The sequence below is a fragment of the Balaenoptera musculus genome, chromosome 6 (genome assembly GCF_009873245.2).
Source record: "Balaenoptera musculus isolate JJ_BM4_2016_0621 chromosome 6, mBalMus1.pri.v3, whole genome shotgun sequence".
NCBI classification, from domain to species: Eukaryota; Metazoa; Chordata; class Mammalia; order Artiodactyla; family Balaenopteridae; genus Balaenoptera; species Balaenoptera musculus.
Window position 1 is genome coordinate 69,792,662 of NC_045790.1, and position 72,089 is coordinate 69,864,750.

At 36.7% G+C, this 72,089-nt stretch overlaps 1 protein-coding gene across 1 annotated transcript; it reads left to right on the top strand.

Annotated features, from left to right (window-relative positions):
- The first annotated feature begins 11,839 nt into the window (after positions 1-11,839).
- ANXA1 (annexin A1) lies at positions 11,840-22,845 on the top strand. The gene is given in 16 exon segments (XM_036855212.1): positions 11,840-11,857; positions 11,859-11,906; positions 12,000-12,108; positions 12,625-12,719; positions 13,573-13,599; positions 13,601-13,639; positions 13,642-13,689; positions 14,125-14,205; positions 14,208-14,217; positions 15,812-15,891; positions 16,084-16,140; positions 17,701-17,794; positions 18,664-18,759; positions 19,891-19,949; positions 21,357-21,479; positions 22,497-22,845. Coding segments are annotated over 16 exon segments (1,041 nt in total). The 3' UTR covers positions 22,554-22,845.
- Positions 22,846-72,089: the final 49,244 nt, after the last annotated feature.

Here is a 72,089-nt window from a genome sequence, read left to right on the forward strand (position 1 = left end):
ACAACATTCAGTTGGAATACATTTATATCTTTACACCATTCACTCTACACACATGCACACACATAACACCCTAAGCCAAGGTTTCACAAAATAATAGTTACCTTATAATATGTGAAACATGCTGATAGTTTCCTCATTGTTCATTTCATTCTATTCTACTCCTTTCTATTTTATTTTGTTTTATTTTATTTTTTTACTGTTGGTCAATACATAGTAAATAAACTTCCTAATTCACTAATGATTTTGATTTAACAGTTGAAACATATTGCTCCAGATGTGTCTGGACCTTCAAAACAAACAAAAAAAATTGTCTTACTTTGGCCTGACCCTTACGAGAAACTAAGGGAATTATTTTCCTTCGAAAGTCCATGGGGAGGAGGAACCAAGATGGCGGAGTAGAAGGACGTGCTCTCACTCCCTCTTGCGAGAACTCCAGAATCACAACTAGCTTCTGGACAGTCATCGACAGGAAGACACTGGAACTCACCAAAAAAGATACCCCACATCCAAAGACAAAGGAGAGCCACAATGAGATGGTAGAAGGGGCGCAATCACAGTAAAATCAAATCCCATAATTGCCGGGTGGGTGACTCACAGAATGGAGAACACTTATACCATAGAAGTCCACCCACTGGAGTGAAGGTTCTGAACCCCACGTCAGGCATCCCAACCTGGGGGTCTGGCAACTGGAAGAGGAATTCCTAGAGAATCAGACTCTGAAGCCTAGTGGGAATTGATTGCAGGACTTCGACAGGACTGGGGGAAACAGAGACTCCACTCTTGGAGGGCACACACAAAGTAGTGTGTGCATTGGGACCCAAGGGAAGGAGCAGTGACCCCAGGGGAGACTGAACCAGACCTAGCTGCTAGTGTTGGAGGGTCTCCTGCAGAGGAGGGGTGTGCCTGTGGCTCACCTTGGGGACAAGGACACTGGCAGCAGAAGTTTTGGGAAGTAATCCTTGGCGTGAGTCCTCCCAGAGTCTGTCATTAGCCCCACCAAAGAGCCCAGGTAGGCTCCAGTGTTGTGTTGCCTCAGGCCAAACAACCAACAGGAAGGGAACCCAGCCCCACCCATCAACAGTCAAGCGGATTAAAGTTTTACTGAGCTCTGCCCACCAGAGCGACACCCAGCTCTACCCACCACCAGTCCCTCCCATCAGGAAGCTTGCACAAGCCTCTTAGATAGCCTCATCCAACAGAGGTCAGACAGCAGAAGCAAGAAGAACTACAGTCCTGCAGCCTGTGGAATGAAAACCACATTCACAGAAAGATAGACAAGATGAAAAGGCAGAGGTCTATGTACCAGATGAAGGAACAAGATAAAATGACAGAAAAACAATTAAATGAAGTGGAGATAGGCAGCCTTCCAGAAAAAGAATTCAGAATAATGATAGTGAAGATGATCCAGGACCTTGGAAAAAGAATGGAGGCAAAGACTGAGAAGATGCAAGAAATGTTTAACAAAGACCTAGAAGAATTAAAGAACAAACAAACAAAGATGAACAATACAATAACTGAAATGAAAACTACACTAGAAGGAATCAATAGCAGAATAACTGAGGCAGAAGAACGGATAAGTGACCTGGAAGACAGAATGATGGAATTCACTGCTGCGGAACAGAATAAAGAAAAAAGAATGAAAAGAAATGAAGAAAGCCTAAGAGACCTCTGGGACAACATTAAATGCAACAACATTCGCATTATAGGGGTCCCAGAAGGAGAAGAGAGAGAGAAAGGACCCAAGAAAATATTTGAAGAGACTGTAGTCAAAAACTTCCCTAACATGGGAAAGGAAATAGCCACCCAAGTCCAGGAAGCACAGAGAGTCCCATACAGGATAAACCCAAGGAGAAACACGCCGAGACACAGAGTAATAAAATTGGCAAAAATTAAAGACAAAGAAAAATTATTAAAAGCAGCAAGGGAAAAACGAAAAATAACATACAAGGGAACTCCCATAAGGTTAACAGCTGATTTCTCAGCAGAAACTCTACAAGCCAGAAGGGAGTGGCATGATATACTTAAAGTGATGAAAGGGAAGAAACTACAAGCAAGATTACTCTACCCAACAAGGATCCCATTCAGATTCGATGGAGAAATCAAAAGCCTTACAGACAAGCAAAAGCTAAGAGAATTCAGCACCACCAAACCAGCTCTACAACAAATGCTAAAGGAACTTCTCTAAGTGGGAAACACAGAGAAGAAAAGGACCTACAAAAACAAACCCAAAACAATTAAGAAAATGGTTACAGGAACATACATATCGATAATTACCTTAAATGTGAATGGATTAAATGTGCCAACCAAAAGACACAGGCTGGCTGAATGGATACAAAAACAAGACCCATATATATGCTGTCTACAAGAGACCCACTTCAGACCTAGGGACACATTCAGACTGAAACTGAGGGGATGGAAAAAGATATTCCACGCAAATGGAAATCAAAAGAAAGCTGGAGTAGCTATACTCATATCAGATAAAATAGACTTTAAAATAAAGAATGTTACAAGAGACAAGGAAGGACACTACATAATGATCAAGGGATCAATCCAAGAAGTAGATATAACAATTATAAATATATATGCACCCAACATAGGAGCACCTCAGTACATAAGGCAAGGGCTAACAGCTATAAAAGAGGAAATTGACAGTAACACAATAATAGTGGGGGACTTTAACACCTCACTTACACCAATTGACAGATCACCCAAAATGAGAATAAATAAGGAAACAGAAGCTTTAAATGGCACAATAGACCAGATAGATTTAATTGATATTTATAGGACATTCCATCCAAAAACAACAGATTACACTTTCTTCTCAGGTGCACATGGAACATTCTCCATGATAGATCACATCTTGGGTCACAAATCAAGCCTCAGTAAATTTAAGAAAATTGAAATCATATCAAGCATCTTTTCTGACCACAATGCTATGAGATTAGAAATGAATTACAGGGAAAAAAACGTGAAAAACACAAACACATGGAGGCTAAACAATACGTTACTAAATAACCAAGAGATCACTGAAGAAATCAAAGAGGAAATAAAAAAACACCTACAGACAAATGACAATGAAAACACGACGATCCAAAATCTATGGGATGCAGCAAAAGCAGTGCTAAGAGGGAAGTTTATAGCTATACAAGCCTACCTCAAGAAACAAGAAAAATCTCAAGTAAACAATCTAACCTTACACCTAAAGCAATTAGAGAAAGAAGAACAAACAAAACCCAAAGTTAGCAGAAGGAAAGAAACCATAAAGATCAGAGCAGAAATAAATAAAATAGAAACAAAGAAAACAATAGCAAAGATCAGTAAAACTAAACGCAGGTTCTTTGAGAAGATAAACAAAATTGATATACCATTAGCCAGACTCATCAAGAAAAAGAGGGAGAGGACTCAAATCAATAAAACTAGAAATGAAAAAGGAGAAGTTACAACAGACACCGCAGAAATACAAAGCATCCTAAGAGACTACTACAAGCAACTCTATGCCAATAAAATGGACAACCTGGAAGAAATGGACAAATTCTTAGAAAGGTATAACCTTCCAAGACTGAACCAGGAAGAAACAGAAATTATGAACAGACCAATCACAGGTAATGAAATTGAAACTGTGATTAAAAGTCTTCCAACAAACAAAAGTCCAGGACCAGATGGCTTCACAGGTGAATTCTATCAAACAATTAGAGAAGAGCTAACACCCATCCTTCTCAAACTCTTCCAAAAAATTGCAGAGGAAGGAAAACTCTCAAACTCATTCTATGAGGCCACCATCACCCTGATACCAAAACCAGGCAAAGATACTACAAAAAAGAAAATTGCAGACCAATATCACTGATGAATATAGATGCAAAAATCCTCAACAAAATAGTAGCGTGCAGGCTTTCTCTAGTTGCAGCGAGTGGGGCTACTCTTTGTTGCGGTGCGCGGGCTTCTCATTGTGGTGGCTTCTCTTGTTGCGGAGCATGGGCTCTAGGGCGTGTGGGCTTCAGTAGTTGTGGCTCGCGGGCTCTAGAGTGCAGGCTCAGTAGTTGTGGCACAGGAGCTTAGTTGCTCCGTGGCATGTGGGATCTTCCCAGACCAGGGCTCAAACCCGTGTCCCTGCATTGGCAGGATGATTCTTAACCACTGTACCACTAGGGAAGTCCCTATTATTTCTTAATTTCTTAATTATTATTTCTTATTGTCATAAGAATTCTAGTAAGTAGGCAGCCTAGAAAATATTATCCCTATTTCACAAAAGTTGAAACAAAATCAGGGAAGTTAAATATGTCCCCAAGATCACATAGTAATTAGTGATGAAGCTGGGACTTAACCAAAGGGGGTTTTATTTTGTTTTAAAGTTTATGATTTTTCATTTCACAATTCATTTGACTAAAGAAGTATGCCAATTATTGGTATCAGGATTGAGGCGGATAGTACTGCATACTTGAAAATCTCTTGCATTCTACTCCCCTGTAAAAAAAACAGTGCAAACTAAAAAGGGAAAAATATCTGTACTTCCGTTTCTTTTCCTTTGTGCCGTCAGCTCTGAGTTGGTTTAAGTGAGTAATTTTGCAAGGCTTGCTTCACTTTGTTTTGAGCAAGACTGAACCCAGTATTTCAAACAAAAGGCAGCCCGTTACTAACTTCTGGTTGCTAGGTGTGGCCTCCTTTCAAATTCTATAAAATCAGAAGCCCAAGTTTCCACCTCCAGCGTGAGCCATTCAGAGAAGAATCTCTCTTTAGGTCTTTGGACAGAGGCGAAAAAAAAAGGTAAGTCTTGGTTGTACTTTTAGGTAGTTTTGGCTGTTCTGAAAACTTTTCCCATTACAGTGTTTAATGTTACTTCTGTGTAATTTATGGCTAGCTGCACTTACACCTTTGATAAATCTTTCTGTAAAATTACACTGGCTATTTATATTTTAGGAATCACAAATTGCAATGTTTTATTTTTACTTAGTTAAGAAATACAATTTTAAAAACAAGGAAACTTTGCTTAATACTGGCTTATTGTACTGTTGGTGAGTTACCATGGAAAAGAAGGAAAGAATGTGTTTTTTCCTACAAGTTATGAGTCTCCAAGAGCTGTGTATGCTTTACATGGAAATCATGATGGATGGTGGGTGTTTGTGGGGAGCCAGGCCAGAAGACCCCAGACATAGGTTTCAGGGATCTATCTCAAAATAGCAGGACTTACATAATTTATTTTTTCTTTTGTAAAACAAAACAAAACAAAACAAAAATAGATTCAGACCTCATAGTGACAATTATGCCTTTTGTAATCAACATTTTGAAATTAACGTTATGTTCACTCATGCAGTGTAGATAAATAAGAGGATCCACTTATTATTAATCCTTTCATTTAGAGAGGGTGTGGCCACATTCTTTTTCCTGTGGTCTCTGTGTCATAGACAGGCTTTTCAAGTGCTGATTTGAAAACCTAAGGGGAAAGGAAGTATTTCCCGGGTGGTGTCAGATAAGTTATCTCTTAGGAATGCCTGTACGGCCCTCTAAAAATATTCCACTTAGTAGCATCTTGATTGCTGTGAGCTAATGGCCATAAAACTCCTTAGGAAAGCAAAAAGCAAAACTCTCTAAAGTAGAGTTTTTACTGGTGTTGGATATATGTGCAAAAGTGAGAGATTTTGAATCCTAACCATATATTTGGCTATTGTTTATTACAAATGTTCCTTCAAGAATTTTTTCTTAGCTCATTCCGAATGTTAGGTTAAATGACGTAACATATGATTTTTAGTGCTAGTTAATGAAAAAAGGTGTGCTTTTTCTTGCCTTGTTTGTGTCTAAAATTATGTATAGACCTTGAAAAAGTAATATTCTCCCCTGCTTGCAGGAATGTATTTTGGTAGGCACATTGCAAAACGATTCAAATGTGGTAAAATGCTGGTTTCATAATTTCCAAATGGCCTCTTCTCCAGAAGTTATGTTAACCACCCTATAGCCCCAGGCTCAACCTCATCTGGCAGATATCTGACATTTGATGGACGTTGACAAAACTGTTAATAATAATATTATTAAGAAACCAGCTAGAGTTTCATGGTTAATAAATACTTTTTCAGTCAAAAGATCTGCAAAGATTGGTTTCTATTGATGTTAGCTTGCTGAGCTGGTTCTTAATCCTCTCTAGACCCATTAATTGATGACATATTTAAAACCATGGACCTATTATTCTTCAGTGATAAACCAAAAGCTGTTTTTTCAGTAAATGATTTCCTCTTTCCTTAAAATGGGAGAGATTTTTATCAGAAAGATCAGAACAGATACAATTTATATAATACCTTCATTCATTATGCTAATTTTCTCCACCTCCATCTGCTTGAGGTGAAATTTAAGACTGGCACTTCAGAGCTATAACGAATCTTAGCTACTGTGTATTTCAACACTCTTATTTTTATAAATGGAGACCCTCTCCCCCACTGCCGAGAAGTTAAATGTTTTCTTGAGGGCAAACAGCCAGCTAAAGAGAGTCAAAGTAGGGCTCGGAACTCCTCACTTCTTACTTTTACATCCTATAGTTGTGGATAGAAAATATTTGTTAAATTAGTCTAGATATTTTTCCTGAATAATTAGCACTGATACAATATTTGTTCATTCAATAATGCTTATTAGCATACTAAGGACAAAGCATTCTGCCAGGGATTAGAGGTTCATAATGAATGGTAGGTTATCACTGCCCCCATGGAATGCTGCTATAAATATAGATAAGTAAATAGAAAGTGATAATGCAGAACAATAGGGACAAGTGTAGGAGTAAAGGCAGGATGCTTTGGGAGCACACAGAAGGTCGGTCACTCACCTCAGTGCTGGACCAAGGAAGGCCTCTTGGAGGATGTCATGATGTGTAGGCCGAGTCCTCACCAAGAAGCATCATTTAGGCAAAGGGAATTGGACATGGAGTTTGAAACAGAATTCCAGGCAAAGGGAACACCCTACTCAAAAGTCTAGAAGCAAAACATTCATGAGACTACCTTTCATTAAGTGGCTCTTCGTAAGTCATGCCGTTGTACAGACTAATTGCATTTTCTCAGACGAGTAGGTGTGGGAAAGACTTGTGAAATATATATTCGAGGGAAAAAACTATGCACAAGCCAAAGCATTGAAAAATAAACTCCCTCGGGCCGGGGTGAAACCTGCCACAGTCTCCATGGGTTAACTGTGAATGAATTTGATTCTTAAGTGTAAGCTATTAAAAATAACATTGATCTTGTCATCGTCTTTTTGGTCACTAGTTTAAAAGCGTATACAATATTTTGGAATCAGAAGGCATGGATTTATGTATGCCTTGATGCTTGCCGCTAGTATCTAGAAAACTGCCAGAAGAAATTACACTTTGTTTACCCAGGTAGAAAATGGGAATAATGATGTTGTCCTCTGCGAGGATCAAATTTCTGCTGCTGTCTTTGCAGAACTCTGATCTTTCTCACTTGTCTCGAGGAAGGCATGATAGACCACAAAACTCAGTTTCCTCTGTCAGAAATTCTGGAAGTAGCCTTTCATGAAGCTGACAGAGATAGAAATTGTGATTTTTAAAGTTATTAAAAACTGTTCTTCTGTAATAATTTCAAACCTTCAGAAGAGTTGCAAGAATACTGCGCAGAATCACCATATACTTATTACCCAGGTTCCCCAAGTGTTAACCTTTCACCACATTTGCTTTATCATTAATTCTTCCCTTTCCCCCTTCCACCCTCTCTATATAGTTATTTTTTTCTGTGTCATTTGAAAGAACACTGCAGCTATGATGTCCCCATGTCTCTAGATACTTCAACCATAGTGCAGTTTAAAAAAATCAGGAAATTAACTTTCATACAATAAGCCTTCGTTTTCTCAAACTGTCCAGTTGGTACAATTGCTAATGTACCATTTCTGGAATCCCTTTCTCTTACATTTAGTAAGCATGGCTCCCTCTCTGCCTAACATCTTCTTATGCATATTTACCTTCTTTAATTTCTTGCTGAATGAGAGGAAGGGAGCTCTCTTACGACACATAAAAAAAATGTTAATCCCTAAAAAGTTATCCATTTTTTCATAGATGAATGAGATTGGTAGGCAGTGCATGTTCACAGATGATTAATTAGAAGAACTCTGGAATATTATTAATTTCCATATAGGTCAGCCTATGTATAAATGGTCAATTTCATCTTCAAATTAGATGATGTTAAGGACTGAGATAAACTTGGTTTCAGAGCTCACTGGTAGCCAGATTAAATATATATTGAGCCAAGGAAAATTAATAAAATAAGCTCTTAAGTACCTAGTACATGTTCTAAACATTGCAACTAAAAAGAAAGATGGAAAAAATAAAACCTGTTGTGAACTCAGAGGGTTATTAAATTTTTTTTTTTACTGTGCAATTCTACTTCATAGACTAGATCATTCTCTGAATAGTAAAAATATATGACAAATATTTGTATAGCATGTGGCAATCGATAAATCATGTTTGCATGTTTGTGATTTATTTATAGGTAAGAAATCTTACCTTCAAATTACTGAATGGGTTTAATCAAGTACAAAATGCTGGTTTTCATGCAGAGGTTAGGTATTGAACACACAGAATGGTTTAGCAATACAATCTGAGCAAAATATTTTTGCTGTGGTATTTGTAAGGTGTGTTGCAACTATTCAAGGTTCTGTTAAAACATGCAGCTGCGTTTGAGCACTTAACTAGCAGTACATGATCGAAACTATTTCCTTGAGGATTTGTACATCCTGCCACAATCCTTGTGTCTTTAAGCTTTGCTGAGAGCTAGTGGATCTTATTTGGCTGAATTGAGATTCCATTTTCCTCTAATTGCTTTCCTGAGTAGGTTCTATTCAGGTTGCTTGACCATATTCCAGATCATACCTTCAGGCCATCCAAATGGCTTCAGACTAAAATCGAGGAACACAGAGGATATGTCACAAAGCTGTCTCCTCTATGGATACTCTTGTGTCAAACAAATTATTCAACCCCTTTGTTTTTGTTATTTTGTATTAAGTAATTAATAGAGCAATATCATTTTCTAGGCTTTCTCAAGTTTTTTTTTTTAAGAAATTGATGCATTATGTAAGCATTTTTAAGTGAAAAAATTGTGAAGTAAAGTTTCCATAAAATTTATTTTGAAGTTGTGAGGCTCATTTTTTAAATTACCTTTGACAAGATCCTTAATCTCTTCTTTGATCTCTTTTGAAGTTTTTCTTTTCTAATTGAAAAGAGTGGAAATATTGGAACACATATTTCTATAATTGAGGGAAAAGTACTTTGCTAAGTGACTGATCATATCACTCATTTTGAGGATTCTACTTCATAAAGGGCATGGATGTGATGATAGAAATGGACATTTTAAATACCTGAAACCTTGCCAGAGATTGCAAGAAGTTTTGGATATGCCAGTTAAGCAAGAGGAAAATGGCACTCCATGTGCCAACAGCAATTGCACCAGATTATAGTATAATAGGAACTAAAACCTTGTGCAAAATTGTACACCATGACTTTACCTCAGGAAATAACTTTAAATTTATCAGTGGCTTGTGGGGAAGAGATTAAGTGAGTGCACAATATATTGGTTCTTCTCACAGATGACACAACAGTAATTTGAGCAATCCCCGTGATAATTAAGTGGAGATAGTTTCTGCTTTGGATATTATTTCTCTCATGTATTTAATCTCATTACTTGCAACTACAGCCATTTTTCAGCAGGTGTGGACTGAAATACTTTGTCTGAACATGCCATTAAGGAATCAGGTTATGGCTTTTAGTCCTCATGAGTCATTTAGCTTCATAGCAAGAATTTAAAACTGCCAAGATGGGCTTCCCTGGTGGCGCAGTGGTTGAGAATCTGCCTGCTAATGCAGGGGACACGGGTTCGAGCCCTGGTCCGGGAAGATCCCACATGCCACGGAGCAGCGGGGCCCGTGAGCCATGACTACTGAGCCTGCGCGTCTGGAGCCTGTGCTCCGCAACGGGAGAGGCCGCGATAGTGAGAGACCCGCGCATGGCGATGAAGAGTGGCCCCCACTTGCCGCAACTAGAGAAAGCCCTCGCACGAACTGAAGACCCAACACAGCCAAAAATAAATAAATAAATAAATAAAGTAGCTATAAAATTTTAAAAAAAAACAAAAAAAACCTGCCAAGATTATCCTTCCAATCTCCTTCAGATGTACTCATGATAGCTGTCTCCAGAGAAATAAACAAAAGGGTATGGAGAGATAGATCAGTGTAGACCTGGAGCTTGAGCTCCTAAAAAAAAAAATCCCTAGACAAAAAGGATCATTGATGGCTTCTTTTGTAGATAACTCAGAGAATGCATTAATTTTTTTTTAAATTAATTAATTAATTTATTTATGGCTGTGTTAGGTCTTCATTTCTGTGCGAGGGCTTTTCTCTAGTTGTGGCAAGCGGGGGCCACTCTTCATCGCGGTGCGCGGGCCTCTCACCATCGCGGCCTCTCTTGTTGCGGAGCACAGGCTGCAGACGCGCAGGCTCAGCAATTGCGGCTCACGGGCCTAGTTGCTCCGCGGCATGTGGGATCTTCCCAGACCAGGGCTCGAACCCGTGTCCCCTGCATCGGCAGGCAGACTCTCAACCACTGCGCCACCAGGGAAGCCCGAATGCATTAATTTTTAACACACTTCAGGTTTTAAAAATATACAGTTTTATTAAATAAAAATATTGCTGAACCACGACAGCAAGTCAGGCAATTTTCTTTAAGATAGAGTTTTCCAAAAGAGGGCATGCATGGTGCAATTTCACTCTAATGAATCCTGTTAGAGCAAGGCACCTGCTATAAAATAATCCTTTTCTGGGTTTTTTATGTTGGGTAAAAAAACACATGTAGGACTAGTATTTAGACAGCTCAAATAGGAAGAAATGTGAATGTAGTGATTACTCCGGGTACTGAAATAATTTTATACCACGGAATGGAAAAGAAAACTGAATTATTTCGGGGAGAAATATCACCTGAATATCTTTCTATAGAGTTTTGAGTCTGAATCCACTCCCGCAGATTAGTCATAGATTATTTTACCTTATAAATGTCAGTATTATGCTCTTTCTCTACCCATTACTTTTGTTCAAGTCCTCATTAATCCTACATAGATTCTCCCACAACTTACTAAATGGTCTCTAATCTTCCCTCTTGCTCACCTCCTAGCCATTCTCTATGATACAGGATGACCTTTCTGAAATATAACTTTCTTTTTAAAAAATCCATTAATGTTATCCAAACCTTTGGAAATATATTTAAACTTTTAAATTGGGGCTTCTGTTAACATTTCTTGCTCTAGTAAACTTCTTTCAACTTCCCAAATATGACAAGTTTCTCTCTGTTTTGTTCTCTTTAACTTTTCTGCTAATCTCAACTATTCGCAAGAGAGGCTCAGGTCACCAAGAACTTCCTCTAAGAATTGTTCTTAGCTTTTGAATTTTCTTAGGGAGAGCACACACTGGCTTCAAGTTCTTTGAGCCAAGGGATGTTTCAATGTTTTTGCGCCCTCAGTGCTTGGCATACAGTGGGTGGTCTGTAAATTTAGAGCAGTGAAGTGAAACTCCAGCTCCTCTCTTCAGCCTATATGCTTACTTATAGAAGTCATCTGATCCCTAAGGTGAGGACTGAATATGCTGAGAAAGAGCTACGTTTCTGAGGCTATGGGTTTCTGTTCAAGGGCAGTAGACTCTCTTTTTAAAAAAACCCAAATCTAGCATTTAGGATGATCCTAAGAGTAATCCTGGAAAGTAAAAGGCAAGGCTGCTCTATGTCTTGTGTATGTAAGGGAGTGGAGTGGTGTGTATGTGTGGTGGGTTTGTGGTTTGTAAACGCATCGACCTGTTTTCTTTTCAGATCCTTCAAAAAATGGCAATGGTAACTGAATTTCCTCAAGCAGGCCTGGTTTATTGACAATGAAGAGCAGGAATACATTGTAAGTCAAGTGACAATAAAATAACTTAGTTAAATATTAAAATAGAAACTAATGTAGTGAATGGACAGTAATTTATTTCTCTCTCATCCACAGAAAGCTGTGAAAGGATCCAAAGGTGGTCCTGGGTCATCAGTGAGCCCCTGTCCTAGCTTTGATCCATGCTCAGATGTCGAGGCCTTGCATAAAGCAATCACAGCTAAAGGTAATTCTGTCTCCCCAAAACAGTCCCCTCCTAGACATTTCAGAATGGCTACTAAAAAACAGACATGTGCAATTTAAAGAGTCTTTTGTTTTGAAGATAAAAAGATTTCCTTGTCAACGAAGATATATTTCCTTTCTCAGCACTTGGGAAATTTTGGTCAAATCGGTAGAATATCTGCTTCTACAACAGATATGCTCACAAAGCCCATTTCTAACAGGCTCAATGCTGAAGTCAACACCTCTGCTCACACTTAGGGTTTGAACTAGGAAACAAACACTGCACCACTGAGGGCCAGGAACAATTTCTTCCTCCTTTCTCATTCAAGTGAATGGAATGTCATCCCAAATGCTTCCATTTGATATGCAGTATCGCATCCATATCCCAGTCTGGTAAAATTTGTACTTCTTAGTTTTGTTAAGAACTTCCTTTGAAGGATCTTGATAATGAACCATTTTATGTCGGTTATTGATGATGAAGAAAATTGATTTTAGAAGTCTAGGGGCCCTTTATTTCCAGGTGTGGATGAAGCAACCATCATTGAAATTCTAACTAAGAGAAACAATGCCCAGCGTCAGCAGATCAAAGCAGCCTATCTCCAGGAAAAAGGAAAGGTAGGTTGGAGTGGTTAATTGAGATAATTAATTTCAGTCATATTTATGTTTAAATATAGATTTTGAAGCACAGTTGCCTAGTTCTGTCAGTCTCTAACCACTGTTCTTCCATTACAACTAAGATTACTGTATTTATCCTCTTGGTTGCAATGTAATCAATTCTAGCAAATTTTCCTGGTTTTTATAATCGTTTTGTCATCTTGATTCTTTGCACATGTCATGTGGTGTTCTGTACAGGACACAAGCCTTTAACTTGAACATAACAGACATCAAGATTACTATTGGCAATAAGAAATATGTTCTGATTGAAATGTGTCTTCTGCTAAAACTTAAACTGAACTGTTTAATGTCTGAATGTAAAGTTTATACATATAATTCTATTTTAAAAGTAAGCTTTATATTTTTATACAAAAAAATGGGTAATTTGTTTAAGGAGGTACAGTTAGAAAACTATTTGATGTCTGATTATAGTGCTTATTTGAACAGTGCACATCCCAATGGTTGGAAAAGTTATTAATACATTATTTTTAAAGTATTCTTACTACTGTTCTGTTAATACAACAACCCCTATCTTTTGAGCTTGTGATGTTCTTCCTGTAATAAAGGATTGGAGAGTACCCTGTCCTTTAAGAAATTATCAATGAATTCGTAAATTTCATTCTAATCACTCTAGATCTAAAAGATTAAGGTATTAAATATCAGGTACCCTTTTCTATGTAAAGGGAAGGAGCTCTAAAAAATGGTTGGGTTTAGGACTCAGTAATAAGACTCTCTAAAGCGATCAGGGAACACCACATTACTGTATCACCCTGCATGTTATTTACTAGAAGGTTATAACATCTCCTTGTTATAGCCCCTGGATGAAGCTCTGAAGAAAGCCCCTCACAGGTCACCTTGAGGAAGTTGCTTTGGCTCTGTTTGAAAACTCCAGCCCGGTTTTGATGCTGATGAGCTCCGTGATGCCATGAAGGTAAATCATTCTAATTTAAGCAAAACTCCTTTCCTCAAGAGAATTCTGATCCACTTACGCCTCTTACTGTAATTCTCAACAACTAGTACAGGGCCGTCAATCAGTGGTTATAAAATGAATAAGTGAATGATAAATAAATGAATAACTAAATGTTGGTGTTAACAACTATGTATTTCCACTATCTTCATGATGTTATTATATATCATAGAATCTCTCTTTTACGTATTTGCCCAAATATTGGCTTTAAACCCATTTTGTTTTTAGAGCACTATAATAGATAGACCTTATTGTAATTATTAAATATTGTGGATATTTACTAAATACTGTGAGAAATTTACTAAATGTCGATTCGAACAAATTTGGGACACAAAAACTAGTTGATATTCTTGAATGAAGATTTTTCTACATTTCTTTATTCTTCTTTTTCAATTCAGTGCCCTTGGAACTGACGAAGACACTCTGAATGAAATTTTGGCATCAAAGACTAACACAGAAATCAGAGAAATTAACAGAGTCGCTATAGAGAAGGTAAGTTTTAATGTCCAACAACCCAAGTGCCTTAGTCGGAAAGGAAATCTGATATACTTCAAAAAAAAATTGAGTGTGGATGTTAATTATGGGGACTTTGGAAACTACATATTAACATATTTCTTCATTGTTTATCACGTGTCTACCGCACGCACATACTGTTACCAGACACATTAGAGCTGCTGGGGTGCAGATAAGGGACACAATTGTCTCAGCCCTCATCAAGTTTGCACTTTAATAAAAAGTGTCCCTTTGGGACAAGTGGCCACATATTATTGCAGTGGAAAACTCAATTCAAAGCACTGAATTTAAAGAATTTCCTAAAAACATTTCATATCTTTCTGAGGTTTATTTCAAAAAAAGGTCCCGTTGTCTTCCATTTTGAAAAGGTAACAGCAACAACAACAAAACACTCCAACAGTTGTCCTTGAAAAGTACAGAGCTTGGTGCTTATAATTCTCTGATGGAAACTAACTTTAACCATTATGAGCATAAATGATTCACTTACTCTCAACGTCCAATGATCCATGGGGAATGAAAGACCAGCAGTGGCTCATGTTATCTATTCAGTGAACCATCTCATTTCAGTGGTATGCTCAACACTATAAAGAGTATCTGCAAGTGGGTCCTGGGTAGTGCTGGGTCTTTACTATTTTCCTTTTCTAGTTTCCTAAGCCCCCAGCTTTTTTGTTTTCCCAGCTTAACATGTAGCACCACAGAGGATATTTCTGCTTGATTTTAATACCAAACATAGAGAATACAATAGCCCTTGTGTATTATTTTCACAGCAGTCTAATAAAGGAACCAGAATAAGGAAGCTTTTAACCTCATTTTCTGCAATTCATACCTTATTATCAATATTTATCGTAAATCCATTTATCAGTGATAACCATCAAGAGGGGCATTATTATTAGTTTTTTTCTTTGATAAAACATAGTTTACAAAGGTAAATATCCATAAATTATTCCCAACGTATAGTCCAATGACAGCTTATTAAATTGTTCTGTCTTCTAGTGAATTATAAATTCAGTTAATTTTTTGCTAATACGGCATTATTTTGCAAGTTAAGTGTGGGTGTTTAACAAAGAAAAGTTTTACATCTATATCTAAGGTAGACGGGTATACATACACATATACATGCATAACTAAAATATATTACATGTAAGATATTTATCATTTTTAAAGTAAATAAATACTCTGTGTTCAAGCAAGTTCCTCTGGTTTATTCTTTTAAATAACTGTTCTATTCATCTCATTGCTTAAATTCTGGTATGTTTTATTTCAGAATTAGTTATTTAATAATGTACACCTATGCAATTTATTCTCGTTAGCAACAGCTTTAGGGCTATAGCTTTTCACAGTATTATCTAAATTGTTTTAATTGCCTTATAGGAAATAAATTTGATGATCAAAAATTCTGCTTGCTCTGATTCCTCTATTTTTATTAAAAAATGATAATATTTGAAATGTGTCCCATAAGTCATTGAACACTTGGCATTGCAAATTGTGAGCCAATATAGAGATGTCAGGTATTATTATTATCACCATTACTTATCACTAGTTTAATACAAAATATACTTTTCTTATTTCTCAGAACTGAAGAGAGATCTGGCTAAAGACATCATCTCAGACACATCTGGAGATTATAAGACGGCTTTGCTTTCTCTTGCTAAGGTATAACTCAAATAGTTCAGGAAATGCCTCTTCTTTTATGAAAAGTAAAATCTTAGATTTCATCTCTCTAGAAATGAGCAATTCATTCCTTTTCCCGCAAAGAATATTATTCATCTGATTTTAAGGGAATTAAGTTAATCATGTGATTACATGCTAGAAAACCACTTAACGAAAGAATGGGATATTTTTCAGGGTGACCGATGTGAGGAGCTTGCCGTAAAGGACGACTTGGTTGATACGGATGCCAGGGTAAGCAAGTACTCACAAATACTCCTAGAATCCACTTTCCTACTTCAAATAGGTCCTACCTGAGGTGAGGTACCACTTGAGGGCCTCTACGTGAAAGCAGATCTGAGATCCTCCAAAAGGACAACGGTACCTAATGTCCATTCCCTGAAAGATGCCTACCTTCCTGCATTCAAGTGGTCAAAGAGAGGAAATGTGGTCTTTATGTTTTCAGTAGATTGCACTATTCATGAAGCTGGAGAGGAATGAGAGAGAACAATGAGAATTTGATTTGTTATTCCCAAGAATTGTTTTGTTGAGAAAACAGAATTTTTATTTTACCAGGTATAAGAAAGTAAAGTGGAAAGAATAAGCACATCTAATATTCTTTTAACAGTGAACATTGGTTTAGAGGTGTAAGTTTATATTGTAAAAGTATTATTGTAATGACATTAAAATCATAACATTTATATACTTTCAAGCATATTGTTATATATAGTGTCAGCGAGGTTGCTTGTTATTTATACATCAATCCATTGGCAACATTAGAAAAACTGTGTCATTTTAGGGCCTGGAATTTTTGTTAAAAAAAAAAAAAAGATCAGCTATTATTTACATATGCCTTCCGCATGGGATAGTATTCTCTACAAATTCATCACAGTGAGTTAGTAAGAATGGAAACTTATTTGATCACCTCCACTCACTGTACCAGTACATTATCCTGCACATAATAAGCATTTATTAACTTTTGTTGAATGAATGCATATATGTCAGATGTTTGCTTGGAAAGTCCAGAATAACTTCTTATGACCATTGGAAATTTGACCATTTTAATAGAAATTGTGCAATCATACTAAAGAACCAAAGTTAGCATTTGAATAGTTGCCCATAGTAAGAAATTACTCTTATTTGCTTCTGATATTTCTGAATTTGCTTTCCATTTTAAGGCTATCAGGGCTCTTAGATGTATATTTATGGCAGCTACATGGATTAGTGTGACCCAGGAAGAGGACGGTAATTAACATTTCAAAGTTAATAGAGCATGTTTGTGACAATAAGGCAGGGATTATCTTTTTCATTTGCAAAAGAGGAAAATCTGTAGTTTAATAAGGTCAAACTATTTATCTAAGATTACAGAGCTATTAAGTGGCACAGTCAGAATTTGAATCCAGAAATTCTAACATCAAAATTCAAGATCTAGGTAATGGTTGAATTATTGACTTACCAGTACCATTTGCTGAAAACTACTTTGAACAACTAAAAATAAAATTAAAAATTAGACAGTCCCTTGGAGTTGCCTTGATACAGAGTGCAATCTTAAAGCAATTTAATTTAACAAACATTTATTCTGCAAACATATATTCAGTCTCTAGGGTTCGCAAGGCGCCTTGAGAGATACTGTGGAAAATACTTGACAAAATAGGATTCCCGTCTTTAAGGAACTTATAATCTTAGCATTGCCTACTCTGATTGTATTGGACACAAAGCAGCTGCTGCCTCCAAAATCTTTGAAGAGATCTAACATTCTTGTGCAGATAGCAAGTCAGCAGATAGTCAAGTGTCTGTTTTTGTGTTTCTTGACAGGCCTTATATGAAGCAGGAGAAAGAAGAAAAGGGACAGATGTTAATGTGTTTATCAACATTCTTACCACCAGAAGCTATCCCCATCTTTGCAGAGGTAAGAAGAAAACAAATGTTTCCTGGGATTGTTTATAGAAGATGCAGGGGTTTTTTTTAGGACAAGTAAGAGAAAAGAAAGAGAGAAATCTTAATCATTGTCACTCTGATACCAAATGGATGCAGTGTTCCTGACCCCTTCCTGCTATTTGTGCATTTGTCCAGCTTTGTACCACCACCATTTTATAGTATTTGAAACACATTTTATGACTTTGGCATGTAGAACATTAGTTTGTTATTTTTACTATTTCCTTTCCCTAAAATATTTGGAATAGGTCTGACAACATATACACATACAACAGAACAAATGAAATTGCAATGAAGAAAAACAAAAAAAAACTCATGGCTAATTGAAGAAAAGAGTATCTAGATGCGGCAGAAACAAAAACCAAAAAAAGAGTTCTTGCCTTTGATCACAAGATTTAGCTCTTGACTTCTGGAAGTCAAGGCAAAGGGAAGGTCATGATGATTACCTAAAGTTTATTATTTGTATAACAGCACTCCGATTTCTAATGTTAAAATTAAGAGAAATCTACTACACAGATCTTTATATAAGGAAAGATCCATTTGTTATGACACTTATCTCTGATGTAGTGTTATGGCTGTCAATCACATGCCACTTCTAATAAATGTCAACATTTGCAAAAATTTCCCCAAAATATACAGAAGCACCGAAATAGCCATGTAAGTTACATTCCTCAGAGAAAATGATGTATCCAAAATATGCTCAGTTGAATAATTAGCTTTAAAATGTGTTTTTTGAAGTTCAGTCCTCCTAAGGAATACTTTGACTCAGTTGCCCTGATTTTGCTCAAGTTTGCTAAAGAATAGGATATTTTGTACATCTCTTAGTTTAAATTTAATATTCAGTGTTTCAGAAGTACTGCAAGTACAGCAAGCATGACATGAGCAAAGTTCTGGACCTGGAGTTGAAAGGTGACATCGAGAAATGCCTCACAGTTATTGGTATGTAGTCCTGGAGGGGGAAGAGTTTTCTAACTTGAAATTGCATTGTCAATGCTGTCCCATAATTTACAAAACAAAATATAACAAAACAAAACAAAAACGCAGATGTAATTTATATTTCAAATAGAGGCAACATGTAAGATAACGGCAATAAATATTTAGCTAAAGTTATACAATGGCCTTGTTAGTAATAACAGATATTATTTCCTTTTTTAAAAAGATGGGCAAGTGGACAATACTTACTGAGCACCTACTTATACTACCATGCAATACACCAGGCTGGGCATGGCACAAAGGAAAGTCAAAATGGTCATTAAGAGCATAGGATTTGGAATTAAATAAATGCAGATCCACATTCTGGTCTGTCACTTGCTAATTGAGTAATCTTGGGCAAGTCCAAAGGATTTGATTCAGTAGGTCTCTGGTGGCTTCTGAAAAGGTCTTCAGAAGAAAAGGATTTTAAAGGTTTCCCGTTTTGTTCAGATGACCAGTCAAGGTTTGGAAACCTGCATTTTAAAGCAGTGCTTCTCAAACATTAATGTGCGCATGAATCCCTTGGGAATCTTGTTAAAATGCAGATTCTAATTCAGTAGGTCTGGGGTGGGGCCTGGATTCTGCATTTCTAACAAGCTCTTAGTTGATGCCAATTCTTTTGGTCCATAGACCACACTTTGAGTATCAAGGTAGAGAATCATACTAATTGACACATCTGTTAGTATTTTATAATATTTGGCAGCTGCCTTATATTTTAAGACTGTCCTGTTCCACTTAAAATTTTTTTCTTATTACAACATGAAAAACTATTTCTTCCATGCCAGCATGACCTTTAACACCTACTAGCTTCCCTGTTTCCATGAAGAGTATACTCAAGATAGCATGAAATACTGAAGTTGCTATTGGGTAGATTTAAGATAATAGGGAAAAAGTGATGCTGTCAGAGGACAGAATATTCAAAGTCACCATCTAGAGAATAGCTTCTTATAAGCCAAATATCCCATATTGGTAGGAGGTGTAAGGAACAGGGATGGAGAATAGAATCTTACTTGCAAAACCCTGTATTCTTGTTTCTGTCACATGCCTCTTTCTTTTTTTGGTGGTAAATATGTCAACTAAAATATACCTCTCTTGCAGTGAAGTGTGTCACAAGCAAATCAATTTTCTTTGCTGAGAAGCTTCATCAGGCCATGAAGGTAACTTTCAACATAGGTGATTTGCTTAGGAAAAAAAAATATTATGGTGTATGGAAAGAAGAACAGAAAACCTCATATTGTTTGAAAATTACACTTTATTTATCTTTCCATTAAAAAGAATTACTTTTCCATCCAATGCAAGAGGTAATATACTTCCTTATTAGAATAAAATTCTCTGTTAGATTTGTTGTGTTCTTTTATAGGTAAGATAGTAAGGTGAGCTTGAATGTAATTTGTAGATTACTCATGATTTAAATAAAACTTCAGTCAGCAGAGGAAGGGTGATATACTTCCTCTTTTAATGTATGATTTTAGTAACCTACTTCTGCTAAGGTTGTAAGTTGCACAATCTCCCCCTTTCTAAGCTTCATTTATCTTTTTTTATTATTCTTCCATGCCATTGCTTTATATGTCATTCTAAGGTTTTTAAATTTTGTTCTAAGATCACTGAAGTGGAAGGTGTTATTAAGATGTATTTGAGATACCTTAACCACTTCACTTTAACTATCGTTTAGCATGCATCTTATTATATAGATGTCACCTCCATGCTTGTATTGTGACAAGTTATGAAATTGTCTTTTTTTTCCTTTGTCACTCCAAAATAAGGAAGTCTTCAGAGAGCGATCTAACTATTCAATTAATAGGAAAGAGTCCCTATGAAGTGATAGGCATTGTGCTACTAGGTATCAATAGTAGGCAGTACAGTCCCTGACCCCATGCCTGCTGTTATCTAGTGAGGTAATTAGATGGGGAACAATGAATACCTAGTATTGTAAAAGAGCAGAAGAGGGGCCTGTGCCCCAGACTTTGGAAATCAATGCAGCCTTGCTCTCAGCTAAACTAAGACCTGATATTTGAAAAGGAATTAGCCAGAGGAGAGCAGAAGTGGGTGAGATGAAGGGATAAAGCAAGACTGGTCCAGGAGGAGGAGATATCATGTCTCTTTCAGGATAGTAAACATAATTAGAGTGATGGTGCATGGTGGAAGAAGTTGTAGAATTAGGCAGGGTGTTGTAAGCCCAGATAAAATGATTGGTTTTCACCCTAAAAGCAGCAGAAGGCCATTGAAGGGTTTTAAATAGATGAATGGGAAGATCAGATTTATAATTCAGAAAGTTTACTTCATTTGTAATTATTGAATAGTTTAGACAGAGGAAAGACTGGGTGGTAGAAGACCAATTAGGAGGTTATGAAAACTCTTATATATGCTGCTGATATCACAGTTTGGTTTGTGTCATTTTATTACCACTTGTGTAAAGTGTGTGTGTGTATTTTAATGTGGTGATGGTTTCTCCATAGAAACTATATAGGTGAGCAAAAGAGCCTCCCATTCAAACCCATATCCTGCCTTATTAAGAGTATATGCTCTGAACATGAGGGACTCTTAGCATCATTTGTTTTGGACAGGGTATTGGAACTTGTCACAAGACACTGATCAGGATTATGGTTTCCCGTTCTGAAATCGACATGAATGACATCAAAGCATGCTATCAGAAGTTGTATGGCATCTCTCTCTGCCAAGCCATCCTGGTATGTTGTGATTTTCATAATGCTAACCCCACAAATGACAATACGTTTGCAACTTCTTCAAAGAGAAAGGCTGACTTAAATTTCATATGTAAGATTAATTTCTTATATTAAGATACAGGGACTTCCCTGGCGGCCCAGTGGTTAAGACTCTGCACTTCTACTGCAGGGGGTGTGGGTTCGATCCCTGGTCAGGGAACTAAGATCCTGCATGCCATGTGGTACAGCCAAAATATAAAAAATTTTTAAAAAGATACATAATTTAAAGTAAACTGAACTTTCACTGGTAAAATCTACTAGTGAGTTCTATAATGAAAGACTCTGCAAATTTTTCAGTGGTCATGGAAACAGTTTCCCATACATACATTTAGCAATCAAAATATTTTAGTAGAGAGATAGAATGATTTATATAATGATTTATGATCAATGAATATTGATCAGAGGATTTGAAACTTTTTTTTCTAACTTTTTCCTTAATTTTGTCATATGTGAAATATATAAAATACATGCTCAAGTTAAGAAGTAAAAAAAGACAAGTCAAGGGGTTTTGAACTTAATGAAAGATAAGTGACTGTTTAAACTCAATTTGGCATTTATATTGGATAACTAAAATCTACCAAGAAAAAGTGAGAATATCATGGGCTTATAACTTTCACTCTGGTTGAGCAAGTCAGAGGTGATACGAAATTATATTGGGTTATACTTAATTCTCTGTGGTATTTCATTCTTGGAAAATAATGGCTCTAATATATAACATGATCAATTCAGAGAAGTTTGCAATCTGAATTTTGAAAGCTATTGCTTTTCATATAATAATTAAAATATCAGTTATCTGCTATATGCATTATATTATTTAATTAAATAAGTGATATTCTTATCCAAGATCCTAGAAAATAGATGTACTGTGATGTATGTTCTACAACTGTTAAGTCTAATACAGTAATTATTCTACAATTTAAAAATACCTCTCTTGATTATGGTTTCAGGTAGCATTAAGTATACTTTATTTTTTATCAACAGGATAAAACCAAGGGAGATTATGAAAAAATCCTGGTGTCTCTCTGTGGAGGAGACTAAACATTCCTATGATGGTCTCAAGCTTTTTGATCAGAAGACTTATTAACTATATCTTTCCATTCCATATCATAGATTTAAATAGGAAAGTTTCTTCAACAGGAATATAGTCTAGTAACTCCTTCCTGAAAAGTATAGCCTATAAATCATTTTTTATTCAACTCTATATAATAGAGATAAGTTTTTTAAAAATATATTTACTCCAAATTATAAAGCCCCATAAAGAGGTTGTTCTAGTTACATTGCTTGAGAAAGATGTTTATGTCACAGAAAATAAAATGATTTTACAGGGCAATTGGTGTGTCATTGGTTCTTCTATTCTGATTTTCTTTTGTGTGTAATGCAGTTGTTTAATTTGATATCAAGGGACAGGAGCCTGAATTCTAAATTATAATCCTCTCATGAAATAGATTTTACATATTAAACAAAATAAAATATTCACAGAGTTAGAAAATGAACTTCATACATTTTACCATCTGGGTACAGTTTATTGAGAGAGTATCTTTGTATAATAATGGATTTATTGCATCAGCATTGTAACAATTGGATATTCTGCTATATTTCATGAACCAGTATAAAGATGAAATAGCAACAGCAATAAAAATTCCTTACTTTTTATAAAATGGTAGTTGCATATTTTCTAAGAGACTATCAAACTGCTTTCCAGAGTGGCTGTACCATTTTACTTTCCCATCATAAATGTATGAGTAATCTAGTTTCTCCACAACCTCACTAGCATTTGATATTGTCACTATTTTGTATTTTGGCATTGTTTATTTTTTATTGTTGACTTCTGAGAATTCCTTATATATTCTACATATTAGTCCTTTGTCAAATATGTGGTTTGCAAATATTTTCTCAGTCTATAGCTTGTATTCTTATCTTCTTAATAGAGAAAGACTTTCTCAGAGGAAACATTTCAAGTTTTAATGAGATTCAATTTTTCAATTTTTCCTTTCATTGATTTTGCTTTTGGTGTCTCATCTACAGACTCTTTACCTAACCTTTGGTCCTGAAGATTTTCTCCTGTTTTTCCTAAAAGTTTTATAGTTTTCCGTTTTACATTTCAGTTTGTGATCCATTTTGAATTAATTTTTGTGTAAAGTGTGAGATCATACCTTGGTCAAAATTCTTTTTTTTTTTTTTTTTGCTTATGACTATTCAGTTGCTCTCATACCATTTGCTGAAAAGGTAGTTTTTCTTCCATTGAATTGCTTTTGCACGTTCGTAAAAAAAAAAAAAAAAATCAGTTGTTTTCCTCTGAGAGTATTCTTACCACATAGGTGGTAATTTAATTTATCCATTCCCAAAAGAATTGAGTTGGGTATTTGAATTTCTGACTATTCTCACCTTCATTCACCTGACTGTAGCTTTATTTTCCTTAATTACTGTCCTTCACTTTCCTCCATGGACACCTGTCCCATGCATCTTATGGAACAACCATGATGACTTGGCCCATAACGTATTAGCCAAACTGAGGCTGGCAGATATGCTGCTTATTACAGCACTGATTTTTTTAGTTCTTTTGTTATTATACATGACATCTTCCTTGTGTGCTGGATTGAGAAGGAGAAGTACCTGAGTGGGAAATCAGAGGGAACCTGGGGCTGGTTCATTGAGACAGGATGGATTTATTCAGATACGTTTGTTATCACTGTTCTAAACAAGGTCAAGGTGGTACAAATATTTCTGCCAGTTAAGATTGCATCCACATTCTTCCTCTTCCAAATTAATTTTAAAGAAACTGCCTAACCTAGTTATTCTTCTTTGCCTGTCTTAACCATCCCTGTCCATTATCTGCTCTTTTCTGCTCTCCTCTGGAAGATGACTTCTGAACACTTTACCCTGCAGGCTCTCTTACCTTCTGACTTCTGGCTGAATTCAGCCCTTTGGGGGAGCTGGTAGAAGATGGGAGATCAGGAGGAGATATGCCTCTGCTCTCCTCCCTGATTCTACACAGATTTGTTAACGTGTGTTCTTCTACAATTATAACATCTTCTGGTTGGCCAAGCTCTCAACAATTTGCTTTCTTGTCACTTGGATCCTGGAACTCCTGCTGGTGCTGGCCCTTGGGTGCTGCAACATTCCATGCTGGTTCCTTTAACCTGCTCCCACCTCTGTAAATAGTCCCTTATTTAAAACTATCACAAAACTCCCAGCTTGGTGTGCCAGCCATTTCCAGCTAGGACTCTGTATGATGATACTTTCCAAAGGTGCTAGCCTAATTATTTTATCAAAAACTACTTGAGAGGCTCCTGACTAAATTCTAGACTCTAGAATAGGTAAGTGGATACACACTTGAATAGGAGAGTATGTAGTAAGTAGAGATATAAAAAAAAATTTTAGAAGATAAAAATATATAGCTCTTTATGATCCATGAAAGAAAAAATTGATTAGACTTCATTAAAATTAAAAACTTCTGCTCTGTAAAAGATACTGTTAAAATGAGAAAACAAGCCACAGACTGGGAGAAAATCTTTGAAAAACAATATCTGATAAAAGACTGGTATCCAAAACACACAAAGGAACTCTTAAAACTCAACATAAGAAAACAGCCTAATTTAAAAATGAGCAAAAGATCTCAACAGGCACTTCACCAGAGAAGATACACAGATGGTAAATAAGCATATGAAAAGACACTCAACATCATATGTCATTAGTGAATGGAAAATTAAAATAATGAAATACCACTACACATTTATTTGAATGGCCAAAATCCATTCCAAGTGGAGTAACAGAAAAATCTCATTCATTGCTCATAAGAATGCAAAATAGTACAGCCATTTTGGAAGACAGTTTGGCAGTTTCTTACAAGTTAAAGATAGTCTTACACAATTTAGCAATCACACTGCTAGGTATTTACCCAAATGAGTTGAAAAGTTATGTCTGCACAAAAACTTGCACACAAATGCTTATAGCAGCTTTATTCATACTTTCCAAAATTTGGATGCAACTAAGATGTCTTTCAAAAGATTAATGGATAACTAGCATATACACAGTGGAATATTATTCAGCCATAAAAAGAAATGAGCTATCAAGACATGGAGGAAAAGGTATGTATTAATCTTAAGCACATATTGCTGAATGAAAGAAGACAATCTGAAAATTGGCTGTATGATTCCAACTATATGATGTTCTGGAAAAGGCAAAACTATGAAGATAGTAAAAAGATGAGTGGTTGTCAAAGGTTAGGGAGAAGGAGGGCGAGATGAATAGGTGAAGCACAGGACGTTTTCAGGTTAATTAAACTATTGAGTATAGTACTGTAATGGTGGACACACGCATTATGCATTTGTCAGACCTATAGAGCTCTATCATACAAAGAGTGAACCCTAAGTATAGATTTTAGATAATAATAAGGTATCAGTATTGGTTCATCAATTTTAACAAACGTACCCGCTAATCTGTTAACAACAGGGAAAACTGTGAGATAGGGAGAGAAATGGTATATGGGAACTCAGAAAAATTTTGCTGTAAACCTAAAGCTCTCCTAAAAAATAAAGTCTATTAAAAACACAGTTCTCAACTTTTGAAGCTTATAATATATCCAGAAAGAAAGAATCATGCAAAAGATGATAGTATAAAGTAATAATGGTTACATACAGACATATATGAAATACTTTAGTGAAATAAGAGAGTAACAAAATCGGGAAAAGCTACAAAATGGAAAATACTTGAAGGATTAGTGGTACTTCATCCTGTTGAATTATTGAATGAATAAATTTATTGAGAATTTCTCATTCTTACAAACTATTCTTAGATGTTTAAGAATTTTTTTAAAAATTTAGTCTTCAAACAAGCCTGTGAGGAAAGTGTCATGTGCTTTTTACGTAGGAGGAATCTGAAGTTCCCAAGGTCACATGACATGCCCAAGGTGAATGAATGAACATAAATTTGAACACAGGTCTGCTGACCCCCAAAGCTACCTATAGGAAGAAAGACCAAGAAAGAAATGAGACTGAATGAGAACCTGCTTCAGACACCAGGTCTTTTGACAAAGATGTTATTTTAATTAATGAGTAAAAATCAAAATGTCCTCTGTTGGGTATAAATAAGAACAGTGATTTTTTTGTGTGTGTGATTCTAATAAACAACGCCATGAAAGGTAATTTTATTTTCTTTTTTGATGGCATATTTCCCTTTAATGGCCAGGTTTAAAGGAAAAATAAGAGATGTAAATATCATATATTAAAGGTAAATGTGTTCATTGTCCAAATCCAGGAGAAAAAGAAGAAGGAAAAAAACTATCGTCTCAGGTTCCATGACAAGATATTGAAATTAAGCATAATGCTAATAAGAAAGTTCTTCCCTGTAGATAAACAGATAAACTGTGGTGTAAGTTAAACCTCTGACAATATTGTGCTTAAAAGGGTTAAACTCTAGGAAAACTCCCCATTCCCTATATTTACCTTTCTAACATAGTTTCAGCTACGTGATAAGACATTAGTTCTGAAAAGTCTTCTTTTGACACCTAAAATCTCCCCTGTACTCCCATAATACTGCATTATAATTGCCTGTTCATTTGCCCTTAGTCTTCCCTAGGTTTCAGAAGGGTAGAGACAGTTTTATTCACTTCTGTTTCTCTAATGCCTAACCCAGACCCTATTAGATAATACATACTTAAATTTGTAAATACAAATAAATTAACAAACACACAAAGAAGGTAGCTAGTATTTTGCATTTGCAGAAAAAAATTTTCAGTCACCCTTCCTTGCTTGGTACATGAGTTTTTGTAAACTTACAGTGATTTTGTTAAAACACACACACATGCAGAATACTTGTAAATTCTGTGTGGAGGAGTAGAAACTACATACTGTCAATGAAAATTTTCTCAAACAAAATAGTAATAATATTTTCAACAATCTGTATAAATCTAGGAACAGTACAAAAGAGAAAATATTTAACACTGCAAAATTATCTATCTCCCATGTATTAATAATTGGTCTTTCATCCCTTTCTATCTAAGCTCAGCACACATATGCTCTACATACTTCATCTATGGCTAAAATGTCTCATAAGCTTCTTGAGTCTTGCTTCTCTATTAGTTTTATCTATCCTCATTTGTTTGTTTTTCTTCTTATCATTAAATAATAAAGAAAATACTCATCGCAGTGACCCACCTCTGCTCTTTATTTCCTGTATCACACCTCAGTAACACCTGTCACCAGAGTGTCTAGGTTAAGTCCTTGAACTCTTTTTGAGTTTTTTCTTTCTCTCTTCTTTTTGTTCCTATATGCCTCATATGGAATGTACAGGGATAGTTTCTATGTATGTATCAATTAATTTTGTGGTCCTCTGTAATTAACAAAGAAGATGACTAATAATGGCTAAATAAATAGAAATTTTTTTCACAAGAAATCCAGGAGATAACTGCTGCTGGCATTGGGTCAGAGACTGAATGATACCAGGAAATCCTGTGATCATTTGGCATGTTCCTTATGTTGGTTATCTCATGATCTCAAAATGGCTGCTAGAGATCCAGACATCATGTCTAGGCTCATCATGTTTGGGAACCACATAGGTTCCCTAAACTAATTCTTTTGCTTAGAAACAAAACTGGATGATTATGTGTATATGTGATAATATAAAGCAATAGGCCTCCAATGAGCTTGAATGATAGGTATCAGTTAGGTCTTTGGCTGAAAGCAAGATAAACTAATTGGCTAACCTATGAAAGAGGAATTTATAAAAGGATGAGTGTGTTGGAGTAAGGGACTGAGAATGGGTAGCAGGCTGGGAGTCCAGGTTTAGAAATAGGCAAGAAAATTGGGAGCCACGATGGGATGAAAAGCAGGAGGGAAAATGTACAGCAACCTTCTTAATATTCCCACACCCTAATCAGGAGACCACCACTCTGCTCTCACCAACCTCTGCAGGGAATTACCTTCAAACCTCTCTCTTCCTAGCTAGGCAGTTCTGGCTAGAGGAAACTCTTGCAGTTGTAGTCAGCTGGAACTGGAAAACTGAGGGCTAGCCCGGCATCTCTCTCTTTATCTCAGGGCTTCTCCAAGTAGACTAGATTGAGTTTCCTTACAGCATGGTATCCTTAGAAAAGTAAGCCGACTGACACGGCAGCTCAGGGCTCCAACAAAAGTGTTCCAGCTACCAAGGCAGAAGCTACAACATCTTCTACAACCTAGCCTCAGAAGTCACACATTACTCCTGCCACATTATTTTGGTTACAAGCCGTCACAAGCCTGCTCAGATTCAAGTGAAGAGTAATTACACTTCACCTCTTAAAAGGGGAAGTGGCAAGGTCCCAGATGATTTTGGGGAAGAATAGAGATATTGTGACAGCCATTTTGGGGAAAGAAAATAGGCCACATGTAGGACGATAGCATGTCATTGCATTCCATGTAACATCATTTGCAATATCCTCCACGGATTGGCTATGCAGATTCACAAGTTGTCATTGCTTTAAAAAAGAAAGTCATGATTCTCCTGTTCTGATTATTTTAATACAAGAAATAGATAACCACTTTCGGAAACATTTTTGTGGGGTGCTTACAAGGCATGTTCAATTTATTGTCATACTACCTCATAGTTCAAAAGATCATAGTAAATGAGGGTTGAGATTAATAATGATTTTTTTTTTCTTTGTGCAAGTCATGGAATAGTACTAGCAAAGAAGAGAGAAAGAAAAGATATTTGTGGATACTTGCTAAGGGTTTATTATAATATGACAGCAGAGTGGTACAGAGGGTAATGACTTTGGAGCCAGAGGGATCCGAATTCTAATCAAATCTCTACCACTTATTAAGTGACCCTGAGGATAGTAATCACTTTTTCTAAGCCATAGTTTTTCATTGGTAAAAAAAAAGTACTGCTACTACTAATACTGCTGCTGCTACTACCTGCCTCACAGAATTGCTATATGGATTAGACGTAATGGAGTTAAAGTGACTGACACTTAATAGGTACATAAGAAATTGGAGGGACAGCTACCATTAAACCACCTAAGAGAAAGTGAAAAAAAAATCAATGCTTTCAAATACTAAGGTAATTGGTAATGATAGGCCAAACAGTCAGTATGATTAGTGTTTATTTCTCATCCATTTCTTTTGCTATGGATGATACAGATCTTGTTGTGATTAAAGTAAGATTAAGCTAATTCTTAGCTCCAAACTGAAATGACTTTTAAAAATTGAATGGCCTGAAAAGATATCCTTGTACTGAGGTTTGTGTACCTGCTTCAGGCTGAGCCAGAAATACACGAAAAGAAACGTCTTTTCAGTGTCTGGAAACCTAAAATGCAGTCATGTGGAAATGACCCGTTCTTTAGTTTCAGTGGTAGAAACTTGGGATATTGACTCAATAGCCGAAGTGGCCCACCTTCCAAATCCTTTCTTTGGCTTTGATGTATAAACAATGTATCCTCTTGCAATTATAATCACTGTTTGCTTTTTTGGCTCTGAAGACTGACTCACAGGAGGTCAGTGTCTTCACAATCATAATTCAGAATTAATCAGGCTGCTTGATTCAAATCTAGCCCTACCACTCACTGACTGTGAGGCCTGGCTAAGTTTCCTACCTTCCCTGTGTCTCAGTTTGCTCATCTGTAAAATGAGAATATTGATGGTTGTGATAAAAACTAAATGAGATAATCAGCATCGCGCCCACATAAAGAACCCAATAAATATTAATACACAGTAGCTGCTGCTACTATGAGGAGCTTACCATGCATTTCTGCCAAAGAAAGCTTCCTTTAATATGAGAATGCATTATAAAATGCTCTATCATATCAGAAATATCAGATCATTTCTAGCTAGCTATTGCAAAGAGAAATGAAATGAGATTTCTTGCATGTAGTAAACTAAGTTATGGATTATATTCTTTATATTCTCGCCTCACTGTAGATTATTATGTTCAATAGTGTCAGCCTTTCAAGCAATGGAAAGCTTATTTATTGCCTCTCTTTTTCTGTGAATATGGAACTACAAATGGGTCCAAGGTAAAAGTAGGAAAAGTACCTGTGAAAAAGGAGCAGGAGTAGAAGGTAAAGGCTTAGTATGAGAGAAAGGAAAGGAAAAGAAAGGAAAACGGCTTGAACATATCTGTACATCAAGAATTTCACTGTGTGGGTGGAGTTTTTCTTTTCTTCTTTTTTTTGGGCCCACCACAGGAGTCCGTAGAAATTCAGGCTTAGTCCCAAGCTGAGTCATCTACCAAACAACCCATCTGGAAAGAAGTCTGTTTCGTTTTGGCTAGTCTAATGGAAATAAACTTCAAGTCTCTTGCTTCTGACTGGAAGCAATTATTGCTGTTCCATTTTCATGAAGATAGTGACCACTGGAAATTTTGTGTTGTCAACATGCAAGCCAACTATTAATTTCAAATGTCTCAACTTTTACACTTTAAATATGTTTATCCTGGTTTATCTAGCATGTATACCTTTTCTTTTAAATTCTCCATATTCAGATCTCTACTTTAGTCTTTCTAAATTTATTACCATTGAAGAAAAACATCAGAAAAGCACACGTAAGACTTCTCTATATAGTCCTAGAAAAACCAAGTTTTCTATTAATTTTCAAAACGAAAAGAAAGAAAAAATCCTTATTGGTTTGTCTCTAGTGGGATTAAAAAAATTAAAGTTGCATCATAATATGAAGGAGCAGAGAAAATATAACCAAGCATGGCTACATGGCAAAATGAAAATGTAAGAGTCCTTGTCAAAAATTATTGAGAATTTCAAGACAGTGAGAGCAGACCATTGAACCAAATGTAGGGTCTTCTGAGCAGGGCCCTATGTGACTGCACAGGTTGTGTATCCGTGAAGCCAACCCTGAATGTAACTCCTTTATGTTGTCTAAAAATAATCTCTTCTTCTTCAAAAACCTTCATACTCAGTTTAAGGAAGAAAAAAAATGAACTTTTAGTGCCATCTGGTGTGAATTTTGTTCTGATTTAATAATCTATTTTTAGATCTTCCTCTGTCTAGAAAAAAGAGCAGTTTCTTAGTTCCTCCTCCACTTCTTCTTCCCTTGGCTACTCTCTAAGAATTTTTGGAGTGTACCATGGGGAAGGGTGTCATTGTCAAGGGAAGGATTGAGGTCTCTGGCTCAGTGTCTCCTGGCCCTTCTGTTTGCTGGTTCATATCTCTTGCCTACCTGGGGGGAACTTGACATTGGAGGTTAACTTAGGATGTGAGATACTAGCCATATGTTCCTAGAAGCACTGTCATTATTGGATTTTAAACACGATAAGGCTCAAAATTAATTTTTTCTTCCACTGTTTGGGAGCATGGGAGAAAGACCGGATTAACCAAAGACAAAATAAGAGGTTTGTACATTTGCTCTACATGTAAGCTAGGACACATGAAATTTATGACCTAGTCATGTATGATAGTTTTTCTAAGATTTTCTTTTAAAATGTACAAGTAAATATTAATTTATGTTTGGAGTGAGTTTTGTATCTTTTTCTAAAAAAATTAAAAAATCAAACCAAAAAACCCCCACTTTTATATAAAATCACAAATTCGGCTTCCTATTTAAAAGAACCCTGCAGTAAAATCATTTGTTAAAGTTTTTTTTTTTTTTTAATGGATACAGTTAACCCATTGTTTCCTCTTGCTTCTCTGTGTTTGGATGGATTGCATAGAAAACATATAAATGTATCCAGTGGGTAAGCATTTATAATTCATGAGGCTGATTTTTGTTTATTTGTATTTTAAGTCTTTCCCTTTATTGATTCTTTCCTATCTTCACTTAAAAGAGTCAAGACTCTTTTATCTTAAAGCAAAATAAAAACAAAAATAGTGTCTGGTCCAGTGTATGTCCCTGGCACCTGGTGCCACCACCATAAGCGTAAGCTACCCACTCTAATTAAGTCATAGGTGACTCATTGCAGGGACTGTTCAGTGAAAAATGACATCAAAACAGAGCTGAGAGGAGACCTTTTTGATCCACTGGGCAATTCACTAAACGATCCTACTTTTGTGATCTTTCTTGGAGGTGAATCAGTCCATGTAGTTGTCAAGGCTCCCTTGATCTCTGATCAAAGGACAAAAATGGTGCTGTTTCGAGTGCAAAGGCTATATAACTAAAATGTTTTTATCATAACTCTTCACATTAAGCAAAGAATCAAAATGATAATTATGCTTAAAGATAGCAACAAATACTATACCTTTCTTATTTATTTTTTTTGTGGCCACGCCACGCGACATGCAGGATCTTGTTTCCCCAACCAGGAATTGAACCCGTGCTCCCTGCAGTGGAAGCGAGGAGTCTTAAGCACTGGACCACCAGGGAAGTCCCTATACCTTTTCTAAAATAAAACGCTGGCACAAAAGTTAGGAACTGTGAAATTATTTTAAATTTTTTTCAAAAGTTCCATTAAATATAGTGAGAATTATTATGCTTCATCCTAATATTATTTTATATTTTTTGTATTTTCCAATTTTTCCTGAAAAATGAAGAAAATACTGGAATGAAGAATGCTAAAATACTAAATGAAGAAATTTCTCTACTCGTTGGGGAATGCATGTTTTCTGACAGAGGGCACAGAATTGTGCTTTAATATTTTAGACATGATTCTCATATAATGTAAAAAGCTTGTAAGTTTGTCTCTGGGGAGTTGTAGAAGGCATAGTTGTCATACAAACAGGCATGTCATTACTAGGTTCTGTTTTTTAATCATTTGGCTTCAATATTTCTATTGTTTTCCCCAAGATAACCCTCTTTTTAAGCACAGAGAGCATGTCAGCATACTTTTTCAGATATGTATTAGCTATTGTATTTGGCAATATGGCTTTTAAATTGATTTCAAATGTGCAAGTTCATAATTTATTTCAAAATTATTACTCTTGGAAGTTTTCTGCCCCGGTTTCATTCAACTTTTGATCTTTACCGCCATCTAGTGATCAACTTTATAAACTTCCTTCCGATTGTATATACAAAGAGCTGTTAAAAAAAAAAAAAAAGTAAAAGAACTAGAAAGCATGTTCTATTTCTTCACAGGATTTACAGTCTAGCCCAGGAGACATAAGCTGCAGGCATGGAAAATATGGAAAATCACTTTTCAAAGAATATAAAAGAATTATCAACAGTGGGAAAAAGCTATATGTGTACTAGGGAAGCAGTAGTGATGGTATATATTACGTTTGATATTTTTATTTGAAGTGAAGTGTTAGAAAGCTAACTTATCCATTTTCCCTAAGTCAGTTGTACATGGCACTCGATTAATGGAGTGGAAATTTTAAAAAATCACATAAATCCTTCTTCTCCAGACTACAGACAAGAGTTCACCTCGGCGGCTGGTACTGCTGCTTCCTGCTCATTTATTCTTCAGTACTCTGCTGAAATGACCCTGGCCCATCAGCAGTGACTTTGTCAATAAATACAATAACCATTTTTAGTCCTTATTTTCCTGAGCTCCTTTGCTGCATTTGACATGCTCTTGTCTGCTTTCCCCTTCTCCCATGACTTCAATCCTCTGGTCCCTTCTGGTCCTCTGTCCATCCCTCCTCTTCCATGGGTTCCTCTTCCTCTGCCTACTCTTTAAGTGCTATTGGTTGACCTAGCCCCTTGGGCCACTATAACAAAACACCACAGACTAGGAGGGTTATATACACAACAGTAATTTATCTTTCACAGTTCTGGAAGTGGGAAGTCTAGATTTAGTGTCTGGTGAGAACCTTCTTCTTAGTTCATATAAGGTCCTCTTTTTTGCTGTAACCTCACATGGCATAAGGCGCAAAGGGTCTCTCTGGGGCCTCTTTTATAAGAACACTAAATCACATTCATGAAGGCTCTGCTCTTACAACCTAAGCACATCCCAAAGGCCCCACCTCTTAATATCATCACCGTGGGGATTACGTTTCGACGTAGGAATTTGGCGGGGGGAGGGGGACACAAACATTCAGTCTGCAGCATTGGTATTACCCAAGGTGGTATACTTGGCTCACTAATGGTCACATGATGTCATCCACATGTATGTTTTTATCCTTCACCCATATTTTGATGAACTTTAAATCTAACGTGTTAGGGATTGATTCTCCAGAGCTCTAGTCTTGCACATCTAGTGACCTGTTGAACACTTGGATGTTCCCTGGGGAACTAAAGCTCCACACTTTCAACCTGAAAGTGAAGTTTAGTCCTGATAAAGAAGTGAATGGGTCTGCAAGAGAAGGGATAAGGTACAGCAACCTTTTGCCAGAATCATCAGTGCTGGTAACAAATAGAAACATAGTGAGGGCACTGATTGCTGCCAATGCTTATCACTGGGGAGGAAATAAACACACAAGAGAAAACAGTAATGTTTACTCGCAGAAGCACTTTGCTGGCTATTAACATCATAAACTGTCACATAAGAATGAATAACTCCATTTAGAATTTAGTAATCTGAAAACGGAAGGCTGGCAGAAAGTATTCCTTTTCCTTGGATAAATGATCTTGCTTTTAAATACTCTTTACTTCTTGTCCTCGGTGCTGTGCCAATGGACTCTTGGATTTACTGTAGATTGCCTAAAGTCAGGTCACACTCTAAAGGAAGATTTTCAGATGTTTAAGACCATCAGCACCAAATGGAGGGTATGTACCTGACACAATGAGAAGTAATGAAAAGAGAGTACTGAAAATGGAAATGTGAGGGAGAAAAAAAGCACCCATTGACAGCATATGAAATTAGATAATCATTCAATTACTTCTTTCCAGGGATCTTTAAAATCTATTCTCAAAGACTGAGTAAATTATTTTCCTTACACTGCGAACATTTTATTCTTTCTCAACTGAGCAGAGGGAAAAAAAAAAAAAAGAAAAATATTTTGGCTTTCTTTTGTCCATTCTTGAGAAAAAAATTGCACAACAGACACATGGGAAATAATCACTGTACGTACTTACGTATTTTTTAACTTATACAAATAAATATTCACATGTTATTAAATCAAGAAAATGATATATCACCTTATATGGTATCTTCTCTCATCTCATATTCTTAACATATAAAATTTTGTTTGCTTTTATTTGAAACGATGGCATTTGAGTCAAGTCTTTTCTCCTAATTTGCTCTTCTATTGCTTGAGAATGCACCACTTTCTATGGGTAAATCCATTTGAATATTTATATTTTAATATGTTTTAACTCAATAATTTGTATTACAAACCTATACAACTATTTCTTAATTTATAAACTTTAGAAAGTATCTGTTAACATCTCTCCTGCGGAACATGAAGATATCTTTCTTACTCCATCTCCCCAGCCCCACCTACTCCTACAAATGCTTGTCTATTACATATATTATTATTGTGAGTTTTTCTAATGATTGCATTGGCACATTTAAATGTTGGATAAATTTTGGAATATTTTTGGCTCCAGATAAAAGAAAGCTTGATGAATTATGGCTTAAACAATTAAGAATTTATTTTCTGCTCATAACAAAAAGCCTAGAGGTATATGGCCTCAGGGTTGGCCAAGAGGTTAACTGGCAACAACTCTGCAATCTCTTGGCCTTTTCCCCTATGGTTGACATTCTCACTCATTTGCACCCAAGAGGGAGCTAGTGAAGGGTGTATCCACAAGATTACCTTCTCCTTTTGTGCCATTGTTTGTGGGTTTATAGCATGACCATACAGAGGCTCAGCCGTTCTATACTCAGCCTTTTACTAATTCCTCTGACAACTTCTGCACCCCTACATTCCCCATTTTTGATAATCTTGAGCTTGGCCGCTTCGGGATTCATTAGAAAGAAATTGTTCCTATCTTTTTTCAGGCTTCCCCTGCACATGTTTTGAGTCATTTTCTCTATTCTAATATATCCATCAATAGGATTTTACCAGTTTTCTATATTACAGAAATGCAACATTTATGTGGCTGGTTGATGACATCTTTTCTTTCTTTTACCACTGTGATTTATTCTTCTTGTGTATATTTACTATTATTTCAGGGAGATTATAAGAAGGAAGGAAGGAAAAATACTGTCCTCATTTCAGTTTTTTAAACTAACAGTTTGTAAGCATCATTTTAAAGTGTCTCCTCTAACTTAAACATAACATACGGATACTTTATTTTTCACCTTGTGAATTATTAAATGTTGAATGGCAGGGACATATTACTTTATTTCATCATACTGCATGATTAATTCACAATGTTCTATGGAAATCATGAATTCTAAGCTTGACACTTATGAAGATTGTATGTGCCAGGAACTGTGTTAATATTATTTTTCTAGACACTAAATTTCTAAATTGCTTTATTTTGAAAAATGTCAGACTTATAGAAAAGTTGTAAGGATAGTACAAATAATTTTCATATACACTTTACTCAGACCCTATAGCTGTAACATTTTACCTCATTTCTGTCCTTTCTTTCTCTTTACACACACACACACACACACACTTTTTTCTGATTCATTTGAAAGCAACTTTTAGGCTTTACCACTAAATATCTCAGCATATGTTTCCTGAAAACAAGAATATTTTCTCACAAAACCATAAGTATCAAAATCAGGAAATTAACATTATTCAATATTCCTATCTAATCTTCAGACCTATTTTATATTTTGCAATTGTCCCACTAATGTCTTTTATAGCCATCCTCCCCCCAACACCCAATATCTGGTCCAAGGTGCAATCCAGAATCACACGTTGTGTTTAGTTGTCCTGTCTCTTTAGTTTTCTTTGCTCTGGAAGAGTTCCTCAGTTTATCTTTGACAATCATAACCTTGATTTCTTATAATGTATTAATATTATAATTTATTTTGGTGTACATATTGTCTGATGTTGGACCATGGGAGCCTCTTCAGTCTGGACTCTGTCATTTTGACATGTCCTCATCATTATCTGAGAACTTCCATATTTTCTGGTTAAAAAATATGCTCTAGGCTCATCTTGCACTTCCCTAAATGAGCTCTGGAATCACTCATTTCTCCATTTCTCATTTCTTTTTAAGGAGAATGATTTTAGGAACCAAGATCTGGTCACTAGATGTGCATAGCTACTGGAGTGTGATTGTTTTTATGGTTGCTCAGCACATAGAACTAGAAAATAGACATGTGTACATGCCCATGTATTTGTATTTATTTTCATAACTGTCTCTGATCTCTGTCTAGTCTGACATTACAGACTCAGGAAAGGAATATCCTCAATTTTACACAAATCAGTTGGCATTCTGACTTGAAAGAACTGACTGTTTTGCATTGGGTTACCCTACTCAGTCCTTCTAGAGAGAACAAATTCCTGTGGCACACGAAAAAAGGGAGAATTTGAGTACAAAGACCAGGATTTGAAACATGCCCACGCGAGTGCTGCCACCTGGTGGAGCTCTGCTGCAAGCTCAGCGGCCGTCTTCCCCATCTTGGTTCTCTGAGGGCTATCTATACTTAAGTAAATGAATTTGTTACTAAAAGCTGTGTAACTTGATAGGAGTTGGAAGATTAATTAAAAGCAATCCTGAGATTGCAGAAGTAAATAACAATAACATAATCAAGAACATTTGTAAAAGACAGCCTTAAATTATTGACTTTATATTACAAGAGCTTTTTAATTGAGGTTGCAATAACTTACAGAATGGGAAAATCTTAACATTCTTCTTTAGCATTTATGCCTCCAAGAAAATAATGTAATTTACTTGTTTATATGTTTATAATATATACTAATTCACTGGAGTGTAAATACTATGAAATTAATAAAAGATAGTTTTATGGGGAGATGAGAAATGTGTTGGATAACTTACTTATTAGACCAGATACAAGAATCCATGTGACATTAATTCAACTTGTTATTTCATTACACTTTGTAACCGTCTCCCTTCCAAAGCCTTGTAAAAAATTATGAAAGAGATTATTGACAACTTTGTATACCTGGATATTGAGAGTCGTTTCTGGAGGCCAGACTTTCCTTGAAGTAAATGGAATTATTTTTCCCTTGCAAAGACTGCAGGAAGGGGTCCAATTTGGCTTAGTGAACATCTATTCTTCTTAAGAAAAATTTTATATTCTAGATAAAGGTAAAATACAAATTACGTTCTGAGGCAAATTTGCCTCTTTCCTCCTTTGACAATGAAGATAATATGATGGTTAAGCTCATTTTCACCACTAGATGGAGATATTGTCATCTATAGGAGAGAGTAATGTCTGCGTTACACATTTTCCTGTCCTCAGAATCAGAGAAATTACACATGTCCTCTGTGACCCACAGCATGCATTTTCCATCACCCACCCTCCCCCCCCAAAACACACATACACACAATAGTAAGCTAGTATTGAAAGGCACAGAACAAAACTAAAAGAAAACACACCATCTCATGAGTTGATAATGGATTGGCCACAATGCAGCTACAAAATAAACTCAGAGAGAAATATCCAGCAATGATCCTGACATTGTAATTACGGGAGTGGAGCGCAGGTTTCTCTTGAAGCATCAATGCATTTTACATGGGTAGGATGTAGCTGTAATCCGATCAGCTGAAACTGCCGCAGTTAACAGAAGGACCCTAAAAATAGAACCTCTATGGTAATCTGTCTGGATTACTAAATTCAGTGACAGCTTGGCAACAAATCAGGGAAATGTTTGCGGAAAAGGATTTAAATATATCATGAAGTTTTATCTGCATTATGAAGAAATCCACAAGGCCCCCAGTTCAGAGCTACTGCTTCAGGGGCTGCTTCCAAACAACTGAGCTCATTTTGTCAAAACATCACCTTTCTGTCCTGCCTTTTGCAATTTAATGATGTTAAATCCATTAATGAAGGCAAAAAAAAAAAAAAAAGAGAGAGAGAGAAGCTTTCAAAAAGGGCCGATCTACACCACTTTCTTTTCACACCACTTAAATTTTACACCATGAAGTCTTTATAGGTATAACTTTTCTTTCTTAATGGTGGCAGAGGAGTTAATCAGGAGACAATGTGGATTCTTGTGAAAACTTCATTTGAAATAAAGGTAAGGTTTTTTTGGTTTTTTTTTGAAACTATATAAAGATATGTGTAACTATTTATAGCTATATAAACAGAAAGGAGTTAATACGTTAGCTGTGAGCTGTTACTGGCTGGGGAGAAAGATGCTTTTGCTGACGGTGAACTCACATCCAGAATCTAGAATAAAGCAAAGACAAGTCCCCTGGTGTACCTATTTCTCAGCATTCAGGATTAATTGTTTTGTGGGCTCTTATTGCAGTTTTCCTCCACGTCAGGAAATTGCACCCGGCCTTTGCTTCTCAGCCGCTATTCCTTTTCAGGTCCAGAAAATCTCCCCAAGGTTTCCTTTGCTCGGGCCTCCGGGATTCAGAATGTTTTTATTTTCTTTCCATAGTTGGGTCTAATAACTCTCTTCCCACCTCTTCAGAATCCTCTCCTCTCTCCCAAGAGGCTGCAGCTACCCCACCCCCTCATTCTGGTCACTCCCCTAACAATCCTCTAGTCTTCTCTTTTAATTCTTCCACTGAAAAGCTATTAAAGGAATCAGCGAGTGACTAAATAACAAATAGAGGAAAATTTCAGCGAGTGCAAGCAAGATTTCTCTTCTAAATCCTCTATCTGCCCCTGAGATTATTGTATTCAAATTCTATAACCCTTAAAAATCTTAATCTCTCTTTTCATTTGCTATACTATTTCCTAAACCATCCAGGTGACGTATGCCAATGTTAGTTTCACGTGGATTGTATCCTTTAGAAATTTATAAAATACAGGGAACTCTGGACACTGACTCAAATCAACATTCTTTTTATTTTTTAATATGTATACTTATTGTGAAGTCTTACTTTTTTTTTGTTTTGTTTTGAAGGGGAGAAGTGAATTTTTTAAAAAATTAATAGTCAAGTATTCTGTGATTATCATTATTTTTGCCTTAGCCAGCTCACCAGATTTCAGAACCTTATCGATATTGGAAGTTTTAATACCAGTCAATAAGAGTAGATTCATCATCAATATGAAATTATACAAGTGTGAAATAGGACAATGAAAGACTGTCAAGTGGGACAAATTATAATCAATATGTAGCAAAATTTTTTAAACTCTGATTTTTAATGCATAAACAAGGTATTTATAGCTTTGATGTCAGTATAAGTAATAGAATTAAAGAAAACTAGAAATTTTGTGGACAGTAAGAGCAAAGCATTTGAGCAATGTTTGTTTTTGTTGTAAATAATAACTTTATCTGTATGGCTACTATGTCTTTACTTATCTCTAAATGTATACAATGCAACTGCCCTATTACACAAACCACCTTGATTGAGAAATAACCGGTTTAATAATAACCCTAGAAATTCCCTATGTTGCAACTGCATCCCCTCCATGTCAAAGAAATCATTATTCTGACTTTTATAGTAGATCATTTCTTTGTTTTTCTCTATGATTTTATTATGCATATAAATAATAATATTTTGTTTTGCCTGTTATTGTGCCCTTTTTGAATGGAGTAATACTATATATATCATTTTGTCTCTTCATTTATCTAATATTATTCATAATGTGGCATATAGCTATAGCTCTTTAATTTTTATTGCAATAGACTATTACCTTATATTTTACTCACACATTATATTTTGATGAACATTTGGGTCGTTTCCACATTTCTGTTATTATGCACTGTTGCACTGTGTTCCCATAAGTTTATAAAACCTGTTAGGAGACATTTAGAAATTGAAAAACCTAAATAAATGGAAGAATACATCATGTTCATGATCGGAAGACATATTTTAAAGATGTCAATTCTCCCAGATCGATTTATAAATTTAGTGCAATCTCAGAAGAACTACTCATTCTTCCCCTGACTTTCCTAAACACTGCTGCCAAATTAATCTGCCTAAAATATATTTATCTTGTCATTCCCTGCTTAAAACCTACATTAAAACCTGCAGTGATTCCCTACTCTCTAGAGCTGTGCTGTTTAACACTGACACCACTAGCCTCATGTGGCCACTTAAATTTAAATTTTAATTAATTAAAATTAAATAAAATTAAGATTCCATTTCTCAGTTACACTAGCCACATTTCAAGTGCTCCATAGCCACATACTCCTACAACATCAGACGGCACCAATATAAAGCATGTCTCTCATCACAGAAAGTTCTATTGGATACCACTGTTCTACAACATCATACCATTTTCAGCATGACAATCAAGAAGTCCACAGTCTAGAATCCAATGCTTCAGTCCAATCTATTTACTCAACATCCTCCTGAAAGAGTGTGATCATTACTACCTACACCTACTTTTACCTCACTCCTTGCATGCATGTCTTTCCTTTTTCACTTTGAAATTCAATTGGCCCGCTCTTATTTTAATTCCTTATAGCCTTTCTTGACTTGTCTCTTATTAATGCTAAACTTCCTTTTTAAACAATAATGATAATTATCTTCAGCACATTTTTTGGTAACTATATCTTATGCATATTGCTATGCATTCTTATAGCCTCTTTTAGTTTGTGGATGTCTCTAATATAATAGAGTCTAATGTAAGTTTCTTGATGGAAGGACTACAATTGTCATTTCTATCATTTTCTCTGTGTTACCCAGTGCTGGGCGTTGCCCACGGATGATAACCAGTTCTAGTAGATGACAACATTATTACTCCTTAAACAATATTGTTTATCCACCGTTGACTTCCCTTCCAATGAAAATATATCTCTCAACAGTAATAAAGCTCTATTTCTTCCCTGCTACCAGCCTCCTCATTCCTGTGTAATCTTGACATGTAGGCAAGGCGGCTCCTTTCACTATCAAGTCTCTTGGAAGACCTTTGCCAAACACATCCCCAACAACTCAAAAGGTACACCTCCATCTCCCCCATGGTAAATTCCTGCATTGCACCCCTGATCATGACAGCACTGGTGGTCGAAAATGTCCACTGACTGTGTCATGCCTAATTACTCATGTATTGTCTCTAGAGTTGAATAATGCACATTATTAATGAGTTAGTATGCCTTTCATATCAAATTTCCCAATTTAAATTTATATCTGTTGTTATTGGCCACATGTCATAGGTTGATACATGCCATATGTGATATTTTCAGAAAGCTTTGTTAGATGTTGGTTTTAAGAGAATTGGTAGACTTACTCCACTTCTCTACAATTGAAGTCCCCATGTGCCCAGCAATTTTATCAGAGTTGACATTAATGAAGCCTGACTCTCCTTTACCATCCTAGCAGAGAAGCCAAGGACTAACTACTCTGAAAGGCTCAAGATGTACTCTCTTCAGACTCTCTCCATTTTAGTAAAAGACCCATCCTGTTGGGCAGCTGATTATTGTAATGTGGTTTGTGCCAGGATACTTAACTCTTGATGATTCTGTGACATTGATGAGGAAAAAAAGGAAACATGAGCTGCTATTGTCTCTGTCAGCTATTGTTTTATCTCTGCACAGAAGAAACATTCACTCCACTAAGTTCTCTTAGAGATACAATCAAGATAGCTCATTCTAGTTGAAGCCCGGTTTCCAAATATTTATGGGACGAGCAAATCATTTCACCTCTTGCATCTTTGATGTTGGCTTGGAGGCTGCATATGATCCTCTGAAATTCCAGTTAAAACAGTAAAAGGAGCAGTGGAGGAAATTTAAGTGTTTTGTTAATGACAAAAATAATTCACGTGTTTTCCTTATTGATAACTGATGAATAGAGATTGGCTGAAACTAAAATAAAGAACTATATATTTTTGTATGATTTTAAAAATTATCTTTTTTATAGAATTGGTGGTAAGTTATCCTGAATCAGTCCAGTAACTGTTTGCTATCCTTGTCTGTCAAGGAAAAGTCTTCCTTACACACCTAAAATGTATTGTTTTCTCTGACTAGGCACTGTTATCTCTCACATTTAAAAAATTACATTACTCTTGAACACAAATGTCCGGGAAAGAGCAGACATCAGACCCATATTTCTTGGCATTTGCCTGCTGTCTGGTCTCCTAGTATGATTAGTAGAATCGTGTTTTTAAAGATGCTGTCTTAATTGTCTTCTCATTTCTACTTTACCTTGAATTGATTCATCAGCATTTGACCATAACTATCAATTGCAACAGTTTTGTTTTTTTTTTTTTTGGTTTGGTCTTTGATATCATGATTTTTACATCTTAAAAATGTATTTTAAATTATTATTCCCTGGGAGATAAAAAGACTATTTTTGTTATTTATCTTTGTTTTGTTTCCAGAGGGGCCATTTATTTGTGATCAGTATGTTAGGTTTTTTTTTCTAGATGTTCTACTTTTCACCCTTTATGGTATTCTTATAGGCCCTAGATAACAAGAGCAAAATATGCAGGAGGTTTTTATTTCTTCTGTGCTAAATATCAACAAAGGATGGGTGTATGTATATATCTGTGTATGGAGAATTCTCAATGCTCCTTTTCTTTGTCCAATATAAGTAAAATGGGTGTAATATCAAAATTGTAGATGTATAGTGTTTATTGAAATGAAACATTTGTATTAGGCTTGCTATATAAATGTCTAACAACACTTGGACTATTAGTTCTCTAGTTATAAGAGCCCATGGCTTGATTTTATCATGTAAACTAGTTTGTTAGGGTTGCCTTTAATTGGTTTATGTAAATTGTACTTCGGAATATTCCCTTAAAACAATCGGTACACTACAAATTGTGACTTATTCTTATTTACATTCTTATTTAGTAAAATAGTTTCTCTAATGACTGCTTCTAGGCAACATTTTATTAGCCTAGTGTGAGGTACTGAACATACTCAGGAGGGAAAAAGATAGCATTGACTTCAACATAGTCATTAATTCAGAACATTCCCTTTTAGTTAGTTCTAAATAGGGGGGTTTTGCTAAACCTATTATTTATTCTCCCTGCTTCAATGCACCCATTTAAAATCCCCCAAATTGTACAAACACATAAAACCCGAAACCTCTTTCCTTTTAGAAGTACTACCAGAAGATACTACAAAATGTAAGATGTGTAGTGTTTCTGAGTTTGGGATATAGGTTCTAACAAAGAGGTGAAAGGGACAGTTAATTTACTACTATTTCTAAAAGGTCATTACAAATAATTAGGAAAAAAATTAAAGTGTATTTTTCTAAAATGATTCCTGTCCTTTTGTCCTTGGCAATGATGCATAGTTATTGAATATGATGTAATACAAATTTCATCTCCACTTGTTAATTCGTCGTATTTAACCAGTGACAGCCTTTGAAAATTGTCAGGGACGTAGGTACTATAGGGGTTTAAAATGTTCTTGCCTCTGTGTGTGTGTGTTGTGTATGTGTCTGTGTGAAAGCATTCATGGGTGTAGATAACTCAATTTTCTTGCTGTCTGAAGCTGAAGGAGATGGGAGGGCAATGAAAAGCTTCCTGTTTACCTTGTCCCTTGTTTAGACAGGGCAGCCATAGCAACGTGGCAACCATAACCATATAAACACAGTATCTCCTTATCAATGATTCATTCGAGAAACCTCTGAGTTGAGTTTCAAGTCTCCCTTCCTTCAACGCTTAATTCCAGGGCATAAATTGCAGGCTGTATCAGACCAATAGAGTATTAAATTGTTCAAGGGAAGTATGGCCTTCCTTTCAAGTCCTCCTTGTGGCAGCCTCTTTGCTCTCTTTTACCAACTCCTGATATACGATGGCTTCAAACTGTGACCACTAGTTGAGATCATGGTCACTATATAACTTGCCTTATGATATTGTATGTAATAGTATATTTATTTTCCTTCTACTCCCCTAACAAGACCTATCTAGACCTTTGGTGAAAATATAGCTAAATTGAAAATAACTCCTAATTATTTTAAAGTCATTTTATTTTATCTTTGTTGTTGATGGGGAGCAAGGAATTAAGAATTCATTATATCCTTCAATATATGTCTTTATGTCTATCTAGCTAGCTAGCTGTTTAACTTAATTCCATATGAGGAATCATGGGTAATCTGGCAAAGGACTGCTCAACTTAATGTATATGGACCTAGGTAGCACTTTATTGATCTCTGATCACTGAAGAGGACTTTCCCAAGGGACCTTTATTATTATTATTATTTATTCTTTTAAAAATTTTTATTTATTTATTTATTTATGGCTGTGTTGGATCTTCGTTTCTGTGCGAGGGCTTTCTCTAGTTGTGGCAAGCGGGGGCCACTCTTCATCACGGTGCGCGGGCCTCTCATTATCGCGGCCTCTCTTGTTGCGGAGCACAGGCTCCGGACGCGCAGGCTCAGTAGTTGTGGCTCACGGGCCCAGTTACTCCGCGGCATGTGGGATCTTCCCGGTCCAGGGCTCGAATCCATGTCCCCTGCATTGGCAGGCAGATTCTCAACCACTGCGCCACCAGGGAAACCCCCAAGGGACCTTTATTATTAATGAGTGGGGATAATTTGGGAAAGGGGGAAGATTTCCACGTGATTTTTTCATGACTCAATCTCCTTTACTAATAAGCATGATGCTATTATCCCACCATGAGTGATTTTTAAGCTGTTTCTTTAGCAGTGGTGATGGATTGGTGTTAATTCTTTCATGATTTCTTTTCCATATGTCTGCCCAAAGTGAGATTTATAATCTTGGTCTCACAATGCATTATTCTAAACAAATGGACCAAACAGACCCTACATTGACTGCAGAGACAAAAAAGGGGGATTTTCCTAACATGTGACTTATGACCTATACCCACTGCTTTTGCTCTTTTCTGGCACTGCTGTATGAAGAGATAAAGAAGAAGACAACAACAGTTAAAAAAAAGAAAATTATGGGGACATGAAAGATGTGTATTCAAGTATTCAGGAACTATTTATTAAGGGTTTTCAAGCATTTACTTAATATTAGTAGCCATCAGTTCACAAGTTTTTCTTCTCCGGAGACTATAAACTTTTGAAGGCAGGAATTGTATGTCCTATTTATATTTATTTATATTGGTATTTTCAGCACTGAGCACAGTATATAAAACATGGGTGCTTGATGTATTTCAGTCGAGTGAATATTAGTGTGATTAGGCACTGTGAGAATATAATGATTAACTGTGCCTGTCATATACATAACACTTCAGGTTAGCATCTGTGATAAAAAGCAAAGGAAAGAAGTGAGAAACTTTATGAGGAAAGAATTGTTAGCACATGGTGTAAGGCTGATGAGTCATTAATTCATGTTAGTTTGATTTCCTCCAGGAAAAGACCCCGAGAAAGGGTTTGAGTATAGAAGGGTATTGATTAGGAGGTGATTCCAGGAAACACTAGAAAAACAGAAGGGAAGGCAGCCATTAAAAGGGTACATTATCATGCAAACTCCCACCGTAGGTAACTGAAGCTTAATGCCATAAGGGAACTCAGGGAGACAGACTAGAACAAACACCTCAGAGTTACGCCCCTTCATAGCTAAGGGAACTGGAGTATTTATACACCAACTCTTACCACTGGGTGGTTGGGAATGCCCTTGTGGGACGTTGATTCCCTGGGACTTCTCACTTGCCATCACAGGTAAGAAACATGGGCTCCGAAGCCAGAGATTATTCTTAGTTGAAGGAATGCAAGAGTTGGAATTTGCAGATAGGGTTAGCATGCAGTGTCCAACAGAAAGCAGATTCCATTATAAGTATTAGGTAAGAGATAAATAAAAATCTTATTTTTTATTTAAATTTATGTGTATTTTTTAATGATTGCTACATTGTTAGAACCATAAATACTTTTTCAATTGCTTGGAGCTAACTACTTAACACATGGAACTGTGCAGTATTAATTCTGGTCTCGGTGCCAAAGAAGTATTATGAAACATTAACAGTGTCATGAACCAAGAAAGTTTGAGAACCACTAATCTCAATTAGTGGTTCTGATGAGAGCAGTTTTTCCATGGGTAACATCTATGGGCTGTATGAGTCTATTAGAACAGACCTACCTTCGGCAGGCTAAAGTTATTTGGAATTTCAGAAGCAGGACACATCTCACATGACTACCCACACACTGCATTTCTGTATAAATGGAAACATATCAAATGTTGATGTGTTCTATGTCTCTGGTAAAAGAATACAATTTTTATGGAATATGGGGCCAATATTTTCCTTATGTTATCTTTGGACCTTGAAACACCCAGGTCCCTTGACTTCAGAAGAGATTCTCAATCCTTTCTTGGCCTCTTTGCTCAGATTTAATAAGAAACTAGCTCTGGCTTGCAATCTTGCTGATTTTGTCTTTTAAACGGCTTATAAAGAAATATCTATATATTTATATATGTAATATATCTGTCATGACAAACTTGTAGGTCACTGTGATATGTGTTTTTAGTCCCATTCATTGCTTCAGTCTGTATTTCCAACTGTATCTATTTGTCACATTTAAAATTTTTTACAATTTATTTATAATGGTAAGTCATTAAAATAACCTCTGAAATAGGCAAGAAATATATAAAAAAAGCACAGAGATGAAATATAACTAACGGAATAAAAATGAAGACATGACAAATTGATAAACTAATATCATAATCATAATAATCATAGGCATAACATGCCTATTGAATACTTACCACACACAGACCCTAGTGGTCTATACATATGTGTTGATTTTATCCTAGCAGCACCCTGACATGTGTGTTCTATATTATTACCCCATTTGGGGGTTATATCTATCCTGAAGCAAATGCTGCTGGTGCCCGGTTATATTCCTCAGGGCCTTCCCATGTAATGCATGGCGTTCTGACTTCTACATAACACACTCTGCTTGTCTTTGCCCAGCAGCTTTTTTGATAGTTGGAGCTAGGTCTGCCCTCTTGCAAAGCGAAAGGAGAATTAACACAACCTATGACTGCCCTCCTTCACTAATATTTCCTGGGATAATGTTCCAAACCAACAATTTGTGCTCAATCCTTATTTCAAGGTTCTGGAGGAACCCAAACTGAGACATATATCTGTACATTCACTTGTACATCCATGCATGCATAATTATAAAACTGCCTTAAATTGGGGAACTAGATGAGATGTATATTTCTGGGACTGAGAAAGTATTGTCTCAGCCTTGCATGGAATTCTTCAGAAGGAGGGAAAAGAGAGCAGAATGAACTTTATCTTCAGGAAGGGCACTAGCAATACAGACTCAAATTAGGACAAATAGCCAAATCCATTTTAGTCCTAAGTAGAGAAAACGGAGGAAGAAAGAGGTGACAGCATCTCATGAATTCATGGCTGTACCATACTGCAGTCACACAGCACAGACAGAGGAATAATAAAAATAATCAGCTGCTTACTGACGGGGTTTTTTCCTATCAGTTGGCAAAATGATGTGGCGAGACAATTAGTAAATTATTTAAGTCCAGTGTGCTCAGATCTGAGATGCTGGCAACTGTGTTATTGTGAGGGAACGGGTGGCAGGGGCTGGACTGGGTAGTCTATTCACATATACGTAAAACACACCCACATTCCAACTGATCCATATTGAGAGGTGAGAAGTTGTACTGGTCTAGAGAAAGTGTTAAGAGGATTGTCCTGTGCTTAATATCACTACGACATTTTTTTATTGATGTTATGTCTCTCAGGTTCCGGCATTTTAAGAATTGCGATTGACAGCAAACTTGAATGAGAATGAGGTTGCCCTCAGATCCCCAACTTATTCTGCTTTGTTTAACCTTATAAGATACTTAATTTGGGGGTCATTTCACAATTTGCTCTAAAGATTCCTTTTCCTTTCTGATTAGATTTCTATTTTATTGTAATTTAGGATATTATTTTATGGTGGTGGTGGGTGTGTGTGCGTATTTTAAAGTAAGGTACCGATATCATTTAATCTATGATTGCTTGAAACTAGGTATGATTTCATCTGGCAGCCTGTTCAGAAGTGAATGGAAGCTGCGTACTTCTCCACCAGAGTCATTACAGCGCACGCTGTGAGTGTGGATGTTCATTAGCATATTATGGATCTATAATTTCTGCTTAAAAAAAAAAACCCTATGGAAAGCAATTACCCAGCATGATAAGAGCTCTGTTTTAAACTTCAACATCTTCTCCACTTTCCTACTTTTTAGTCTACCTTCTCCATACCTCTGAATATTTGTTTTTAACTAAATAGAAAGATTGTATAGTTCAAGATCTCTGACAGTGGGTCATTTGTACAGAGCTGGTTCACTGTCAGAGGCAAAATGGGTTAGGTGAAGCTGAGGCAGATTATCTAACATCTCATTAAATGGCTAAAAAAATGCATGTTGTGGAAAAGTGCAGCTCTTGAAATATGAAGTGACCTCTCACGTTTGCTGTGTGACTTTGAGATACTCAATTAGCCTCTTGGAGCTTTGTCTTGCTGCCTTTCAATAGGATCGGTAAGGTCTGTCTTGCAGAGTGGTTGTGAACAGAAAAGAAGATAATATATGGTAAAGAGCTTTAAAAGAGTTCAGAGGTGTACAAATAAAAGTTATTACTATCATTACTTGTTCAGCAAGCGGCAATCTACAAATTGTTTTAATGTGTATTGTTGAATTTGGCTTTCAGAAATGTCCTGTGGAACAGAAAGAGATACCCTCTATTGCACAGATGTGAATACTGAGGCTCTGTGAAGTCAGGAGGCACCAGGCATGCTCAATTTTACAACTTAAGAAACCGAACAGGAATGGTTGGCTGCTGAATTTGGGATTCAAGCTTAAATTCTCATTTAAAGGTAATTATTTATATATGATAAATAACTACACACAGGTATGTACACACACACACACACACACACACATACACAGAGTGGGAGAGATTTCTATAATGGCTTTCATTGGGGGCCCCACTGTGCCCTTTAAGATCAGATTTCATCTCACACTCAGACCCACCCGAGTCCCTTGAGCTACACTGTGTGCAATGTTTACTAGACATCTCTGCTCCAGTTTCTAGCTTCTTCTGAATGCCAGTTCTCTATGGCTGGTGGTAGCTCCAGGTGTGTAGTGGATTATTCTGGTTATTCACAGGTAATGACAAAATACTTGTTCAACAGATATTTTAAAATTGGATATTAACCAGTCTGCTTTTTCAGTGTTTCTCAGGCATTTTCACTACCTCAGGTTTCAGCTTTTTACCTTATTCTTGTTCCTCTCTTTCCGCTAAACCCTTTACTTGATTTTGTGCTTGCCCCGTCCCTAAATTAATGCTCCTCTCCTATCCTGAGCACACTATGAGGCTCTTTTGTTTTTTCCTCACCCCAGCCCCCCAAACCTCACCTTTGCCCCCAGTGGCTTGTTAAGATGAGCTCAGACTAGAGCGTAGGCTCCACATCGGGAGGGAGAGTGTCTGTCGTTTCAGCCCTGAATCTTCAATGTCTGAAGAGGTATTTGGGGGGTGAGTGGCTGACATGGAGGAGATAAATAATAAATATATATGTATATATCAAATGAATACATCAAGATATTCCCTAATTCTAATACCAACCAGAAAAACAATATCTATTGTACATATATTTTTCTTACCCCACAACATATTTAAAGTGGATTTAGAAAAATGATAATAGATACTTAAGCAGAGAGTAATGTTTTACCCAAACCATATTTTAAATGTGTTATATATTTCTTGACATTTACATGACTTCCCTTAAACAGAGCATTCAGTACAGATTCAATGATCAATGTTTCCTGTGCTTTGTTTCATTTTTTTCTTTGCCCTGGAGATTGCTATTGTGCTGGATGTAGGCATATTCTGGAAACTTCATTTAAAAATGAATAAGTGTGTTTAATTGGAAAATAAGAACTGTTATGTTTTCACAGGCGCTGGGCAGATACTTCCTTGCTAACCCTTATCCCCAGATTCTTTTTCTTTAATGTCACTCTCTGTAGAATTGCTTGATCAACCAAAGCGTGTCTCCTGATGAAAACAGACTGTTCCTCAAAGAACAAATTAAGGACTTTCAGTCCTGGAGGTAAAACACTGTGAGTTCATCATGCAGTGCTGTAAAATAAATGTGTTATGTGCCTGGCAACTCTGTCACACAATCAACAGGAAGCCTGAAATGCTGAGATGGGCTGATTTGCACATTTTCATGAGGTACTTGCAAATGCAATCAAAATAAGCCAATAGGATTTAAGACTTCTTGCTATGACTCAGCCTCTTAAACTTTGTTAAAAAAATCTTTTAACAAACCATTTATTTTATACTGAATGAATATGTTGCATTCTTAAAAGCCATTTCAAATTCCAAGTTCTGTTTGGAAGTACCAGTGTACTTTAATAAGAATGAGTTCTGAAAGAGCCGAGTGGATTTTTGGTGTGCCTTTTACCCACAGCAGCAGAGCTTTATCTGGGACTGTCTCCCAGATAAAGCTCTGCTACTGTGGGTAAAAGGCACACCAAAAATCCATCGCCCACACTTTTCACTAAATTCCGTATGCCGATGTAAATGGTGAGGCCCCACCTCTGTAAGTTTAAAGAATTTAGAGTGGCTGGATGAAGAGATGGACATCTATATCAAGTTCACTCTTTTATGAAATAGGAATCAGAGGATTTAAGAATTGATGATTATCTGAATTGCAGTTAACATATTCACAATTTTACACCTCAGTTTAGGTGTAATTCATGAAGTGGTCTATCTAGACTTTTTATACTGTGCAGATGTGCTATTGTGTTGTGAATCAGTGTTGCATATGAAAACCTTACACGCTTTGCTCGTTTGCTGGGAATGCTTGGACGTTGTATGCTGTGAACCTCAGCCACAGCATTGAAAAGATAGATGCTATTTCTCCTTGTACAGTCAGCTCACGGTCAAGAAATATCGTCCCTGTGTTCTTCCAGGTGTTTCTATCACTCGGCATCCTGAATGAAATCCCTGGGAGTCCTATGCTATAAACTCATCTACCAGAGACCAATCTGAAAAAATAAGCTCTTATTATAGACTAGGTCTTAGAATAAAGTAATTAATTCATAAATGAATTTACGTGTTCAATTGTGTTATGGGTTGAATTGTGACTTTATTTGGAAATAGAGCCTTTGTAGATGTAATTAGTGAACATGAGGTCATACTGGTGTACGGGTGGCCTTTAATCCAATAGGACTGGTATTCTTATTAAAAGGGGAAATGTGGACACAGGGACAGACCCTCAAATGGAGAGAAAGCCAAATGAAGACTGGAGTCATGCTGCCACAAGATAGGGAACCGTCAGAAGTTAGAAGAGAAGCCTGGAGCAAATCCTGCCTGGAGCCTTCTGAGGGAGCATGGCCCTGTGAACACAGTGATCTTGGACTTCCATCTCCAGGATTACAATACATTGTTGTTCTTTAAGCCATTTACTCTGTGGTACTTTGTTATGGCAGCCCTAGGAAACTCATACAGTTAGTATTTGAGTTACCTATTTTGTTAAATGATAAAGACAAAATAATATAGTGAAAAGTTTGCAGTACCTTTCACCAACTGTCAAATCAGGAAACGTCTGTTTCTGTATCCTCTCAGAAGCACTGCTAGAAACGGGAGTGAGATAAGGATGGGAACCTGCTAATTGAGGAGTAAATCAGGTGCTAACGTTGGATGTCTTGAGGGAAATTGATCATTTATCCCCAGTAGATGAAAAACAATAAAAATATTCACCGTGGGCCTATTAAGTCAGAAACCAAAATCCCTCAGCCAAGTTTATGAATATCCCCAGAATCCTTGCGTGTTCTAATCTCCCTTTATGCTGCAGAGGTAGCTGTAAGATAAGTAAAATCTGAAACACCCAGGTCCTTATTGATTATGCATCAGCAGAGGCTGGAAGATTTTATTTGTTCTCCCAAGTGGATTGTGAGAGCCTCTTTCTAACAACATGCCGGTGCACAGCTAAATGAATCAACCTTTTAAAAAAGGTGACAATACAAAAAAAGAGGTGCAGTGCCACATTTAAGGGTCTGAGGACACATCTCTGAAAGTGAAATACAACAAAAACCTGGGCTGCCAACATCCTCCACTGGGCAGGGAAATGATGCAAGTGACTACAGGCTCTTAAGAGAAGATAATACAGAATGAAACAGAGCAAAGCAGAAAAATAAGGTAGAAATTTAATGAACGACATTAATAAAAGTATGGCTAAGTGAGAAGATCTGACAATTCTGGATTTTAGCTACAGTACCAAATTGACCTTGCAACTTGTATGTATGAGATCAATACAAAAATAATGCCTTTAATTTTAAATGTGTGGGTTGCTTTTTTAAGCACTTAATATATCATATCATTTAATATTTACACATACCTTTTAAATTTTAGTCTCTTTCTATTTTATTTTGCAGAGGCAACCTGAAGCCTAGAGAAGTTTAATATCATTCCTAGGGCCAAATAGCTAACTAGCTGGAGGTTAAGTATGACCCCAAAACCAGTGCTCTGTACTACAGCTCTGAAGCAACAGAATGTCCCTTTCAAGATTGACCATTTTTCAGTGAAAAAAAAAAGACATTTTAGTATCTGTCATAATTTCCATAGCTCAAACTGATAAATCTCTGTAACAGTGATGTACTTAAGAATTTACATTTTTCCACCTAAAATCACCTAAGGGTCAAAAGGCTTGATCTCCACCTGATGTAGAACATCTGTATTAACATTGTTATTCCTTACCACTGAAGAAACAGGACAATTCTCCAATCTATAGGAGTTAGTGACCAGGAAGAGTGCTTTGAAAACATCGTCCTGTGATGCTGGCTCTACAGGTAAGAGCTGTGGCTTTCCTGTCTCCATGGGAGGAAGGAAAGTAAGGTCTAGAGATTAGATGCTGTGAATCATCTCTTATGTATATCTGATGAAGCTTTATTTTTTGGTTGCCAAAAACTAAATGGTCTTACTGGGGGAAGGACTGCCAAGTTGGACACCTGTCATAGCTTTGCTTTCCTTGGTATTATTAGACATGGTGCTATAACCAATCTGTTTCAACAGTGCCTGCAGAAAACCATTTCTGCCAAAATCCCTGGTCTTAAAGAACTGTGTATAGCCTTACTTCTCCTTGTTCTAAGCGGGGTAATCCCCCTTTAAACAACCAGGAAGCTGCGGTTTGCATTTTAAATTGATTCTTTAACTTTTAAACTGTGTCTTCTCAAATGCCCTCAAAAGAAGCAGAAATGAAAGCATACGTGAAATCCAAACATATGCGCAGAGACAGGAAGTTAGAAAGTCAAGGAAGTTGACAAGTTAGAGAGTCAATGGCCGCACTTTGGCCATTCATGGGTCACCTTTAAGATGTTTGCTATATCTGCACACCACAAGGATTGCTGTTGACTGCCTATTTTCTTCAAATCAATTACCTAGTTTCTCTCAACATCCTAGACAACAATGTCTTTAAAATTCATAGGTTTTTGTATACAAGTTATAGATGTTAAATATATTTCTATTAAAGTAAAACAGTATTCAACTTTGTACCACTTAATGTCATTTGCACTGCAGTTTTAATGTACTCACCGGGGAGTGTGTGGGCTAAAGCTGCCAACAGACTAATTGCCAGCTTCCTCCTCCTCCCTAGTCCCTCACCCCACACCACAGCCTCAGTTGGAAAACAAGTTAAAATAAGAGCTCTTCCAGAACTCAGATCTTAGGCTGTGCGTCAGTTCACCCACCCTCCCTCCTGTTGGGCTTATATGGAGATGTTATAGGTCAAGCCTGAGTAATTTTTTTCTTCCATGAGGATCACTTTTTCTTCCCAAGCTTCCTCCATCATTCTTTCAAGTAGAATTATGGTGGGTAGACTCTGTTCAACTAAGGCATTGTTGGTTATCTCCAGTCAGAGGATAAACAGAATAGAGTGTTCTACTATTATTACTTCTCCATAAAGGCACATCTGTATGGATCCTTTTCTTGGTAGTATCTTAAATGGGTTTTATTTTTTACTTTTTTCCTCTTTCGGGTCACATCGTTTCCTTAGAATTGTTCTAGTTTTGAACAACTAGTAACTAACAGGAGGTTGCAACTAACTAGCAGTCTACAGGTATACTTTATTTAGTTGGTATTATCATGGCTCAGTGCTTAAACAAACAAACACATGGTGAGAATTTTTGTATTTATCCCATAGTTTTAGGGAAAAATTCCAGGAGTTTTAGAATGAAAGGAAACTCTAATAACATTTAGCCAAGTTCCTCACTTGTTTTACAGATGAGGAGCAGATGTGTTACAGAAACTAAACCCAGAGAGACGCAGGAATGTGTCCATTTTATATAAACAGCTATTTCATGATTGGGTGAGAATCCCGGGTGAACTGACTCACAGCCTAAGATTCCCTCCATTATGAGATGTGGTCTCTCCAGATCTTTGAGATGAGTATACATCTCATTTTCATAATAAATGCTTAAATCACACGCATGTGTGGAAAACCTTCTCAAACTTAGTTCTCTCGAGATTGAGAAATCACACGGGATTCATACAGAACCTTGCCCTAAGGTAGAATCCAAAAAATATCTTGTCAGCATAATCAGAAGGAAAATATGGGTGGTGGGAAGTTACAGAATATAGAAAGAAGGAGGAAAGCCTTTCAGTCCATATTAAAACATTCAACTTTTCCCTTTTTTCCCTTTCTCCCTTTTTCCTAGTAAATCAGAGTCCCAGCTACAATGCATTAAGCCGTGGTCTAATCAGCGGTGAGAGATGGTCTGAGGTCTGCTTCAGTGAGTGAGAAGCTGGCACTAAAGGCATTTAAGCATCTTCCAGCCATTTCACCCAGTTGATTATAATGATTGTTGATTGTAATGATTTTTGAGCCATTCTATATTATGGGAAATGTCAAAATCTGTATTGTTCGAGAGCTCACACGTTTGAAAAGAAAAACAGTGTAGGGGATGTGGAAGTGGAGAAGAAACCACTAGTTGTGGACAGTAGCTAATCTAATAGCTGCATTTTTTTCTTTGATAGATTGAAGTGGCTCTTTATTACTGCCAACCACTCCCCACTGCTCTGGCCTCCCCTCCTTTTCTTTTCCTACATCATCACTTCATGTTGATTATTTCGACTACAGGGTTTTATTTGTGAAGTGCTTTGCCATTTGTACTAGCAGAAAGGTCACCATTTGCAATACTTTCAAAGTAGAACATCACCTTATTGGTGTCATGCAAATTATTTTTCACTCATACTGTAAAAGGTAGGAGCTGTCAAAACATATGGTAGGTAACCACAGTAAAAAAACAACACAAAACAAAATCTTATATCTGTCTTCCTGTAGGTACGTATATATCTGAAACAAAGGTTCTTGAAATAGCACCCTTGCCTTGGAAAATACAAAGACGTTATCTTTGCTATTTCATGTTTCTATTCTTTTCTGTTTTGTTTTGTTCTATTCCACTTAAGATGTTTCTAATCTGTTATTGATTTCATGACTCAGTAAGGGCCTTAACTCTTATTTTCTGAAACATTGATGTAGGCGTGCATACCTGACTGCCCTCTAGACCACACCATAAAATTGTTGTTTGACCAATATTACTAGATTGGACTTGGAGTTCTATGAGTTCTCCTTGTACTTGCATACTTTAAAATATTATAATAAATTTACTTCTGAATTTGGTAAGCATCACTGTTTCTAGAATTGTGCCTTATTTCTTTCATTTTTTTGTTTCTTCATTCTCACATTTTCTCAAATGCACTTAATTCTTAAAAATACGTTTTTTTAATTTTCAGATGATGTGAAAGCATTTTAGTTGTTTTGCATAGCGCAATTCTAAGCACCTAGACATTCTTGATAATAATGATAAGGATTCAGCAAAAGCTATTTTGGTTTTGTTATATATGCCTCTGCTAAGTTAACACTCTTTATCTATCTCATCCTTCTAAAAATATTAAAAAATTTTTGATTTGTACACACACACACACACACACAGATTGTGTATAAATATGTATATATTTGTGTTTATTATATATTTCACAATAAAATTCAGCAAATTTCATTTAACAAATAATTTGATAAAATTAACAAAATAACCCACTTTTTAAAAACACATACAATATTAAAAATGAGATCATCCTAGGAGAGACGATAAACCCAGGAAATGGTTTAATGTGCACAAAGTGTATGATATACATCAGTATATTTGCTTCAGGGAAACAGCAATAGTGGGTCTAAAGCCTTTACTATAGCCAATGGGAAGTTAGGGACATGACTTACTGGCTTGTTTTTCTTTCTTTCTTTGGGGGGTCATGGTTCTGACTTTTACTTTTCTGTTATGGTAAGCTCTTACTTTCTTATACTTTCTTATATTAGTGCTCCACATTCACTCCCTTGGTGGATCAGTAAATAGAAATATTCGAATAGGACATGTCACTGATGTTTATTTATATATGTACAAAAGGAATCTTATATACATACACATGTATCTATCTATATATGTATACACACACACCCACACGTATCAATATGTGTATGTATGTATCTATCTATGTGTATGTATCTAAACTCTCTTAGACTCATCCAGCCCTTGCCTACATCACCAACTCATATTGATTTTGTCTACTGCTTCTGTAAAAGACTCTAATGGGTTTTAAAGTATATGTATTCAATCATGGGGAAAAGAACACCATCAAACTCACCCTTCACCAACTTGTAAAGAGCATGGTCTTGAAGGAATGGGAATCCGTAAGCTCATTGCTAGGATATAATTAGGATTCAGGCATTTCTGGAATTCATTCACATGGGCCTGGAAATACCTGAGAGCTTGGTAAATTAGGTTGGCCAAAGCAACCATTTTCATGTGATAAGTCCCCTGGGGGCAATAAAAGGGATTGGGGAGGTGGGAGGAAAAGGTTTGCACTGCTTTCATGGTGGGTAAGAAAACCAGCATGGTTCTAGGTCGGAAGTTGGTACTATGCCATCACCTTCACACGATATGTGCCTAAGCCCTGAGGAGAGAAGGGGATGCAGGCAGAAATAGAAGGAAAGAACTAATCCCAGAAAGGGAAGGCCTTGGAAGCACAAGAAGTGTAGTTTTAGTCACAGAGGACAAAACGCATCACAGGAAAGGACAGAGTAGTAACTTCTCTTCTGTATGAAATACCTTGTGACTCCAGGCACTCAGGGTGGTAGAGATGTGATGCTACTTTGGTTCCTCAATGATTAACTTCTGGAGCGCTGAGAGAGTCCCACATTCTCACAAACAGGGCTGATGGCTGACCTCAGATGGCTTTAGAGGTAGCTGATATGAAGGAGGGGATCAGCCTGGGGCAGAAAAACTCAAGTGCATAATTAGTGAGGATGCAAAGAGAAGTTCGGGGAATGGGACTTGTAAGGGCTGGAGGTCCATCCTTATGGGGGTAAGTACATCTGCCAAGGAGGCCTGTAATTTTTCAGTCAATATGAACCCATTAGGACCTACAAGCTGTAGAGAGCTGGGCAAACTTTGGACATAAGTAAAAGATTTGCCATGAATATGTGGCGGTGAGAGGAGACAGGTAGGATTATGAGTGTGTCCTCTGGCCAGTAGTACACAGTCCTGTGATCACTCAGTATATGAGGGTTTAGAGAATGCACACTCTTCCCCAGTAGAAGTCGTACATGGAATGTAAAAGAGCAGAGCCACCTTGTTGAGCCCTGTCTGCCAGATGCTTCCTCACTTTCTGTGGGAATCACTGACTTCAGTCTCTAACTGGAGAGCCATAGAACTCTCCAGGTTCTGGGAAACTCAGACTTCAAACTAAAACTGCTGATTCCTTCAACTGAAAGAAAGAAAACTGAGACACATAGGGGCAGAATGAGCCAAAGCTACCCACAGAGGTAGTGGCAAAAATGGGGCCATCAGATATTTACCCATTAAGTAGTTTCTGGTACCCATTCCAAGTGTGAAGGGAGAAGGGGATTCCCCGCACCACCAACAAGCACCAGCTGGACGCCAGCAAGAATCCCCAAGAGTTCAACCAAATTCTGACACTATCTACCCAGGGACAGCATAGGGTTCCACAGGTTAAGGGATCAGTCCCACAAGACTGTCCCTCCTCCCCGCCGCACACACTTCAGACACCAGTCACAAGCCCGGGCTGTTAACTGTACTTCTGATCTACTGCTTATACAGCCGAGGTTCCCATGACCTCCTCCTTGGGTTCAATTAATTTGCTAAGGTGGCTCACAGAACTCAGAGAAATATTTTACTTATAGATTACAGGTTTATTATGAGAGGATATAATTCAGTAACATCCAGATGGAAGAAATGCATAAGGAGATGTATGCGGAAACGGTGCAGCAGTTCCAAGCCGTCTCCAGGTGCGACACTCTCCCCACATCTCAATGTGTTCAACAACCTGGAAGCTCTCTGAACCCCGTCCTTCCAGGACTTTATAGGAGTTTCATTACATAAACATGATTGAGTAAATAATTGGCTACTGGAGATTCATTCAACCTGTAGGCCCTCTCCCGCCTCTGGAGGTCTGGGGTGGTACTGAAAGTTCCAACCCTCTAATCTCACGGTTGGCTTGCCCCTAATCTTTAGGTGGGGTCCAAAAGTCACCTCATTAACATAATAAAAGAGACTCCCCCCCCCCACCCCCGCTCTCATCACTTAGGAAATTCCAAGGAGTTCTGTGCCAGGAATGGGGACGAAAACTAAATCTATATATTTCTTATCAGAAACCACAATATCACATATACACGGAGAGTTGCCATGTGGAATGAATGAGAAAATAATATACATTATTTCTGTTCTGCTTTCTGATGTTCATGTAGTCTGTGATCAAATTCCTATTGATCCTACATTTCACGTGTAACCATCAAAAGAATATGAAGAATATTAGATGTGGCCAGAGAGAGCAAAGCCCAGGACGAAAGACTTTGTTAGAGAGTGACAGTATGTGCTCTCCTCTCTGGGATCAGGGCCAGATGGTGGCCGCTGGGAAAAGAGCAGAGCAGAAGCACATGAGAGGGGTGGAAAGGGAGAAGCAACTGCTGAGCACCGGTGCTGTGCTCAGTACTCCTGGGCTTACCTATTTCTCCACCTGGAAGCATTTTACTTATCTAGGGCATCAAGCCTATTTTGCTCTTCTCTCTTTTTTCTCTTTCCACTCTCTTTATCTACCTCAACACTTTTTTCCTATTTCCTCTCACCCCCCAACCTTTTTTGATCTCTCTCTTCCTTTATATCCTGTGATTTTCCTTTTCCATCTCCCTCCTTCTGGACTCTGTTTTTCTTGTCTTCCTTTCTCTCACTGCCAAATGGCTTTTCCCAAAGCTTACGCTAATTTATACTTACGCCAGCATTTATAAGCATATACCTGTTTCCTTATATTCTCATAAAAACTAGGCATTATGAAAAAATGTTTACTCTTTTTCCAGTATGCAGGGATAAATAATCTTTCATGCATTAAAATGTATTCAGTGTATTCAAATTTTTGAGAAGGGACATCATATACCAAAGAGGGATGACAGCTGTACGTCTGTACTAGGTGCTTTTCATTATTATCACTTCACAACAATACCAGAAAGACTCTCTCTTCTATATAAATGAGAAATGAGGCTCTAAGAGATTAAACAGCTTTCCTACAAAACACACCACTGGTAAAGTGCAAGTCTGTGATCAAATGGCATGGATTTATTTTATGAAAACTAGGTGCAGCATGTTTTGTTAGGGACAGATCATGCAAATAAGCCCCAGGATAGCATTTAAGGAACATGGAGGGATACATCTTTATATAATTATCCCACATGGTGATTTATTCCACATACATTAAAATGCCACTTCCTATGAACAAGGCATTGCTGGTAAATAGGAAACAAATGATTTTTTTCTCTCAAAAAACCTACAATATATTAGAGAAGATAAGTAATAAATATAAGTAATTATAACCCAAGTTAGTATGTCATAAAACAAAGTGAGGGGAGTGGAAGGATAACAGCTGCTCAAGAAAGAGGATTTCTCAGTTTGAGATCTTGAGGGTGGATTAGATCCAAAACATGCAGGAGGTGGGATATGGCCACACCTAGATGTATAAAGGAGGAATGCAAATAAGTTTTGTTAATATCGAGGAACTGCACAGCTAGGGTGTTACAGGGTTATAAATTTGCATTTTTCAAGTGTTTCAGACACTGGGGATGATCGGAAGTGTAAAGACAAAGATGTGCATGGTGGGCCAACTCCTTGCATGTTGGGAGAAAGTCCTGGAGGTTGGTAGACACAGAGATGGGGTAAAGAAGAAGAAAGAGGGAAGTTTCTATTTCTCTACTTCTTGATGCTAATAGCCTTGAGGGCAGTAAACACTAAATTGTTTTTATGGCATGTGTACAATATCTGAATTAATTCATGTGTATGTTAGCTAGCAAATTGTTGTGTACTCTCCAGCAAGTCGATGTGCATGGATTGATTTGAAAAAGGGAATGTAGAAGAGAAGAAATTAGTATGAGGGCACTGAGACGGAGGATCACTTGACAGCACTTTCAAAAAGATATGGCTCGGGCTTCCCTGGTGGCGCAGTGGTTAAGAATCTACCTGCCAACGCAGGGGACACGGGTTCGAGCCCTGGTCCGGGAAGATCCCACATGCCGCGGAGCAGCTAAGCCCGCGGGCCACAACTAGTGAAGCCCGCGCACCTAGAGCCCGTGCTCCGCAAAGAGAGAAGCCACCGCAATGAGAAGCCTGCACACAGCAAAGAACAGTAGCCCCCGCTTGCCGCAACTAGAGAAAGCCCGCGCGCAGCAACAAAGACCCAATGCAGCCAAAAATAAATAAATAAATAAATTTATTAAAAAAAGAAAAAAGATATGGCTCCAAGGAAGCAGGTGAATGAGACAGTGAAATTTATGCCATTGCTATTGTTGTTATTAATGTGCCCCACTTATATAATTGTGAACCTTGGGTTCCATGAGTAAAAGTTGATTAAGAGATCAGATCTTGCATATTGAGAATGTGCAGATAAAAAAGAGTAAATCCACCTAGGCTGGGTCAACAACAATGGCTAATATTACAAGCACTGCTAGCAGCTAACATGTATTAGACACATACTATGTGGCAGGCACTGTTCTAAGTGCTTTGTATGCATTATCTCATTTAATCCTCACAGCAGCTGTAGGAGGTTTTCAGGTAAGGAAACCAAAGGAAGACCACATAAGACAGGCTGTCTGGCTCCAGGGCCCATACTTTTAGTCACAATGAAAATTGCAATGATTAATTCTTTTCTTTTACCTTTCTAGGTTCTTCTGGCTGATCTAAGAATTAAATTGACATGAGAAAGATTCACAGGAGATCAGATTTAATTTCATATGTACAGGAATCTCATATACATGAGAGGGTCAGAGACCCACACACATGAAAGGTTCAAAGACAAAGGTAAAATGAGGTCTATATGCCATCGTGAGCTAAAGAATGGGATAGGGGCCTGGAGCTTCCAAGGACAGGAGGGTCATTCACAGGACAATAAGAAGAAGAACAGATGTATTAGATGTTTGCCCTGCCATACAGATGGGGCCACTTAGATAAAAAAATTATCTCTGGAAATAAGTCTTTTTCTGAGAAAAATCCCCAGTTTAAATTTTTTCTAGGTAGTTAAAGGAGGGGCAGCAGTTTTTCTTGAGTTCACTGGGTCTCCATTGCCTTTAGCTCAAAATAATCCACATGCCAAAGTGGTGCATCTTGGGGAGGCCTGAATGCCCACAGTATCATAATGGCAGAAGTAAAGACATTTCCTGAAGTGTGAGGGAAAATCAATGGGCAGCTATTAATACTGAGGTACATTTGACACATACTCTGGTTAAAGTCACAATAAAATAAAATATAAAATAGTAAGAAAAGACATCATGTCAAAGTCAGAAAAGCATAATTCAAGAAAAGAACGATTTCATACAGACATAGCCACAAGCCAATAAGTACACCAGGCAGAGAAGAATGTAAGGGATGAAGCCCAAAATATTGTTTCTGTAAGTATCTATGCCAGGGATAGCAAAATGTTTTTTAATTTCCCAGGACAACTCTGACTGATTGTGGGGCTGGAGAGGAGCTCTGTTGAGAAGGATTCTGAGACCCAACAGGAATGCAAGCAGTCATTAATTAGTCATGTCTTCATGGTTGGGGAAGGCAGATAATCAGCATATATACCAAGTAACTGCCATTCCTGATTTGGGGAAATACGAAGGAAGAAGTTCCAGGCTAGACGCAAAACTTCTTTTAAAAAGTAATTAGTTAACATCCATGTGCATAATACTGCACATAAAAAATGACTAATTTTCACAGATGTAGAGAACAAACATACGATTACCAAGGGGAAAAGGGGAGGGAGGTGGGATGAAATGGGAGATTGGGACTGACATATATACACTACTCTGTATAAAATAGATAACTAATGAGAACCTACTGTATAACACAGGGAACTCTACTCAGTGCTCTGCAGTGACCTAAATGGGAAGGAAATCCAAAAGAGGGGATATATGTATATGTATAGCTGATTCACTTTGCTGTATAGCAGAAACTGACACAGCAATGTAAAGCAACTATACTCCAATTTTTAAAAAAAGACTAATTTTTTATTGGAGTATAATTGCTTATGGAAAGTATTATGTATAGTATAGGACCAGAAAAGAATACCTTAGTCAATGTTCAAAATGGAAGGGATATTAAAATGTAACAATCCCATTGTCTCTGTGAATTTAGAAATTGATCTGTCATCTGAATTCAACCATATTGAATTCCTATTTTCATGAGTATTTAGAATGGGCACTAAACTCTTCTGCTGGGTGATAAAGGAACCCAGGAACTGGTAAGATTCCAGCTCACAGTGTATGTCACTGGCCCAAGAGATGGAGATAGTCCTTGATATGGTCCCTTTGTTCCCATCTATACTCATATCTTTTTCATGCTATCAGTGAACACTTTATTTAGGAGGTTGAGAGAACACTGAGGCAAAACAAAAGGCACTATTTCTTCACTTTATTCGGCCCTCAGAGAGGACTCAGCCCTAGTAAGTCCCTTTACTGGACATACATAACCCTCCTCTTTTTAGCATCAGCTGACAATACTTATGTAGAGAGCAGTGAAGTATCATGTTACACAACAGTGAAGATAACTCGGTAGAGATAATAGGGCCTGATTATATTTTGTTTGTCCTTCTATGCTGACTGTGAAAAGTGTAACGCTTGAAGAGGTAAAATTATCAGAAGAGCAACGTGCCTCTCTCTTCTCTTAGAACATGTGTGGGAGGATCCTGTGGACTCTCATGTTTCATCAATACCGTCTTCAGAATTGTTCTATAGCATGAGTCACCGCGGGTATGAGTTTTTGGTGGATCAGTTTATGAATTGTTTTGCTGCTGAGAAACCAGCTTACATAGGTTTCGCTTGTACTAAATACTCAACATGTATTTGCTGAATTGAATTGAATATATCCTTTTTACTTTCATACACATGTTACCAATACCAAGCTCCTGTGGCCTATAGAACATGAATGGTGTTACACAGAAAGTGTCATGACACAACTATGATGGAAGATCAGTTTTTATTTTAGATTTCAAACAGGAAGAGTTTTGTTGCCTCCAAAGATCATCATGACCCTCTCATATACCAAAGTAAAACAGAAACAACACAAGTCACTACAGAGAATACACGTTTTGCATGACTACACAGACATTCCCAACATTAACAAAAACAGGCTCAAAATTAAAGATTGTCCTTTCAGGAAGTTTTCAAGTGAAAACTAAGACTGAGTAAGAGTCCTGCAGCAGGAAGCATACATACAGGCGCAAAGAGATGGTGTGGGACCAGAACAGAGGGCCTCAGAACAGCTGCCAGGGAAGATCGAGAAAAAGGCCATCTATGCAAGACCAGAAACCATAAAACTCCTAGAGGAAAACATAGGCAGAACACTCTTTGACAAATCCTGGCAGTATGTTTTGGATCTGTCTCCTAAAGCAAAGGAAATAAAAGCAAAAATAAACAAATGGGACTTAATTAAACTTAAAAACTTTTGCACAACAAAGGAAACCATCAACAAAATGAAGAGATCACCCACAGAATGGGAGAAAGTATTTGCAAATTATATGACCTATAAGGGGTCGATATCCAAAATATATAAACAGCTCATACAACTCAACATAAAACAAACAAACAACCCAATTAAAAAAATGGGCACAAGAACTAAGTAGACGTTTTTCCAAACAGGAAATGCAGATGGCCAACAGGCACATGAAAAGACGCTCAGCATCACTAATCATCAGGGAAATGCACATCAAAACTACAAGGAGATATCACCTCACGCCTGTCAGAACGGCTATCATCAAAAAACACAAATAATAAATGTTGGTGAGGATGTGAAGAAAAGAGAATCCTTGTACACTGTTGGTGGGAATGTAAATTGGTGCAGTCACTGTGGAAAACAGTATGGAGGTTTCTCCAAAAAACTAAAAATAGAACTACCATATGACCCAGAAATTCCACTCCTGGATATATATCCAAAAGAAACAAAAACACTAATTTGAAAAGGTATATGCACCCCAATGTTCATAGCAGCATTAGTTACAATTGCCAAGATATGGAAGCAATCTGTCCATCAACAGATGAATGGATAAAGCAGTTGTGGTATATATGTGTATATATGTATGTGTGCGTGTGTGTGTGTATATATATATATATATATATATATATATATAATGGAATACTACTCAGCCATTAAAAAGAATGAAATTTTTGCAACAATGTGGATGGACTTGGAGGGTATTATGCTAAGTGAAATAAGTCAGAGGAAGATAAATACTGTATGATATCACTTATATGTAGAATCTAAAAAATACAACAAACTAGTGAATATAAAAAAAAGAAGCAGACTCACAGATATAGAGAACAAATTGATTACTAGTGGGGAGAGGGAAGGGGGAAGGGGCAATATAGGGATAGGGGATTAAGAGGTACAAACTATTCTGTATAAAATAAGCTACAAGGATATATTATACAATACAAGGAATATAGCCAATATTTTACAATAACTATAGAGTATAAACTTTAAAAATTGTGAATCACTATATTATACACCTGTAACTTATATAATATTGTACATCAACTATACTTCAATACAAAAAAGACAAAAGCCGTCTAGCCACACTGCTTAAGGATTACCATCAATTCCTCTGGAGGAGAGGTGCAATGATCACACACAACACAAGACAATATCTCTTAAAGTATTGTCTTTAGATCTGTACAGTAAAGTATATAAAATTAAAAAAAACAGAAACCAGATGGAGACCCAGCTCACGGGTCTACATAGCTCATGCAAATTTAAATTAAGCTGGTCTTGAATAGTTTTGAATGTTGCGAACAGAGATTTTTTTATCTGGTTTGGCTCTGAGGCTTTGCATTTTTTAAAGAATTATGAACAAAGTTAAGGTTAAGTGATATGTCATATAAAAACACAAATCACAAAGCACGTAAAAACATACACACACACATACACACACACACAAATTTCTAGTAGGTTACAGTGAATATAACACAATGAAATGCCTACCATTAATTTTGCAGTAAGGTCAAGGCAATGCTGTTATCAGCAATAAAGGAAGGCAAACAGAGATTCTTGACACAGTCAGAATTAAGCACTAATAATGTCTCCTTTTTATGTCTTAATTGGGTGTGATTTGCCTCTGATAGCACCTTTCATTATCAGTACAGCGGGGCATCTATGTGTTCCCTTTGAGGTGCCCATTGTTCTAATTATTCCTGCATGCTGGCCACCTTCAATGCATGTTAAATAATACCAGTAATGCATATTGAAAAAAGCAATATGCTTAGATTATAGATACTATGTCAGCCTGGGATTGCTTTTTACTCTCCAGACTGTAGAAAGCTGTGTGGCTATTTTACATTGATAGGCATTTATATTGATTGGAGGGGAAAAAGAAAGTCCTCATTACAGGGCTGCTAGCAGTGTAATTATAGAGTGGCACCCGTGCTGAGTGTATTAGGAACCACGTTCCTCTTTAAAACTATGTAGCATGCAGTATCAGTAGCTCAGTGGAATACTCTCTTTGTACTGGTAATTGCTTACAATTAAACCGAGGTAGCAGGATCTTTTCCCTTCTTCCTATCAGAAGTCAGATGTTGGAATATTGGGTATTGGATTTACTTGCAATCCTTAAAATTATTTAATTGTGGAAATCCATATGTAAGAATTTGCTTCTTTTTAGGCTTTGACTAATGATTAAAGGCCTGACTTTGAATCCAGGCTCTGCCACTTACTAGCTCTGTGAACTCAGGAAAATTTCTTCGTCTTTCCAAGCCTCAGTATTTTTAGCTGAAAAGTGGGGTTAATAATAACAACCCCTTGAAGATTTATTAAAGGAATGAATTCTAGATGCAGGGTAATAAGCATGTGAAAAATAGTAGCTGAAATGATGTTGTCGTGATGATTATGATTCATGAATCAATCATCCAGAATCTAAATTATTTTTCCTTTTAATATGTTACCTTCTCACTGTTGACTTAACTTTCTACTAATATATTTTCTGCCATATTAATAGAAATCAGCAAGTAAGTTAATATTTCCTTTCCTTAAAGACATTTAACAATCCTCTTGTCTGAGTTCAACCTCTTGCATGTTCTTGAAACCCTGCCCATTCAGCTGAATTTCCTTTCTCTGTGATGGGTTTCCTAGTCATTTTTCAGTCATTTCCTAGTCATTTGTCCAGTTGCTGGAATTTCATGCTGCTAAAAGCAAATTCATGTACAGATCCAGTACAACATGAGAATCTTGGCCAGTCAACATCTGACCTGACCTGTTCAGAGCCTTCCTCTATGGAAATGCAGAAAGTAGAAGAGCCACTTCCTAACCACTATTGCTTCTCGGGAGCATAGGACTCAGATAAAGTTCAACATTGTTGGTATGTTTATGTGAATTTATGCATGTATATATGTATATTTATGCATGTAATTGGATATATACAAGTACATACAATAAGATAATAAGTGATAATAAGTACTCTGGGAGTTAAGCGGAGAAATTAAGCAAAAAGGGGAAAATTATATTTGTTGCCTAAAGCATTTTTAATAGGATCACATTATTCACTTGTATATAGTATATAGATGTAATATATGTATGAATATCTGTAAAAACTTTGACTAATAATATAAATAACATTAAATTAAGTTAAATAATGCATAGTTTTCTGAGCATAAAGGTAATACACAAAAATTAGATAGTTCTCAAAACATCTATAGGTTTAGCTTTCTTTCTAGAGCAATTTTACAAGGATAGACATGCCTATTTTTCAGTTATGACCCTAGACTAACAATTAAAATACTCAGTTTCATGAATAAATAGTGTTCTATTTAAAGGAAAAGAATTTTTTTTTAGTTTGGCACTATAAAAATTCTATAAGCATAGAATTGTTTTAATAGAGTAAAATATGCAAGTAACACTTTGTCAAGTATTCATATGTTCAGTAGCCTTTGTCATCCTGAACATGTGTGCCTTTATTACTTCCAAAGAACTGTTTTGAGGTCTCAATAATTATAAGAAAGACATTCTTCTGTGATATTATAGAGGTTTGGTAATAAAGATCTAAGTTGGGAACAATCTCTTCTCCAGATCCCTATCATTAACATATGCCACTGCATTTTTTAAACTACAAATGAGGTTGAAAATATAATGATCCAAGCCTTAAAACCCTGAACCTTACCAGGTCAATAGGTGAGAAATTTCCAAGTAGATGAAGTACTGCCTCCCCCAGTGGATTAATTTGTTTTGTGTCTTATTAATTTATGCATCATTCCCATACCAATTTCCTACCTTATTCAAGAGTCCTACCTACAGTCAGGGCTTCTTTGGGAACTGACTCAATTCCTTTCTTAGATCAAAAGACGAACAAAAAGCAACAGCATAAGGAAAAGTCTTCTGAGTGTATCTTCCAAAAGGTATTGGCACAAAAGGCAGATTTTAAAAAGGATAATCCTTTTTAAATGTAAAATCCTTCTTGATGTAGCTGAGGTTTGGGAGGCAGAATTTATTCTCAATAAAAATTAAAGTTAAATATTTTATAAAAAATATAAAGAATCTAAGATAGTAACAAAAATAATTAATGATATTTAGAGGATTCTATTCACCAAGATAACTGTTTTCTCTTTTCTTTTAAGTAGAAGTTCTTGCCCAAAATTTAGCCTATCAGTTCTCAATTTCTTCAACACAAAGGTCCCTAATACTGTGGCATCTTATTTTTTTCCCTTTTCTTCATAATATCAGAATAAAACCGTTTTTCTACAATAGTGCATTTATTTGAGATCCTGTTATTACTTGAGTCCTTGCAAAAATGGAACAAAGAGAACAAACCAATAAAATGATAACTTGGAGAGCAGTTCCTAGCCTCAAAATGGAATTAACCCAGGAAGAAAACTGCAATTCTTTGACTTCTTAGAAATCAAAGCTAGTTTCTTCCCTGCCTTCTCTTCTTGCCTCTTTCCCTCTTATTTACAGTACAGTGGGACTTTTGAGTGAAGGAATGGCAAACAGTTAATAAAACCTTTGATGGGTATTAATTACTTTCCACTTAATTACCTGCCATGTGGATCTTGTTGAGCTATTGATTACTGGCAAACATACATCCCACTGGGGATAAGTGTGATTTAGCTTCATCCAAAGAGTCAATTAGCCCAAGTAACATAGGGAGAGCTGGTGCTTCGCCTCAATAGCTGATGTTTCTTGCCAAGAAGGGTAGATAAGCCATTTATTTGTTCATTAAAACACAGTACTACTATCGACAGGAGGCACTTACCAGGTGTTATTGCAACTGGTAAAATGTCATTCTTTGTCGTCAAAGGTTAGTTGCACGGTGTAGAAGTGATATGGGCTGAGAGTATCTCTCACTTGAGAACCCTAGAGGAACTGGTGAGGTTCTCTATTTTGTAAAAGTGATAACCAAACAACTTTATCAAACACACCTAAGCACAGCTGTAGTTTGTAAAGATAATGCTGCCTTCTGCTGGGTGACTTTTGGGTTGCCAGATTCTTTTCTTTGATACGTTAGATCAAAAGACTTTTTCTGAAACGTCACGTAATGAATCGCTGAACTCCATGTTCATTTTGCCAGAGTCAACAGGAAAAAACTTGAAAGTCAGGCCTTTGGTGGATGTAGGGAGATCGGGGAAGGATATGCGTGAGAGAAAGAAATATTGTTCCATTGATCAAGGTTAGTATTAATTTGTACCTTGAAGCCCATAAGAAAATTCATGAATCTGATCATCTTCAAACTTTATTCATTAAGCTTCAAATCAGAATTTTAAAAGCCCTTTATTATATAGGTCTTCCACAATATCCTTATGAGACAAATTAAAGTAATCCTGTAAGATATATCCAACTCTAGGAGTTAGAGGGAAAGGGGTAGAAGATTATGTTGAATGGTAGGTTAAGGGTAGAACTTTGGTCAATAAATTATGTAAAGCAGACTCTTTATTGTGAAAAATCACAATAATATTAAAAAACTAAAATAGTTTATTTAAAAATTACCTGTGAACTGGAAATTAAAATAATTTGCTTTTGTTGTGGAATTCACTGTGTGCTGAATCTAACCAGGCTAATTCTCTAAAGTTCAGTATTGCATACATGTAAACAAGAGTTGCTAACATTTGTATTGCTAAAAAATTTACATTATCATTGTATAACCATGACCATATTTCATTTTAAGGACACTTCATAAAATCCATGTGAGATACAATTATCATTATATACCCATTTTCAGGAAGTCGGATCTAAGAATCAGACAAGAATTAAGTAACTTAGCTAGGGACACCTAAGTTCCCAAAGAAGACCTCAGGTCTCTTGAACTCCAAATCTTCCTTCCACTGCCTCTTGGTAATCCTTTAGCATGATCTTGCAGTGTGGACCCCGAAGACAGCAAAATGGCAACTCAGAGTGAATGTGAATTTCAACTTCTGGGTTCAGTTTAACGTAAGTGTGATATTTTTGCATTGTGCCTTTGCCAGCACTCCCCCCTTCCATCACCCCCCCGACACACACACACATACACAAAGCCTCTATGGCTTTGCAGATTTTCCCTCAAGCATATTCATTTCTTTTTCCTTATGCCTTTTGTGATAACGTTATATATTTTCTGGAGTGAACACATTCATTTCTATCACACAGTCTGATGATTAAAACATTTTAACTACGATTTAACTTCACTATTCTCCATTCATTTTAAGGTATCTCCTTCCTTCTCACTAAAGCAGGGGATTCTGGCAGAAAAGAAGAAGATACTCATCGTTGTCAACATCAGGTTTCAGGTATTTGGGTGTTATTAAACAGCACTCCTGAGGAAAGGCAATGTGTGTCCATGTCACCTCCACCCATTAGGTCAGAAGATCTTGCCAATGACAATGACAATATTCACACTGATACCCAGTTGGACTCCCTGCTTCCAAGGGGCATTTTCCTAAAAGGCATTACATTTTGGATTAAATGTTTCCTGTCTCAGGACGTTCTATAACAGTGAGTCAAAACATACTGTAGCTTTCAAAAGGGTACATGCTGGCTGTGGGCACAGGTTCAAGATTTTCACTTGTTTTGTTTTTTAAAACAAAAATATGCTGGGCTTCTGGTTTAAGAAACCCAGCTCTAAGATGCAGGGAAATGGAAACAGCTGAAGGTAATTCCCAAACCTTCCCTTTCCTCTGTAAGACCTTGACAAGTAGATTACCTCACAGAACTTCATGTTTCCTTTCTTCTGGGTTCCAAAAGCTCTATTTCTCTACAGAAAGATAATGCATCCTCAAAAAATTCTTTAGCAGCTGAACATAACATTTCTTGCGCAGATTAGAAAATTGAAGGGCCAAACGTAAGCAGTCCAAGGGCCAGATTTGGTCCACAGGTCAT